Below are 51,191 nucleotides of genomic sequence, written 5' to 3' on the forward strand. Positions count from 1 at the left end.
TCGCCCTCACCGCACCGGCGCGCTCCCCGTCACCTCCCCGAGCAGGCGACCCAGGCTGCCTCTGCCATTGGAACCACCACCCCATCCTTATGCGAGCCGTTGTCGGAGCCATGGCTGTGGGCCGACTTTTGCTGCCGTTGCCGCCGCTGGGATCATCTTACTTGTCCCTCCACGCGCCACTAATACAAGCTGCGCAACCGTTGCCGGCACAACCCTCCGCCGCGTGACGGAATTGTCGCCGCCTCTTACAGGTAAGCAACGAAGCATCTCCGCCTCACCAAGTCGCGTCCGGGTGCGCCATCACGAACAACCGAATGACCATCTCGAAACTATTCTCTCTTCGTCAAGCCAAGAAATAATTCCTTCATGAATTGATTTTGCTCATGACATGTTGATTTTGCCGTGTACTGAAGTTGATGGCAAGTTGACGACATGTTGATTTTCCATTGTACTGAAGCTGATGGACAAGTTCTTCTGTCAACCACAACGACCGAGAGCAAAGGTGGATGCATGCACCTTCACCGCCTGCAGGTAACCACTGCTTGCTTGAGTCTCTTTCCTATGTGTGGGCACTGTATTTCCTACTTGTGTGGATCCACAGTGTTTAGGTTGCAAAAACTGCATGAATACATGGTGATTGGACAATGTCTTAACATGGCTGACTTTTATAGAACTTAGAAGTAAGTGGTTATGAAAATCCAAACTATTTTTGTATAAAGTTTGACACTACTATTAATACTGATTTAGGTAGCATCATTTAGACCATGCAACTGTAATGCCATTTTGGCCATCATTACGAGAAATAACACCTATACAAGCTCCACCAGTAAACATCATAATTCATGAGTGTTGTTTTGGAAATTGACATGAGAACAGTATGCTCCTCAACCTTTTGTGGGGGAAAAACAATTTTCAGTTATTTTCATGGCCGCACATTTGATGTTTTCTGTTGAATGTTAAATCATAACCATTTGTGGTTTTTTTTTTTGAGGATCAACCCAGCCACAATTTATACAAAAGCATAACTATTTCAGTTTCATGTGTGAATAATTACAATTCTTCAATGAAATTCTAGATAGACAATTTTGTTAGGTGATTTTCTGTACAAAAAACTGTAAGTATGCAGCCCTAACTTGTTATCTAGATGGTTCAGCATGTGCATATAAGCTTTTGGCCTGTAATCAAGTTCAAATTAAAGTTCTGGAAAATATACATGAAGTTCAGAGTTACTTTCTAAAAGTCCGATGCATCTCAAACTATATTGCCTTCCCGCAGAGAAAATGGAAAGAGAGGTGGACCTCAAGGAAACAAAGAATGAGAAAATAAGGAATAAACAAGGAGGGGCAGGGAGGTCACGGCCTCCAAGCCAATGGCAAGGTACGACATCACCTATGGGGCTTTGGCCCTTCGGAAAAAATAAATATGGACTTCCTTTCTAGGAGGAGCTTGACTGAAACCAGTAAATCTATTTTAGTCCATATTACTACAGCTTCATAAAAAGCCCATATACACATTTTATATTGTTAAAACCAGCATTGGTTGAGACTACATGATTTAAAACATCTTACAATTGATAAGAAAACAATGTTGAAACTTAGGTAAGCAGATTTTCATGGAGTTATGCCCGCTTTGTTGTTGACAGCGTAGAACAAGTATGCCTGCCATTAATGTTTAATTTAATTACAGTTATATGATTATATCACTCCGGTCCAGAGCCCTGCTGCATGCCATGAATACCACGAGAGACATCAAGAAGCAGGTGCCATGGGGTTATCGGCGTCGAGGTGCACCCCAATGGCGGACCGAGTGTGCAGGAGGTGGACATGAGGCGGACCGAGACGTCATGTTGCTAGATAAGTATAAACACCGGGATTATCAGGAAGCTGGTGAGCTTCTACCATCCTTCAATGTTAGCATGATTAGACATTCAATATACTTATTCATATTCATATATATTTTTTAAAGCTATGCGAAGCTCATGTTTAGATACTTGATACTGACATGTGCACCCAAAAATCCAAAATGAACACAACTATTAATCGATGATACTTTGATCAATAATTTCTCTGGTCTTGGTCATGGACTGGTTTTGCTATATTCTATTTTTCGAAAAACAAATCATCCCAAAATTTCAGCTGAGCCCCACTGCACTTTTATCCTGAATCTTCGTCAATTATTTTTTAAAATATTTATTGCATTTATGACTGCCTTGCCGGCCATCGCCCCACTCCCCATGGCATGGATGGAGTCTAGGGCAAAGTTAGGTGATTATTTGGCAGTGCAAAATTAGTATGCTCGTCTGACTTGGCTACCATTTGTGCATTACTTTCTTGACAACATATTTGGACTTTGCATGAATAGAGATGTGATGGTCAAAGTAATAGTTGTGGAGAAATAGAGTTGCATTTTAGGATGATGGTTAACATTGGAGCTATGATCAATTGTGGGCTTAAGAATTGAGATGTACAAAATGCATTGTTCATTTTAAAGTCATGTTCTGCTACCTATACGTTAGCTCGATTTGTCCATGGAAATATTTTGCTCAAGAGACACCAAAGAATATGCCAGGAATGTTATGTTGTTGATTTTTGGGTTCACTGAACCACGAGCTAGGTGGGAGGAGAGCAAGGCATATTATTCCGCGGTGGCGTATTTTTCGGTTCACTGAAGCAGGAGGGATCGTAGATGTTCTTATCCCCTTAGGGGGAGAGGTTAGAAAAAAGCAAATCATAACTTTTTAACTATACGTGCGTTGCACGTGCATGTTTACTAGTTTACTTTAGGAATCAAACACTTTCAAAGAGGTTGGTTTCTTCACCAATATTACTTATGCATTATTTGGCTCTCTCCAAACATTTTAGTTTTAAGATTGGAAAACTTTTATTATTTGTTTGATTTTGAATTTGGATTTGAATCGATTTTGAACTAACGCGAGGTTAGTAACCGAAATGGAGGTGACGTGGCATCGTTAGTAGAGGGTTACTGTAGATTGATTATCCGGGCGTCACAGCACAGTAAAAAAAATCCCTCAAAAAAAAATAAGTTTCAACGATGAAACTTACGGGTTTTTTTATCTAAACTACCAAGTTTCAACCAGTTTCAAGAATATATTTTGGAGCAAATTAGTCACAAAATAATTGATTTGTATAGGTCGCTCGTACTAAGTTTCAATACTGAAACTTAACATTTTTAAAAGTCATTGAAATATATTCAAAATGATCTTATTTAAAAGTGATGCTCACGAGCAACACAAATAGGAAAACATAATTTAATTTGAAGTTTTTTGTTTAAAAGATATAAAACTTTAAAAATCGAAAGCCAAAACAAAAAAAACGGGCACTAAAAACACGCCTGTCCTAGCATTTGCATGCCACAAATCTTCGTCCCAAGCCAAGGTAGTGCTAAAACTATGAAAACACATAATCACGTACATTATGTGTGTCACTTGAGCTCGTATTCATGCTGCATCATTTTTGGCATGCACACATGGCGATTTGTTTTTTATCCAAAGACGGCTCTGGAGGTTCGAGAGCTCCTATTAATCACAGAGCGGTAGCAGACTAGCAGTACAAAGCTATCAACATAACTCAAAATAAAGGAAAATACAGACAAGTCCCTAGCTTTTTGCATAAAGGGCCCTGAACTGAGATTACGACCAGGTCCAATCGCAGCCCCACCAATATACACTCTCGTGTCTCGTCATCCCGGGGACGACACGTCGACACCACTTGGGATGGCAAGATCAGCAGTTCACCACCACACACCATAGCCAGCTCCATATGAAGCCAGAAAAGGGCCTGATGTACCCCAAGTCTAAGCTGTGCCTTTCCTCCCGTAAAAGCTCTAGGTTGGGAGGAAGAAGCTAGACATCACTAAGTATTTTTACTTTTTAGACATGAGAGGGGGTTTTTCTCCCCTGAGATAAGATGGAAGGCCCTGCTTTGAAATGGTAGAATGACTCACGCAAAAATCACCTGGAATGAAATCAAGGAAGCTTTGCACAAGAGTGAACAACCGTGCTAGAGGCATCTCATCGAATAATAAGGAATAGTGGTCTTTCTGTTAGAAGTATCTCACAATTGTAAAGTACTTTCGCTTCACACTAAACAACTTAAGATGTACAACTCAAAAGGACAAGTAGGAGATCTCCTAGACTTGAATATTACACTAGAGCCAAAAGCGCGCTTTGCTGCGCCGTCTTGCATCGACATTATTTTGTCGGACAACTCGTACAGGAAAAATGGATCATTGTCGCTCACACTGGACATCACAATCTGTTGTGTCATGTACACCCTACATTCCAACTTTCAAAATAGTGTCACATTAGAAAGTGTGATATTTCTCAAATGGGCTTGAATTTGTAAAGTCAACGATTATGAAGAGGAGGTGTACGATCAATAGCATATGGACATCCTTGCTTGATATTTTAAACACCCCAATTCTCAGCAAGAGATGAGACAAATAAGCAGCTTTTGATAAGGCCAACACATCACTTTTAAAATCTATATGAATTTTTCTTTATTTCCGTACTTGGATGGGAAGGATAGAACAAAATTACTATTCTTGTCTATATAATGATGAGAAAGGATGCGCAACAATATTTCAGACCCAAGAGGACAATAGACAAGTGAACATACGTTTCAGGAACATCACACAATCACATAGATGGAACAAAATCCTTTTATAGAATCGAGGACATCTTTGTAATATTTTTCACAAGCAATCGATGTCCCGTATATTAACATACGGGGAAGTGGTATAAACGTTGGTCCAAAATAATCATGATCGATCTTACATGTACATATGCATAAATGACAGATGAGAGTAGAAGCTTTTTTAAGAGATGTCTCTGCTAATTGTTCACCATAGCACATCAAGGCAACCTTGGGTTATTACCAAATTGTGATCAGCAGAGAAACCATACAGAAAATCAATATAAAAATAAAAATTCTCTTAGTTAAAGGGAGTGGTCAATATTGTTTAACAATGAAAAATCATACATGCAATCTGAACAATGACACCATACATGCAGTCGGGTGACTATGTATTCAATGAACTTCCCCGAGCTCAATGTTTAACATCCAGCAGAATTTAGATACGGACAATACTACAAACTCAATATATATTGGTGTTTTTGGAAAAAAATACAATATATATTAGTGTTAATTTAGATATTTTACTTATAAACATCAAATTGTACAAACATTCACACAATATAACAATTTGATAGGACTGGTATCATCATACCAAAAAAATCCAAGTAAATCCAGCACGGGCCGAACATTAGCACCATTATCAACTGAAAATTTGACAGTTTATCCCTGATGAAGAATGGCATCGATACAAACTACAAGTGTGAGCTGAGTTCAACTCATTCACCTATTAACAGGACTTGAAAGTAGCCGACTCTCACAAATAACAAGCTGGTTCTGCTTGGCTTCACGTTATACAATCAGCTCATCCAACACAAAAAAATCAAGATAGAAAGCATCGTGCAACTAAATAAAAGAACCATGCAATGGATAAAGCAATGGTAGCAGCACCAGCTCACCTCGCTCTGCATTCCGGCGTGTCACCTGGTGCCTGTGGCAGCATACATCACAATGAGACTGAACCGAAGGCAGATAGGGAAGAGTGCATCGTCGACCATGTGGCAGGCTGCGATTAAGGCGGTGAGCGCGGAGTACGAAAAGGCCATGCTCATGGAGCTGCACACATTCATAGGCTGCACTGCTGCTCCATGGCGGAGGTCACCAAGACCTTGGCAGTCTGCTCCACCGTGAACACCATCAGCCCCCGTGCCTTGGTCACCACCACCACCAGCGTTCTCATCAGCAGCCTCAGCAGTATCCCCGTCCCGGTCCATCCTGCCTACCCCGCCCATGGCCCTCAAGGCCCGGGAGCTCTACCGCAAGCATCCTCCCTATACCGCGGTGCGGGAGAGTGACATTGGCGACCACACCGGCTGCGGTGAGTCCTGGGAGCACCGGATTATGCACTGGTTCAGCTCCAATGACGATGTGGAAGCGTTAAACCATGACTTCTTCAGTCCTGAACCTGTACCTGAAATTAGCATCGAATGCCATAAAAACACTTTTAGAATGATGTAGATATGAATGATTTGACATTTAGATGAACAGAACGGTTTAACCTGTGGCCCAACTAATTCTTGAATTCATAGATATGATCACATTTCTAATTATACAACAATAACATGATTTGTCTTTGAACTATACTCCGGTAAATAGATCAGATTCAACTTAATCTTCCATCTTGTGTAATTAGCACTCAGTCGTTTCCAAATCATTGATAATCCAATTAATTTAGTGCTTATAGAAGTATAAAAATTAAAGTTACATTGTCTGAAATGAAGAATAGCAGTGCTATGTTTCCACACCTAACTATTAATGAAATCCCTGGATTCTGAGTTTAAGTAATTCATAGGAGCAACACTGACAAAAATCAAGTGACTTTTCCCATTATCAATGATTTGTGAAAAACACCAGTTCGACTATATTCATTAAGGACCAGCAGATATACATGCATGTAATCTGGAAACTTTTCAAAAAGCAACATATGTGACCAGTTAGAATTCAATACAGTTTTGTACCTGTAAGCATTCAAATCCATCACTTCCATAGAGAGTTCTCTGAAATTAGTTCATGTCTTGTGTGGTGTGACAGCTCTCACATATGAAAACTCTGAATCTGCCACCTGCACAAAGACGTGTATGTTATTTTTTGTTGTTGTTCAGTATATGCTCAGGAGATAAAATATAAGATTATCCAGTCAAATTTTGTAACCACGTATCAGATATCTTGGCATCCACAATTTATTTATATGTATCAAATATGTTTTTTTTTTGCGGGAAAATGTATCAAACATGTTGGGGAACTACCCTAAAAAACAACAGAACCAACCACTTCATGATAACTCGCAAGAAGTTAATTTCAATTTATAGTCTATATATTATCCGACGAACATGGCACATATGCCTTTTTACACTGGAAACTACAGGAAAAGGATTCAAAGCAATAAAGACTCATAATATGCAAGCACATGTGACATGGTGCTCAACAATAGCACGCAGGCTGGCTTTCAGATTCAAAACTCAAGCGAGAAAAAATCCCAAAGGTATCTACTACTTCTTACCAAGCACACAAAAACTGCATACAAATTATATCCATTGCCAACATTCAGCAACTGATGCACACACCATCCATGCCCTGTCAGACTAATTAGAACCGCCTAGTTTCAACATCTCCACGTTGCAAAAATATCGGGAAGGGGAACGGAGGAAGAAAGGAACGGAAGAAGGGGTGCAGACCTAGTTGAGCTTCGCGGGGTTGATGGAGGTGACCGAGCGGCGGACATCCCTGTCCAGCTCCGCTGCAGCTCATCTCCTTTGGCCGCGTGATGCACGGCGAGGGCGCAGCGGCCTCCCGCAGCTCTTGCGGCGCCTCAGCAACCACGGGCACCTGCTACTCCTCCAAGCCCGGTGCATCGCTGTAGTCGACCATTGGCTCGCTGCAAGAGAGGGAGAGAGAGATGGAGAGATGGATTGCGGCAGCACCGCAACCGCCTGTGCATAGGAGGCGGTTTCTCCTTTCGTGTGTCTAGCTCTGAGGTCCAACTCGCCCAGAGCGACACGTACACCAAGGAAAGTAACCCAGCCCGTTCAGTCAATTTCGTCCACCCAATGACAGCATAGGCCCATTCGCTCCTCAAACGCTCAACGCCCCAGGAAGCTCCATTTCCTGGGAGCTTAGTAACTGTACTGATAGGGAAAAGTATCACTGCCATGGATTTAATTACGGAGTAGAATTTTTGCATGTTGCCGGATGAGTTCCAGAATGAATCACTCCCTATCTAAGCTACAGTTCTACCAGGAAGTTCCCCTCTCAACCAGAAATATACTCCAATTAGTAAAACTGAGAAAAGACGAAGCAGTGATCTGGAAAATATAGTTGTGTGCAATGTATAGCATGCTATAAACACAACAAGCCACCCTTTGCAGCCAAGAAATGAGCAGCACAGTCTAAGCCAAATCAACTTATATAAAATCGCTTTTGTAACATTAGAAACTTACTATAACAAATTTGGTAAGAGAGTGGAGACAGGACAGAAAGTTTGATATTTTCTTACTCATAATCAGATGCCATCCACATATATATGATACCGCAAGTCTACAAACAAAGTCGAGATTGAAAAAGGCACGCTTCCTAAACAACCAACTGTTTCATGTACTACAACCTCGTGGAGGCAATTCCACGAACACTTTGTGTGCACCCATCAGATCTTCTGTCGATTTAATAAAATGCCTACATGTTTAACGACCCAAAAATCTGGCCCTGAGCTTGGAGATGAGAGAAATAAAATTAAGATGTCGAATAATTTGATGAATCAGAACCTCACCATCTGCGCCATGACGGAGAGGAGTAGAACCAGCTCGTCCGCATAGTCCTAGAGGGACAAGCCAACGTGCCTTTGAATCTCTTGGGAACACAAAAGTGGCCGAGCGCTGGAGGCACCAGACGTCCCCGTCCAGCGCACTGCCGCAGCGCGTCCTGTCGGCAGCATGGTGCACGGCGTCACGGCGAGGGCCGTGGAAAGTTTCCGCGCTGCCTGCTCAGGCCCCTCGCGTCGCCGTCGTCGACAATTGCCTCGCCGTGGAGAGAGAGAGAGAGAGAGAGAGAGAGAGAGAGATGGGTCAGGTCGCGTGGTAGTGGATTAGTGGCGGTGCAGAGGAGGGCACCAACACCACCGCCCGCAGAGGCGGGGCTCAACAATCGGCACAACGGCGCAGAGGAGCGGGGGCGGGGAGTAGCGAAGGTGGACGGGGAGCTGGGGTGCTACACGGGATCGCAGAGGAGGCGGGCACAATGCCGGAGACCGCGACACGGTGGAAGGCGGAAGCAGGGCTACGACGCACGGATAGATCGGGGGCGGTCGTGATGGTGGACGCTCGCAGCGGCGGGCACACAGGAGGGATAGGGATCCAGGGAAGCAGCGGATAGGTTCGAGAGGACAGGGAACCGGCGTGTGTGTGGTCAAACTATATCTGGCCATGGGCCGGGCCGGGCCGGGCCTAAAAAAGCCCACAGCGAATAACTGAGGCTCAGGCCCTCCCAAGCCCTATCACCGGGCCTACTTTTCAAGCCCAAGCCCAGCCCATCTGGTAAAAAGCCCTGAAAAGCCCTTAGGGCTTAGGGCTATGGGCCGGGCCTCTTCCTTAAAATGCCAATATGCCAAGCCCAAGCCCGTCCAGGCCCTGCTGATGGGCTCAAAACTCAAGCCCAAGTCCGGCCCACGGGCAAGCCCATTGGGCCTAGGCCCTGAATTTTAGGGCCGGGCCTGGGTGGGCCGACAGGGCCAGGCCTGAGATGGCCAGGACTAGGTCAAACCGACTCAAAAGTCAAAACCAAGATCCATTTTCTTACGGGTGGGGCCATGGACGCCGGTTAAATCGTGGGAGCTTAGGATGTGTTTGGTTTGAGGGATAGGATAGGATGGTTGTGGGTATCCCCAACCAGTGGCTAGGGATAGCCCTTGTTTTTGTTTGGTTGGGTGGTTGAGGATAGCCATTGAAGTGTTTGGTTCAAAGGATGAATAATAAGGGTTGTGATGATATTTTTGCTTGATGTGATGAGATTAGACCATAATCTGCATTTTTGATTGAGCACCAACGCACGACCACCACACATCAAGCACGCCTCGGTGCATACAGCAGCAGAAAATACAGTAGCAGCAAAACTACACAAGAGCAAGACACACGATGGCAAACTGAAGATAGATTAGCAAACTGAAGATAGAAATATTGATTCATCTCGTCTCACACATCCACCAGCGGACCAGCCCCATGCACGTAGCCACCGGCCCACCCTCAATCACTGGCCGCGCGTCTCCTCAGGCCCCAGCCGCCTGGCTCCTCGAGATCTAGCCGCGCCGCCGCCTGGCTCGTCGAGATCCAACTGCCGGCCATCTCGAGATCCAACCGCACCGCCGCCTCAAACCCCGTCCTGCATTTCCCGTGTGCACCAGCCGCAACGGTCGGCCTCTCTGCTAGATGCGCCGCCGCCGCGCCGTCGCTGCCGCCATGCACGAGCGAGAAAGACGAGCTCGAGTAATGGGAAAGAGAGGATTTCAGCTGTTCGGGAGGGGGTGAGGACGAGTCAATAGCAAAAAAACGTTTCGCGAGTGCGCGCGCGGGGGTGGTTGCCGCGACCCGCTGCTTTTTCGCGGCTGTCCCCAGCCCTGTTTTTCGGTAATATTCGAAGCATCTGGCTGCCTCTATCCCTCTTTGCCTCAGATCCAAACGAGTGGCAACCACTGTAAAAAGGGGCTATCCCTGTCCCTGGGAGGATAACCCTGCAACCAAACGCATCCTTAGTAACTTGAAGGATTAGGATGAGTTGGATGGCCCTATATGCTGGAGGTCTTCTTAGCCCTCGGTTTTGGCCAACGTTTTCGTGACTGGTTGAGCTTTTCTCTGGCTTCCAAGTCCTTGCGTGTGCTTCTCAATGGCCGGCCGGGAACCGCTTTTGGCCACTCCATCAAGGGATCCTTTGTCCCACATGCTATTCATCATGGCATTGACCCTCGCCAAGGTTATTCGCGAGGGCCGTGGAGGGTGGTTTACTTCAGCCTATTCGTGCTCGTAATGGATCCCTTTGCCTTTCCTCGTATACTAATGTTGCTGCAATCTTTGCAAACCCAGACAAGGAGGAGCTACGAGTGATTGATGGGGGTCCTCAAATGCTTTGGCGATGCAAGTGGGCTCCTATGTAACATGGAAAACTGATTTTTTTCTATCTGTTGTGATGATGTGGATTTTACTCACGTCCTTCACCACCTCCCCGCCAAGGTTGGAACTTTCCCATGTAAGTATTTGGGGTTGCCTCTGCATTATCGAAAACTTCGAAGGGTAGATTTCTAGCCTCTCACTGATAAGAAGGGCTCGAGGCTTAAAGGTTGTAGGGGTAAGCTTTTCAATCGTGCAAGCAGAGTTGAGCTCGCCAAGTCAGTCCCCACCTCCATCGGCGTGTTTCACATGACTATATTCCCTTTTCCAAAGTGGGTGAAAAACAAGCTCCGCCGACTGCAAAGATCGTTCATTTGGATGGGAGATGGGGATGGTAATGCTGCTAGGCGTCATTCCCTTGTTATTTGGGAGGTCATGTGCTGAGCAAAGGATTTGGGTGGCCTTGGCATCCTTGGTTCCAAGCATTTTGGGAGGGCCCTTCGACTCTGGCCATTGTTAGAGTGGACTGCCACGGATTGGCCTTGGCATTGCTCTGAGCTTCCCTGTGATGCCATTGACATGGACCTTTTTCGTGCGGCAATGAATATTGAGGTGGGTGATGGGATAAAGACAAGTTTCTAGTTTGATCGTTGGTTGCATGGTTGCGCCCCTAAAGAAATGGCTCCCTCCATGTTTTCTATTGCTCGGCGCAAATTTCTCACTGTTTTTGTAGCTCTTCACGATAATAGTTGTATCCGGACCTTTGGGAATTTCTCTCTGACTTGTCGAATTTGTGAGTTTGTTGGCCTATGGATCTCTCTTCATGATGTGCATCTTGACCCGACTACTCATGATGCCATCACATGGACGGCTTCTACAAATGGTATCTACTCCGCGACTTCAAGCTATAGGTTGCAATTTGAAGGTGTGTCGATTCCTTTCGAACGCACAAGATTTGGAAGGCCAAAGTTCAGCCAAAGTAGAAGTTGTTCGTTTGGGTCCTCCCTCACCGGGAATCACTAACTGCGGATCGTCTTGCTATACGTGGTTGGCCTCACGAGGAGATTTGCAGTTTGTGCAACACTGAATTTGAAACGAACAAGCATCTCTCTCAGGGGTGCCTTTTTGTTCAGAGCATTTGGGGTATCGTTGTGTTCTGGTCCTCGATCATGCCAAGCTCGGCCCCGGGTTTTTCCACGCTCGACGACTGGTGGAACAGAAATATTGAGGCTTTGGACTCGTTGAGGCGGAAGCATTTTGGCAATATGCACATTTATGTGTTGTGGCATGTATGGAATGAGAGGAACCGAAGGCTTTTCTAGAACGTCTCTTTATAGGTGTTAGATGTTGCTTACCTCGCTAGGGAGGACCTTGTCTAGTTGGGTTTAGCTATGGCAAATGGCATGTTATTTCTAGGGAGCTTTTGGTCTTGTAAATATCTTCTGTACTACTTTCCCCTTATTTCTAGGGAGCTTTTGGTCTTGCCAATCATCGTCAAAAAGAAATATTTGAGAAATAAAGCTTTTGAAGATGCCATGGATGACCATTGCGATGTTGCTTATATAGAGAATCTAAAGGGATATATTTTTATGAGTAGTAAGAAATATCTAGGGTGTGACTAAGATTCTAGAGAATTATAGAAGATAGATAACTATACTAGGATGTCTAGGGGTGCCGCCCCTCCATGTAAGAAGCTAGGTAGAAAACAAGTAACATAGCAAGACAAGCTAACAAAGAAGAGAAAATTAAGATACTAGGTTGGAAACTAATTATATTTACATTAAATTCTTAGCCATAATTATTTCTAATTAGCCAGAAAACTAAATGATAGAGGCATTGAACCACATGTAAGTAGCTCTACTAAAATATAGAACACCATCCACTAGATGCAGAGCAAAATTAAACATTGTTTAGTGGAATACATTTGCATTAAAGATAATGAAATGGTGTTCATATCTACCTCTAACAAGGGAGGGTTGCACCCATCATTGGATACAACTTCCTTATTGGTAGAAAAACATACTCCCACCACAAGTATACAGTTAATCTACAAATATCAAAGGAAATATAAACGATAAAATGTGTCACGACTAAGGCCAGGTCAACCAATATTACATAACTTATTACACATAATAAAAATCCTTACAATAATTCTACAAAACCATAATAACACACTCTATGGCATCTAGTTTATATTTTCTACGAAAACCGTCATTATACAGAGATGTGTAATATGGATAGAATATTATTCTAAACAATTTTTCAAATGATTCTTCTAAACAGATTCATGGTGAGTATGAGGTAACGCTTCACAATCAAGAATGGTTGTATATAAGTAAAACAAACTCTTATGACTATGAGTAAATATAGTCTACACTACTAAAGTAAATATAAAACTTGGGAGGTTTTAAGAATTTTGAAATAATTATGCACCAATGTCAACTAAAATGAATCTCAGGTGATTGTGGATTTCTGGTCCTTGTGAGGACCTCATCCAGATCATACGGATTTCTGGTGGCGAGATAAAGAAAAATATGGTGCACTATGTATCTTGAGAAAAATATGTAAAGGATACCCCCAACTTTTAAGAGCTCTGAATCAGATAGTGACTACACTGACTTCCAAGCATTTATAATTTGAAGTTGTACTCCAAAGTTTTTGCAGCTAATAGAATGGGGAAGTTCTAGTCTGTGCAACCTCCTTTTTGGTAGAAAAACTTACTCCCACTACAAGTACAATTAATCTACAAATATAAATGATAAAATGCGTCAGGACTAAGGCCAGGTCAAACAATATTACATAACTTATTACATATAATAAAAATCCTTGAAATAATTCTAAAAACCCATAATAACACACTCTAAGGCATCTATTTTATATTTCCTATGGAAACCGTCATTATACAAAGATGTGTAATATGGATAGAATATTATTCTAAACATATTTTCAAATGATTCTTCTCAACAGATTCATGGTGAGTATGAGGTACCGCTTCACATACTTCTTCATATGTGCCACAAAAATGAATGTAAAAAACATGCATCCAATATTACCAAACAAAATGGTTGGTGTTAAGGTCTCACAAAGAAAACAAAGGGCGGTGAGAAGAGAACATTAGCAGAAATATACAAACAAATAGAAACATATTCCAAGTTTCTAGAGCTCATTGTATGACATGTCCCCATTGGAAAACCCTTGAAATAATTCTACAAAACCATAATAACAACTCTAGGAACCTTCATTATACAGAGATGTGTAATATGGATACAATATTATTCTAAACAATTGTTTAAATGATTCTTATCAATAGATTCATGGTGACGACGAGAAAACGCTTTGCATACTTCTTCATATGTGCCATAAAAATGAATATAAAAAACTGCATTCTATATTACCAAACAAAATGGTTGGTCATAAGGTCTAACAAAGAAAACAAAGGGCGGTGAGAAGAGAACAATAGAAAAAATATATAAACAAATACAAACAATTATTCCAAGTTCCTAGAGCTCATTGTATGACATGTTCCCGTTGGAAAACCCGTTATGACATGACTCAAATCCATAGACCACGGTAAAAAAAATCCGTATATCTACATTTGTCTCCATTAATCCAAAGACTGACGTCCTGCTATATCTATGGGTAATATTCCACCCAAAGATCTCTAAGAAAACAGGCATCTCTAGGTATTAAGTAAAAAACAAAGCATTGAATTAAGCAATATAAAATACTGTTGAAAGCACGACAACTTCCAAAATTATTTAATCTTTTTATGCGAGAATACAACTATGAGGTTTGGGACATTTACATCCCCCCAATTTGCGACCACTCTCTTCTTTACCCCTAAAAATAGGTGCTCAACTTTGCCCCTCTTCCATCTATTACGCTTATGGAAATACTCCTACGTACCCTTTTCGACTGGTCAAAGTGGCTTGACCATGTTCGAGAGACTTTTCAAACAACTTTGCCCCTCCTTCTTACAAGTGGGGCCTACTCGAATAGGTACCAAACCAGCAATCTCTAGATCCCCGTCTCAATTCATCTCCTCTCTTCTGTCCTCTCTCGTGACGAACCCTAACCCTAGTTTTTCATTTTCGACCTTCACCGACAAGTTGACCGTAGAGTAGATTGCAGCGATCCATAGTGCTATCCTCATCACAGTCCGTGAGCTATATATAAGAAAGATTAGTTTCGAGTCAAGGGCTTTGGTATCTTGCTATGATCCTAAGTGCATAAAAGAATAAAAAGAATAAAAGAGTTCATATTGATCTTATGGATAGTAATGACTTCACACATAAAGAGTATGAGGCTTAAAAGTTGTTGAGAGTTGGCAAACAGTTTTGGTCATCATTGGAATTAATAGGAAGTAATAAAGAAAGAGATGTTTTCACATATAAATATACTATCTTGGACATCTTTATGATTGTGAGCACTCATTAAAGTATGGCATGCTAAAGAGTTGATGTTGGACAAGGAAGACAACGTAATGGGTTATGTTTTCTCACACCTCAGTTAAAGTATATTGTCATGGATCATTCAAACATGTTGATCTTGCCTTTCCCCCTCATGCTAGCCAAATTCCTTGCACCAAGTAGAGATAGTACTTGTGCCTCCAATTATCCTTAAACCCAGTTATTGCCATGAGAGCCTACCATACCTACCTATGGACTGAGTAAGATCCTTCAAGTAAGTTGTCATGTTGCAAGCAATAAAATTGCTCTCTAAATATGTATGACTTATTAGTGCAGAGAAAATAAGCTTTATACGATCGTGTGATATGGAAGTAATAAAAGTGACATACTGCATAATAAAGGTTCATATCACAAGTGGCAATATAAAGTGACATTCTTTTGCATTAAAATTTCATGCATCCAACCCTAAAAGCACATGACAACCTCTGCTTCCCTCTACGAAGGGCCTATCTTTTACTTTATGTCTTTTACATTTTGCAAGAGTCAAGGTGATCTTCACCTTTCCCTTTTTATTTTATCCTTTGGCAAGCACCTCGTGTTGGAAAGATCCTAATATATATATATATATATCCAATTGGATGTAAGTTAGCATGAACTATTATTGTTGACATTACCCTTGAGGTAACGTTGGGAGGCAACACTATAAGCCCTTGTCTTTCTCTGTGTCTGATTAAAACTCCATAACCATAAGTATTGGGTGAGTGTCAGCAATTGTGAAAGACTAAATGATAGTTGAGTATGTGGACTTGTTGAAAAGCTCTTATATTGACTCTTTCCGATGTTATGATAAATTGCAATTGCTTCAATGACTGAGATTATAGTTTGTTAGTTCTCAATGAAGTTTCTAAATCATACTTGACATTGTAAATAGATTGTTACTTGAGCATAAGAAATCATATGACAAATTATATATATGTTGCTGTTATGAGAATGATCATGATGCCCTCATGTATGTATTTTATTTTTATCGACACCTCTATCTCTAAACATGTGGACATATTTTTCGATATCGGCTTCCGCTTGAGGACAAGCGAGGTCTAAGCTTGGGGGAGTTGATACGTCCATTTTGCATCATGCTTTTATATCGATATTTATTGCATTATGGGCTATTATTACACGTTATGTCACAATACTTATGACTATTCTCTCTTATTTTACAAGGTTTAACATGAAGAGGGAGAATGCCGGCAGCTCGGATTCTGGGCTGGAAAAGGAGAAATATTGGAGACCTATTCTGCACAGCTTCAAAAGTCCTGAAACTCCATGAAAGTCATTTTGGAATTAATAATAATTATTCAGCGGAAGAAATACCTGAGGGGGGCCACCCACCGTCCACGAGGGTGGGGGCGCGCCCCTGCCTCGTGGACCCCCTGGCAACCCTCCGGTGGCATCTTCTGCTATATGAAGTCTTTTATCCTGGAAAAAAATCATAAGCAAGCTTCCGGGACAAAACTCCGCCGCCACGAGGCGGAACCAATCTAGGGCTCCGGCGGAGCTGTTCTGCTGGGGAAACTTCCCTCCGGGAGGGGGAAATCATCACCATCGTCATCTCCAACGATCCTCTCATCGGGAGGGGGTCAATCTCCATCAACATCTTCACCAGCACCATCTCCTCTCAAACCCTAGTTCATCTCTTGTATCAATCTTTGTACCAAAACCTCAGATTGGTACATGTGGGTTGCTAGTAGAGTTGATTACTCCTTGTAGTTGATGCTAGTTGGTTTGTTTGGTGGAAGATCTTATGTTCAGATCTTTAATGCATATTAATACCCCTCTGATTATGAACATGAATATGCTTTGTGAGTAGTTATGTTTGTTCCTGAGGACATGGGCGAAGTCTTGCTATTAGTAGTCATGTGAATTAGGTATTCGTTCGATATTTTGATGAGATGTATGTTATCTCTCCTCTAGTGGTGTTATGTGAATGTCGACTACATGACACTTCACCATTATTTGGGCCTAGAGGAAGGCATTGGGAAGTAATAAGTAGATGATGGGTTGCTAGAGTGACAGAAGTTTAAACCCTAGTTTATAAGTTGCTTCGTAAGGGGCTGATTTGGATCCATATGTTTCATGCTATGGTTAGGTTTACCTTAATACTTGTTTGTAGTTGCGGATGCTTGCAATAGGGGTTAATCATAAGTGGGATGCTTGTCCAAGAAAGGGCAGTGCCCAAGCACCGATCCACCAACATATCAAATTATCAAAGTAACGAACGCGAATCATATGAACGTGATGAAAACTAGCTTGACGATAATTCCTATGTGTCCTCGGGGGCGCTTTTCTCATTATAAGAACTTGTCCAAGCTTGTCCTTTGCTACAAAAAGGATTGGGCCACCTTGCTGCACTTTATTTACTTTCATTGTTTGTTACCCGTTACAAATTATCTTATCACAAAACTATCTGTTACCTACATTTTCAGTGCTTGCAGAGAATACCTTACTGAAAACCGCTTGTCATTTCCTTCTTCTCCTCGTTGGGTTCGACACTCTTACTTATCGAAAGGACTACGATAGATCCCCTATACTTGTCGGTCATCAGGGACATTTGAGCAACCCCAAAGTCCATCGTATGGTAAGAAGTGACTACGATACTCTCATGGTCTAAGGAGCAAAACCACGTGTTAACACTCCGTGTTATTGCAACTGATTACAAACGATATAAACATAATTCATAACAAACAAGTTTGGGTCAGTTCAATATGATCATTCTTCCAACGTCATACTCTCAGTGTTGCTTTAGGACTATCGTTACACTCCTAAGATTTGGAAAACTTTATCACCAACAACAATTGAGCTAGTCTTAGAGGCAAGACTAGGAACCTATTCTTTACCGTTTGTCATTCCACACATGCATATGAGTTTTCCACTGAATCGCATATTCCAGGATCGTAGCAGTTATAACATGAAATATAAACTCTTAATTATGAACATAGAAATATAACAATACAATATTATTGCCTCTAGGGCATATTTCCAACAATCTCTACTAAAATATAGAACACCATCCACTAGATGCAACACAAAATTAAACATCATTTAGTGGAATACATTTGCATTGAAGATAATGAAATGGTGTTCATATCCACTTCTAATAAGGGAGGGTTGCACCCGTCAATGGATACAACTTCCTTTTCTGTAGAAAAACATACTCCCACCACAAGTACAATTAATCTAAAAATATCAAAGGAAATATAAATGATAAAATGTGTCACGACTAAGTCCAGGTCAACTAATATTACATAACTTATTACACATAATAAAAATGATTGAAATAATTCCACAAAACCATAATAACACACTCTAGGGCATCTAGTTTATATTTCCTACGGAAACCATCATTATACGGAGATGTGTAATATGGATAGAGTATTATTCTAAACAATTGTTTAAATGATTCTTCTCAAGAGATTCATGGTGAGTATGAGGTAACGCTTCACATACTTCTTCATATGTGCCACAAAAATAAATGTAAAAAAACACACATCCAATATTACCAAACAAAATGGTTGGTGATAAGGTCTCACAAAGAAAACAAAGGGCGGTGAGAAAAGAACATTACCAGAAATATATAAACAAATAGAAACAATTAATCCAAGTTTCTAGAGCTCATTGTATGACATGACTCCGTTGGAAAACCCTTGAAATAGTTCTACAAAACCATAATAACACACTCTAGGAACCGTCATTATACGGAGATGTGTAGTATGGATAGAATATTGTTCTAAACAATTGTTCAAATGATTCTTCTCAAGAGAATCATGGTGACGATGAGATAACGCTTCACATACTTCTTCATATGTGCCATAAAAATGAATGTAAAAAACATGCATTCTATATTACCAAACAAAATGGTTGGTGATAAGGTCTGACAAAGAAAACAAAGGGCGGTGAGAAGAGAATAATAGGAAAAATATATTAACAAACAGAAACAATCATTCCAAGTTCCTAGAGCTCATTGTATGGCATGTTCCCATTGGAAAACCCGTTGTGACATGAGTCAAATACATAGAGCACAGTAAAAAAATCCATATATCTACATTTGTCTCCATTAATCCAAAGACCTACGTCCGGCTATATCTATGGGTAATATTCAACCCCAAAGACCGCCAAGAAAACATGCATCTCTACGTATTAAGTAACAAACAAAGCATTGCATTAAGCAATATGACATACCGTTGAAAGCACAACGACTTCCAAAATTATGTAATATCTTTATGCGAGAATACAACTATGAGCTTTGGGACATTTACATTTTCTCCCCTAATTTGTGCACACTATCTTTCTTTAGCCCTAAAAATAGGTGCTCAACTTTGCCCCTCTTCCGTCTATTATGCTTATGGAAATATCCCTATGTACCCTTTCTGTCTGGTCGAAGTGGCTTGACCATGTTTGAGAGATTTTTTGGACAACTTTGTCCCTTCTTCTTACAAGTGGGGCCTAATTAAACACGTACCAAATCCGCAATCTCTGGATCCCCATCTCAATTCATCTCTTCTCTACTGCCCTCTCTCGCGATGAACCCGAACCCTAGTTCTTCGTTTTCATCCGTCGTCGGCAAGTTGACCGTTGAGTAGATTGCATCGATCCATGGTGATATCCTCATCACAGTGCATGAGAGAGATAGAGCTTTTGCACCGATTACAACTTAGACCTAAGGCACCACTCAAACATCAAGTAGAGTTTGAATAACCTTAACATCCACCAACACTACTCAAAGGAAAGTAATAACATCATCAACATAAAGGAAAAAAATCCTTGTGGGGGTGATGCCATCAAGGAACAGGATGAGCAAGCCCAATTAACAAGCCTGGGAGATCAAGAGACTAAGGGCGTCCATGGCTATAATAGAAATCATTGGGGAAAAGGCAACACCATGTCGAAAACTACAAGTATGCCAAATCATAGGGTCAGGGAGATATTGTGGAGCACACAGTGGAAATGGTGGAGAGGATCATGTCGAATCCTAATTGTTGCTGATTGCAACAAGTTGGCGACCTAATGACACCTGAATGAGCAACCTGGGTTGGCCCATAGCTAGTTAGCGTACTACACTTGTTCCAGTTTTAGGAAGGTTTCGTTCGTATTTTCTTTTGTCTATGTTTTTTCTTGATTTTATTTTCATATTTTATTTTCTTGGTTTTTATTTTCGTTTTTCACTTTTAGTTTTCTTTTAAAAATTGTTCACTAATTTAAAACATCAATACTTAAAAAAAACACAGTTTTTCTTAAATGTTCAGGTTTTTAAAAAAATCACAAAGTTTAAAACTTGTACAGAATTTTACAAATTGTTTACCAAAAGTTATTTAAACATAAAATTTTCTTTAAAAAAATTGACTTTTGAATAAATGTAATATTTCAGGTGTGTTTATGAAAAAAATAAAACTCTTTTTCTAAAGGAGCCGCCTGATGACATAGACGGCCTTCTAAACGTGTGGTCATCTCACGCTGATGTCGGACAACTGTTTTTTTATACTTCGTTATATATTTTTCATACTAAATACATATATTATGAAAAAATATTCCTTTTTTAAAAGTGTTCATTACACATTATAAAATGTAAAATGTGGCAAAAAATGCTCGCTCAAATTTTTAAAAATGTTTATACTATTCAGAAAAATGTATGTGACAACAAAAAAATCATGGGTTTCAACAAAAATGTGCGTCATATTTTTCAAATTTTTTGTACAGTATAAAAAAAAGTCATGTAGTTCAATAAATGTTTCGTACGATTCAAAAGAATGTATGTTACATTTTGAAAATTGTTGTCGTGTTTCAAACAAAATGTTTGAAAAATATTTTTCAATATAAAAAATATTCTCATATTTATGGAAAATGTTTTGTATCACACAAAAGATGTTTCAACGTGTATTTGAAAAAATGTTTAACACATATTCGGAAAATAATTTTTAAAAAGTATTTTTTGAAATGTTGATCATGTATTGGAATTCTTTTTAAACATATAAAAAAATGTTTTGGATGTGTACGAGCTGCGGCGCCTGACAGACGTCCACCGGCAACATGTGCGCTGGCGGAAAGCTTCGCCGAATACCCCAACCGGCGGTCGGATCCCCCTCTATCCCAACCTAGTCCGACAGTGCAATCCTTGTCGGCGGCTGGATGGACAGGGTGTGGGGCCCAGGGCACGGCAGGGAGGACAACTGCTCCTCGAGGTCTGCATCCGCTCCCTGCGACGCTGCTTCCCTCTCACGCTGCCTCCGTCGGCGGTCCCTTCGGTTCTCCGTCTTGCACAACGTACTCGAGGACGGGACAGCGATGCCGACGCAGCCTCTGTCATGGTGTTGTGGGACGGACTGGACGACATCTAGGGTGATGAATGCGGGCCGTCGGCGAGCATGGGGAACAAGCGTGCTCGGAGGCGGGAATTGGTGGAGGGACGCAGGAGGAGGGCGAAGGGTTTGATGAATTTGGTGCAATTTATGACGGGGTCGGGGTGACAGGTCCGAGGTGACGGACACGTCTGGTTGCGCCTAGGCCTCCCCCTCCGCCCAACATTTGAATTGGACATGAGGTGTGGCGGTCAGCCCGGACGTTTGATGCGCCCATCTCGGTCGGAGTCTTTTCTTTAGGGGTCGGTTTTTTGACCGATAATGATCGAACGTCCGCCTGAACGTTTGAGAGAGGTTTGAGGCGCCTGGCTGTAGATTCTCTAACTATCCAACTAGTTGGTTCACAGCTCAACCATATAATAATGAATAAAAATATGGAGAGAGTTTCTCAAAAACAAAATCGAGAGGAACTGCCAGGCGACCGTGTCAAAACCTTATGGCAGAGTCCGACCCCTACTAAGGATATGTACGGCACACAGACGACCTTTTAATCGAAAAACGAGCGCACAAAACCAAACCAGCGTGTCAAAGCCATCGACCAGAACCTGCACAAATTTCGCTCGTATCAGCACCTGGTGAAGTCTCGGCGTCTCGGTCTACCGCCCAACGTCCATCGCACAGTCCCGTATTCGATGGCCTACCCCCTCGTCCTGTCCCCCGGGAGGTTCGCTCTCGCCGCCGCCACGCGCGTTGGTGCGGCTCCGCCGGCTTCTTCTCCCCCTGCGCGCGTCTGTCTCCTCGCGCCCGTCCGCACGCCCCGCCTGGCGCGCTCGACGACGACGGTGGTGAGCATTGCATTAGCACCTTGACCCCTCTCTTCCTTTATTAATCCCTTCACTATTGCTATTGATGTTCTTCTCCGAGCTGAGCCCGATCGTGACTAACTGAGCAGGGGCCCTTGCGCGCGCACGCGCGCCTGAGATTCAAGCAGCGCGCTCCGGCGGACGACGGCGGCTCCACCAAGGAGCCTTGCCCGCGCGCTCCAGCGGATAAAGAGGGCGTCACGAAGACCGATCCGTACGCCAAGCTGTGGCCGTGGGGAGAATACTTCCCCGACGAAGATGAATTACGCCCGGAGGACTTCTCCACCATGCAAGAACGGTTCTCGCGCGAATCCACGGAGGCGGTCGCGGCGCTAAAAGCCATGGTCGCCCGCGTGTTCCGTCCACTCCTGGATAACTTCCACCACTTCCGGTCTCAGAAGACCATATATGACACGGAGGACTACCACATCGGCATGCCCTTCGGTACATAAGCCTATGTACATCTCCAAGATAGTACTACGATCAATAACTTTTTATGTAATCTGACGAGGCCTTTGCAGGAGCGTTGATCGCCTGCGTCGAGTGCTATCAACTGTGGAAGATGGATCCGTCCATGTTTGTCAGCACCGCTCTCGGCTATGCGTTCTACAAGCTCAGTGTCGTCTCGTTGGAGCTCCGGAAACAGGGCTTTGCCAATGACCTCATCACCCGACTTAAATTTGGTTAGTTGTTAACCAAGCCTCATATACATCTAATAATTTACAAAACCAAACTTCTGTGGGTAAATTTTGTGGTTTGTTTTTCCCTGTGCAGTTATCATGGTCCTCATCATGGTCGTAACTTACAATCGAAAATATTCTCCACTTGATGCTATCATGTGAGTTCCATGTTTGTCTTCTTTTTTAGTACATTGTCGTTGGCAGAACTTGTTTGGTTGTTTACTGGCACAGGGTGCCTGTTTTTATGCTCCATCATTATTATTGATAATAGAATTATCTCTCCCACTTTTGTAACACAGGGCGCCTGTTTTTATGCTCTATGCATTGACATTTGCTTATGAAGTGACTGGCGTCAAGAAGCAGGTCAAGTATGCTGTGCCGATACTTCTCTACATGCTAAGGCACCCAAAATGTAGACGGGAGCTATGCGCAATGTTGTCTGAGGTTGAAGTTGAACTTGTATCAGAGTGTGGGATCGCGGTCATATAAAACTCTATCGGTTATGTAAACATGTTTTTATAGTGCCACGTACTGAATCCTACACTTAGGACCTTAGGATCAAGTCTACATGAGATGATAAATTGCATCTATAAAGTATATTTCATTATGATTCTTTAAAACCTCAATTCTATTATGTTTTTGCATGGTGATTATATTACTAAACAGTATAACTCAGCTAGCTAGAAGCCTTCACAGCGATTTAATGTTTTTAGCCGTTGGATCGCTGTTATGTACGCACAAGATTTCTCCCAGGTCGTTAACACGCTCGTCCAGGTCGTTCACGTACTCAGGACGTTTCACGGGCTGCTGCTCCGCGGAATGAGCTCGGGCTTCTCTCCGTAATCGGGCCTGTAAAATCAAAGGCCCAGGTCAGTCAAACGTGCAAACACTTCTTCATTGACATGTTAACAGGCCAGGTCCTCCAAGGTTTTCTGTTGCCCAGCCCTATCCATCCCTCTTTTCGTTCGTCCGCCATGCGCTGCTGCCGTCCTCTGTCCCGTCTGTGCTCCTCTGTCCGTTCGCTCATTCGCGATGCGTCGCCGTCGTACTCTGTCCCGCCGGCAAGCTTGTCCTCTGTGTCGGTGCCCTCCTCCCGCGATGTACTCTTCCTCCGCAGTGTTTTTTAATGTCGTGTCTTGCAGCGTTCCTCCCTGGTGGCTATGACGGTCGCTCAACAAGCCGTGGCATCCATCACTGGCTGTCCTCCTTAATCTGCCTCCATGCCTTTGCAGCTGTACCGCGACCCGACTCTGCATCTTGATCTGAATTCAAGGGTAAGGTAGACCTTCTCCCCACCTTTGTTGTAGTTTTCATATCAGCCGAGCCTCTGCATGTGAACTGAAGCATTTCTTAATCTTCCACAAGTATCCAGTTTGAAGCCTAGCCATGCAGAAGATTAATGAGACACTTTCTGACAATAATTTGACAGGAATCATGCAGGCAAGTTCAGTTGCACGGAAGCACTGCACGGATGTAAAATTTTGTAGTCATGGAGTAGTATTTTGCATGACATAGATAATGTGACATTTACCTTCGTTCTTCCAAGTGTTTTTTTAATAAGTTATCCTTTCAATGGGATAGTTTGAATCTTCGGTTTGTGGCCTTCTGCGCCATTGTACATATTCTGTACTGGGTTGGAGAAGAAAGTGGCCGATGGTGTAAAAAATTATTCTATGAATGCCCCCTTGATGCATGAGATTAAAAGTTTTTTAAACCGTACATGGAGACAATAACTGAGATAAGTATTGTAATTTTTTTTCCTTATTCGGATTCTACTCTCACCCATGCTGTGAATCATGATGTGATGTCAAAAAAAAAGGCGGGCGCGGCAACGTGCGTCACCATGATCTAGTTTTCCTTAAAGTACAAAGAAATACTCCCTCCTTCCTTGAAAGAGTGTACTTTCAACTTTGTTGAAGAGTCAAACTATTTTAAAGTTTGATCGAGTTTGTGCAAAAATATACGGAAAGACTAAAGCCCACACTTGTGAGCGTCTGGCAACTCGCCCACACGCATGGATCCTCGTCCAACCAATTCTGCACGAATCTTGGCGCGTTCTAGCAGTTTTTGTGTGTCACGTAGGACTGGGCTGGTGTGTGGGCATTCATCCAGTCGCCCATACGTCCTTTTTCACCACATGGGGGGCTGCTGTGTGGGTGTTTAGCAATTCGCCCACACACCAGTTTTCACGCACGCAGAGGGGCTGGTGTGTGGGCGTTTATCACTTCGCCCACACGCCCGTCTCCTCGCCCACATCCAAAGTTGTCAGTTGCCATGTGTTTCTGCAGGGTACATGGCAACTGCCCTAGCTTTGCTTGTAAGCAGATGGCAACTCTACTTTACCCGAGTTGCCATGTGTTTTTGCATGATACATGGTAACTGCCCTAACGTGCACGTAAGTAGATGGCAACTCTTTCTTTTACATGGCAACTGCTCTAGCGTGTTTGTGAGCACATGGCAACTCTCTCTTTTACCCGAACAGTTTTTTGCCATGCCTTTTTTGTAGTGCTACATGGCAACTGCCTAGTGTTAGTAGGTGGCAACTCCTAAAGTTTTGGAATCATGGCAACTGCAGTAGACCAGACCATACATAGCAACTGCGATTGAGCAACCATGGCAACTGTAGTTGTCCGACATGGCAACTGTAGTTAAATGAACATGGAAGAGGGTTCAGACCATGGCAACTGCGGGGACGCGTGGTGGCTGTCACGCGGAACGTGCGGGACCATGAGATAGGAGGCCTGACGTACGGGCGTGTGGGCGTTATCTATTTTGCCCACACGTAGGCATGTGAGAGGGACCGCGAGGAAAAAAAGGCATGTGAGCATTAATTGTTTTGCCCACACGTAGGCTTGTGGGCTGATCCTCTAAAACACCACACAAAATGTATGGGCAGACCCCTTAACACCCACACATGTGGGCGTTATCGGCGTCCAAAATATATTAATGTTTGTGAAACCAAATAGCTAAATTGCAAAGGGAGGGCCCACGTGAGATCAATGAAACTTCATCATATTTCCCTGCGCAAAGTATGTGACATCATAATCTAATAAAATTGTATTTCCCCGTCTCATAATATAAGGGTATTTTTTACACTACCAATTATGTAAACATGTTTTTTTATATAGACATGTAAACATGTTTTCTTAGTGTCGTGTGTAGAATCCTACACATAGAGCCTTAAATATTTTTTATTGCAATGGATTGTTTCATTTGTATACCACAACATCTTACTTTGGATGAAAAGCAGAGACATCATCCCAAGCATAACTCTTTTCTCATTTTCAAAAGATGTTGGACTTCGCCCACGGATTGATCACATTAAAAAACGATGAACACACATGCACAAAAACTTTTAGGCAAATACTTTTGCTGTGCCCTCTTTTTTCTCTTGATTTCTTTTCTTGTTTTTCTCTCGCTACTATCTGATATTACAGCTTTTTTTACCGGATCTGATATTACAGCTTAACCGGCTGGTGTATTTATATAGACCCAGCCACCACCCCAGATAGGCAACTCAAACTCACCTACGGCCTATTCCCAAGACAAATTTCTACGCGGACATCAACCACGTACTCCATGAAAGCTGAAAGCTGAGTCCAAACCTGATTACAACTTGTACTACTAGGACTCTTAATCACCGGCCACATTGAACTCCATTAGCCTAAATATACACAAACATGTTTGGATTACTCCAACAAAAGACAAATATACCAATAACAAAAGTTACAGAACTATTCCCCTGCTTGAGAAAAAAAAATGCACGGACATTACATTTATTACCCTGCCTGAGGAAATTCACTAACATTACAACAACTAGAAGATTCCTCGGATGTTGCCACCGGAATTAGTTGCAATATATTCTAATGAGACTGGATTGACAATATGAAAAGTACAATGAAAATATAATATTTTTTATTTTTTAGTTATGGAACATTTATTGAATATATGTAGCATTAATGCATGGTTCCATGTTGAGATGTGTTATACATAGTTGGATGTTGAGCTGAGTATTTTTCATGCATAGAACATGTTGAGGTGTCATGTTAGCATGTTGAGAGAAATAAGATAGTGAGGACGTAATTGCCTTTTGGAGCTTTCTTTTTTGAAAAAAAATGAAAATCATATTTTCTAGTTTTGAAAAAATCAGAAAAAACACACATAAACCTAGGGGGTGTATAATACATCTTTGTAAATTTTCATGATACTGTTGCTTTGATGTGAGGAGAGCTCTGTCTTGATACCAATGAGGGAGTCAAGATAGTTCACCAAGAAATGATTAGAAGCCTCCATGGTCGGTGGCGGTTTGTTATGAACCACCTCATTGCGGATGTGCCAAGCCCGCCATAACAACATGGGAGGCATTGATCATTCAACTTTTGGAAGAGGCTCTAACGCATGTAGAAGCCACTCTTTCCCGGTATTCAGCATTGTATTAATACTTGGTGATGTCCAGACTCCAGCCATTGTATTCCATAGAACACGTTATAAGGTGCAGTGGCATAGTGCGTGAAAATTGTCTTCAGATTGGTGGAACATATAGGGCATGGATCATTTGTCTCAAGGCCCGGATATGCTTATTCCTCCATGTTGGCAGCATTAGTCGCGATTCGCCATGCAAAATTGTGAACTACCGGGGAACATCCGAAGACCAGATAAGTTGGTAGCAATTCAATGACCGTCCGGCCTGGTACTCGAGCCTGTTGCTGAGCCTCTGTGTGCTTCATCAAAACCTAATTGATAAGCACTCTTTACTATGAACAGACTGTATTTACCCGGAACCCACGCGAAGGTGTCATCCTCCAACCTGGGCAAGGCTCTAAGCTTTATTATTTCAGCGACATCTGCCGGTACAAAGTATTCTTGCAGCAAGGCATGATTACACAAATCATTATTGCTAAGTAAACCAGAAACAAAAACGAATTTTGCATGTCCCTTGGGCCGAGATGGGTTTATAGGAGTAGGTTTGAGGAATCCAACTCTCTCTCCAAACCCGAATACTCCAGCCATTACCCACCCTCCAGATTAGCCCTTTATTCAGAAGATCAAGACCATAGCTAATGGCCTGCCAAGAAGATAATGCATTCTGAGAGAAAATGGTGTCCTCAAGATCGCCATTCGGGCAATATCTTGGTTTTAAAACATGTGCATACAGACTATCTGGTTTAGAGATTAAGCACCAAGCTTGCCGAGCTAGCAAGGCTTGGTCAAAAATACGGAAGTCTCGAAAACCAACACCACCTTTACTTTTTGGTTGCAACAAATCATCCCATGCTCGGCAATGAATTTTACTTTTGCCCTTTTCAGCACCCCAATAAGGCCCTCTAACCATTCGAGTTAGTTCATCGCACACTGAAAAGGGTATCTTAAACACGCCCATGATATATGTGGGTAAAGCTTGAGCGACATATTTAATGAGAATCTCTCTCCTGGGCTGAGCGAGAAGACCATATCCCCATTGTATCAATCATTTTGTCAGGCTCATTTGGAGATTCTGGAGCCGTCCTTTAGAAATGTCGACCATCAGGGTAGGGAGGCCAAGATACTTCTCTTCAAAGACTAAGCAAGTCACATTGAGCACCTCTCTTACTTCCTCCTGAATAGCAAAAGGGCAAGCAGGACCAAATAATATTGTACACTTGCCAAATTCAAACTTTGACCTGTAGCATTGCCATATATATCTAGAGTCATCTTAACTTTTTCAGCCAGAACACATGATGCCTCAAAAAGAAGCATTGTATCATCAGCAAACAATAGGTTCAATATACCAGGAGCTCTTCTACACACCTTCACCGGAAAGATATCATCCGCAACCACAAAATGCTTTAGAATTGCAGACAAGCCATCAACCACAAAAAGGTACAAAAAGGGAGAGAGAGGATCGCCCTGTCTAAGACCACGCGACGATGCAAATGAATCCAAGAGGGTCCCATTAAGTTTGACAGAATACCTCACCGATGTGACACAAGACATGATCTAGTCCACCCATCGTTGAGAGAAACCCAACTTTTGCATCACCTGCTTCATAAACTTCCAATCCATCCTATCATATGCCTTATACAGGTCAAGTTTGTATGCGCACAAACTTTTCGTGGGTTCTTCTTCTTGTTTGATGTGGTGAATACACTCAAAAGCCACCAGAATGTTGTCAGTGATCATGCGTCCGGGGATAAACACACTCTGCTCCGGAGAGACAATATCATCAAGAAGAGGTAGTAGACGGTTCACAAGACACTTTGAAATTGTTTTATAAATGACATTACATAGACTTATTGGCCTGTCATGAGTCAAACTAGTAGGGTTAGGAATCTTAGGAACAAGAACGATAGAGAGTTTACCCCCGCTGGCATGTGTCCGGTCACAGAAAAATTCTTGACCGCTGAAATAATGCTGCCCTTCAGGGTGTCCCAGTTGCGCTCAAAAAATCTCGATGGCATGTCGTCTAGTCCCGACGCCTTCAAGGGACCGATCTGAAATAAAGCGTTCGAGATCTCCTGATCACCAAAGGGAGCACAGAGTCGCACGTTGTCCTGGTCGGAAACCTTAGCCTCAAGAAGCTCAATAACCAGAGATGAATCACGTGAAGGATCAGTCGTGAAAACCAATTATAAGTACTAACTGCAAAATTTAAGAATTCAGTGATTTATCCCAAAAAAACCAATTAGCGATTCTTTAGTGGTGAGTTCCTCTTGACAAGGGCTTCAAAACAAGATCTCATGTCATGCTTCAATGAAGTTTTTCCGTCACCACCTTGTAGTCCCGTGATATACTCTATTTATTGGTTGCCTCCCCCTTTTGGTGAGGTTGCGATCATTTAACTAGATGATTCACCGCGCTTTGCTACGGAACAATTAGATTTACCAATCGGATAATTATTTTAAAAATAGGGGACTAATTTCCATGTTATGTTGTAGTAGTCGGCAAGAGATAACAGATAACACTTCAGTTGCAGTGATAAACAGATGCATGTACTAAGGAAAAGATTTTTTTTTTCTTTAGTAAAATGGAAGTTATGCAAAATGCAAACCCTAGTGAATCAAAGTGGACCAAATGATGGTCTACATACGCTCAAGATCCTACCTATATACTACCTCCGTTCCTAAATATGAGTCTTTGGAGAGATTCCATTATGGACCACATACGGAGCAAAATGAGTGAATCAATACTCTAAAATGCATCTAGATACATCCGTATGTGGTCCATAGTGAAATCTCTACAAAGACTTATATTTAGGAACGGAGGGAGTAGTACGTATCATGGAATACAACTGCTGATGAGTAACTTTGATCAATAATCATGAATTAAGAGGGGCATTGTGAGTAAGCAAAATATCGCTGCTAGTATGGACGTTGGGGCTGATTATTGGGTTAGAGCCGAACAAAATGGCAGTCTTTTGGGAGTTAAAACTTCTTTGGCAAGCGCAACAAGGAGCACAAAATCTACACTCAATGCATCGCCCCCAATATGTTGGATGATTGCTTGATAATTGCGAATGAATAAAAATCCCACCTTCCTGTAAGGCAATTATAGGTAGAAGGCTTGTTCAACAGAATTTGATCAATCATATTGGAAAACGTACAACCACACTAAAACCGTAATTGATGGTGATACATTTTGAACTTTACAGCATAATGATTCATCATTCACAGCAGATAACATCGTTCACAGTGAACACCGAAAAACATGACATTTCCACCTCAAAGGAAACGGCATAAAGCGTGAATAACGAGAAGGTGCACGCACGCCTGGTGCATCTGGTACAATGATGTAATGAGATAAAGCAATTTGAGGAAGTCCATAACTAGTGCTATTAGTCAAGTCGGCATCGCCGTATGTGCAACCAATCCATTTCTGATAAAACCGGTGGGAATCTTCACCCTGTACTTCTAGAAATGGATTTGGTAAGACTCAGTAACTGTACCACTTACTTCCTGCTGTCCAAAACATGTACCCAAAAAAACCTGAGCGATCATCTGCGTCTACCTGCAAAATTTGAGGAAAATTGATATCAATACAGATTTGGAAAAACTATATTCAGAACCACTAACTAATACTGTACAAATAATTTTAAGTTGATAGGTTTTATCATACCTCGAGGAGATAGAAGCCAAAACTGCTATGAGTAAAACTGCGAACTCCAGATTAGGCTTGTATGAAACCTGAGCGATCATCTGCGTCTACCTGCAAAATTTGAAGAAAATTGATATCAATAAAGATTTGGAAAAACTATATTCAGAACCACTAACTAATACTGTACAAAATATTTTTTTTTTAAACTGGGTACAAAATAATTTTAAGTTGTTAGGTTTTATCATACCTCGAGGAGAGAGAAGCCAAAACTGCTATGAGTAAAACTGCAAACTCCAGACTAGGCTTGTATGTTTTATTTGCTTTGTCAAGTATATCAATGATCAGCAAGGCTCGTGGGTCCCCTTTGTTTCCAAAGTAACCTACTGCTATGCAGCCAATAAGCAGAGCCAGTGAAGTAAGGTGCTTCCAGGAGACCCGCTTACACGCCTGCAGCACCTTTTGCCAGAGGCTTGGCGGCTCCAAGGGCGACTCTGTATTTCAATGATAAAAAGATGCAGGCAGATTAAGCAAGGGAACAAGGGGACAAGAAGAACAGAGGATGGGGAGTAGACTTCAATTTACTGCATCAATAGACAGTATATAGGACTCGATGAAGGCATCACAGACACAAGCACCCCTTCTCCATGAGCTCAGACTATACAACACATACACATGCACAGGCTCATATGGATCATGTATATGTACTGTATACATGGTATTTCTCCTTCTGTGCCCCTCTCCCGGACCTTCCCAGGCGAAATTATGCTTGTCTTCGACAAGAAACCTGCCATTACTACATCTCATGTTGCATGGGCAGCTATCCTACATGAACTCCGGATGTGTTTCATTACATTTATGATTAAGTAAAAGGTTTAAAAGATCAAAAACATAATGGAAGCTCCCAGCCATCGCATGAACCCAATGTGAACCGGAATTGCTAACCAAAGCCATCCAATGCATGATGTCAAACATGTGCAATAAAGTCCTAATGCCAATACAAGAAGCCTTGAGACAGCCTCCAACATTATCGTCACTTGTCTTTAGGACTGTAATTCACAATGCATGGATCAATATTTCTTACAGCCAAATGCGTTTATGTAGCCTTTTAGCAGCGCTGCTGGACAATTATAAAGGATTATGTACTCGCAGCCTTTAATCGGCTCACATCTGCTGACGGCCGAAAATTTCATCTGCTCAATCAAGCGCCGATTTCATTATGTCTGAACAAGTTACGCTGGGGATTTCTTTGGCGGGGCTGCTCTGAAACCCATGGTGGACATCGTTTGGTTGCCCAGGAAACTGTATACAAACCCAAGCTAGTGGAAGGTCTGGGACTTCACAATCTAAAGCTCCAAAACAGTGGATTTGTTTTGTGCAGGAACAAAGATCACCCTTGGCCATGGTAAGTGAATATCCTTCTGAAATGATCGATGGATAGGTGGATGTGCGGTCAGGCACATCGTGCTGGATTTAATCCCTTTTGTGAGGAAGAATGCCCTGAAAAGATAAGTGAAGAGGCGCTAACAAATGACACTTGGGCCTGACACGTCAGCTACAGAGTGCAATCTCTGCATCTTAGCTGAACCCCAAGGTTTAGGACAGCTTTTCTTGGAAGTTTGAAGCCAGTGGCCAATTCTCATCTCGGTCTGCGTATGCTCTATTCCATGTCGTTACTGTGAATTTCCTGGTGCTAGGATGGTGTGGTCATCTGACTCATCTTCAAGCCAAACTCTTCGTCAGGTCTCTAGAGCTGTCTAATTTGATACTCTCACTCATCAATCTCCCTACGTTTACTCCGGCAAGCAATGCCAATCCTTAGGACTGGTGGACTTCAGCGGACTCAACTATCCTCAACAAACAGCGCCAGGGGCACAGCTTTAACACTACTGCGATTACATGCATGTACAACCTATGGCTGGAGCTAAATAGAGGCGGTGACCAACATAAAGTCTGATATATCGCTTACAATCCAGGCTCGTAGAGGTGGGCAGGAGAGAGGTGTAACGTAATTGGCCTTTTGTAGAGGCAGAGCCTGGCTACGGTTAAGGGTAAAGTGTACACTACAAACTGTTGTATCATACCCCTTTCTGATCTCAATACAATGACATGCACAAGACTCGCGTGTACTGAAGAAAACAAAGTGTTCGTGTGATCGTGAGCTTACTGTCGAACACTTGGTGGGCGCAACCATCAAACACGTGATGGGCGTCTGCTGCCGACTAGGCATTTCGCCGAACATCTCGGCAGCAAGGGCCGTACTCTTCTCGGATACCAACCATCAAACGCGTGAAGGGCGTCTGCTGCCTACTAGACATTTCGCCGAATATCTCGGCAGCAAAGGCTGTATTCTTCTCCGGATACCAACACCCCCTCCCCCCTCCCCCCTCCCTACCGTACCATATCAAGCACGCAAGGGATCAAGGGACTCACCCGGAGTTGCGGGGGCCTGGCACCTCGCAGGAGGAAGAGGAGCACGGAGCGTCATGTGCGGGGCGGGAGCTGGAGGAAGGGCGCGATGGAGAGGACGAGTCGGGGCAGCGAACGAGGCGACGCGCGGGCGGAGACGAACCAGAGCGCGGGAGGAGGAGGAGGACGAGGACTGTCCTCGCCACGAAACCAAGCGCAGAGCGCCGGGGACGCAGCCGGAGCCGGTGGCCATGGCGGTCGCCTCCCAGTCGACTGCCTTCGGAGGCTCGGTGCTGGGATTTTTTTTCAAAAGTATGACGTATTTTGTAGCAATTTCGGAAACTATAGCACATAATGAAAAAAAATGCAAAACTATGACCCTGTCAGCCACGTGCAGGCCGAAAAGGTAGTTTTCGGCCAACTGTTGGCCGAAGTAGAGTTTTCGGCCTTGCCATGGCCGAAAAGTGGTTGAGCTGGCCGAAATGGCTGTTTTCGGCTGCTGTTTGGCTGAAAAGGTCTTTTTGGTCAAATGTAGGCCGAAATGTACTTTTTGGTCTACACTAGGCCGAAAAGTACTTTTTGGTCTAGTGTAGGCCGAAAAGTCCCTTGGGCCCACCTTTTCGTTATCTGTTGGCCAATGTATTTTCCCACCAACCCCTTCCCGCCAACTCTTTCCCGCCAACCCTTTCCCGCCACCCCCTTCCCACCAACCCCTTCCCGCCAACTCTTTCCCGCCAACCCTTTCCCGCCACCCCCTTCCCGCCAACCCCTTCCCGCCAACTCTTTCCCGCCAACCCCTTCCCGCAAACCCCTTTCTCCTCTGTACCTATAAAAAACCCTTCAGGCGGAGGTGGATAAGCATTCCAGTTTATTGTAGTCGAGATGTCCCATTATCCATTAGTTTTCACCCTGGGATTAGCAGGACTCTTCTGAGTCTAGTTACCGATTTCAGGATGGACAATAGGATAGTTCCATGGGACGAACTCACTGGTAGTGACACCATAATGAATGAGTTGGCTCACCAATTACGTAGGTCTGGGTGGCCTGAAAGGACCTATGAGGAGGTACATAAAGAACTTCTTAGGTTGCATGAAAGGTGGAAGAAGGTGGTGGTGCCGAAGAGTGAAACTTTCAGCAAATAATCCATCTTTATGGATTGAGGAGAGCCAGGACGAAGATGATATCTTCATGCCCCGCTTCCGGGTTCTGCATCGTCGAAGGGCAAGAGTTCTTCATCGTCCAAGGGCAAGAGTTCTCCATCCTCGAAGGGCAATAGTTCTGCATCGACGGATGGCAAAAGCACCACATCGTCGAAGGGCAAGAGGGTTGCATCAACGAAGGGGTTGGCGGGAAAATACATTGGCCAACAATTAACGGAAAAAGGTGGCCCAAGGGACTTTTCGGCCTAAACTTGACCAAAAAGTACTTTTCGGCCTATGGTTGACCAACAAGTACTTTTCGGCCTACACTAGGCCAAAAAGTCCTTTTCGGCCAAAGGGTGGCCGAAAACACCCCTCTTCGGCCAGCTTTGCATCTTTTCGGCCAAGGCATGGCCGAAAACCCTATTTCGGCCTAGAGGTGGCCGAAAACACCTTTTTCAGCCAACACCTGGCCGACAGGGTGCTAGACTTGATATTTCTCCAAAGCATGTTGTAGTTTTCGAATTTGCTTCAAATAACGAGATAGTTTTGAAAAAAAATCCAGTGCTGGCGGGGACGCGCGTCGCGTGCCTCTCTCTTTGCCAGGGATCTGCTTCCACAGCGGACTCAGGCGGGGCATTCGAAATGGCAGGGCGGTTTAGATACTACTGGTACTGAAAACTGGATTTCAGAGTTCCATTCACCAGACCAGATGTGGCGGAAAAGTGCAAGTAGAGGCCGAGCTTCATAGAGCTCTTTTTTTTTCAGCCAAAATACTTTTTTCACACCTAAAAAAAATCTGAAAGAAAATATACATGTATTTTTTACGGGCGACACTACGCATCCGCCGGTGGATTATTTTCAAAGACCCTCCGCCTTCACAGCCGTTTGTTCTGGCGCATCCATCGGCCCGGCTCTTTCCTCACAGTTGCAACAAAGGCGGCGTGCAGAACCGTTTGCACATATCTTTTGTTGCGGAAACTTTTGCAACAGAGATTTTGTTGTGGATTTTATTTTTGTCTTAACATTTTTGAAATATGAGTGTCGTTGCAGACGGATTTCTGCAACACAAATGATGTTGCAGAATTTTTTCCTCATCTTAATGTTTTTGTAACATGGATGTTGTTGCGGGATGACTTCTGCGATGATGTTGCAGAAAAATGGCAGAGGCACGCGTCCAGTGATGTAGGTCTTGGGCGGCTGATAGAGGCTGCATGTCGTTCAATTAAACTTGTATCTGACGGCTGCGTGTGTGGCCCAACTATAGTCATGATCAGTCGGATGATTCTAATCGTTGTTCCTCTTGCAACAAGGCCTTTGTTGCAAAACGTTCTATTCTCTAATTTTCTGCAACAAAACCCTTGTTTCAAATTTTTTTTCTCTAATCTCCTGTAGCAAGACCCATGCTGCACAACCTTTCCTATTTTTTTTGCAATAAGACCTTGATTGCAAAAATTGCAACAACATCTCCGTCGCACCTAATTTTCTGCAACAAGGCACATGTTGCAAAAATTGCAAACACATCTCCAGCCTCGTCGCGCACTCGTGAAGTCACCGTTCGCTGCCACCATTCTGCAACAACGATGTTGTTGCAAGAAAAGATGAGGGTGAGAGACATGTGTGGTCAAGCAGGACACGTGTCAAGCAAGGAAGGCGACGGACGCCTCGTGCTACATCAGCCGGCTGATTAGAATCATTTCCCATCTTTTACATACATGTAGACATATGTTTGTAGTATATATGTACAAAAATTTCATGAACATATATGTTCATATCTGATGAACACAAAAAAGACAAATACACAAATTAAAATGAGCTTTTTACTTTGTTGTATTTGGGTCAGATATTTGTCTTTTTTGTGTAGATGCAAATAATCAAATATAAAATGAGCTTTTTTTAACTTTTAACTATATTTTGATTTAATTTTTGGTCGGTGCTACGCGTCGGCCGGTGAATCTTTTAATGTGAGCCGTCTGATTGTACGAGGTGAGCCGTCCGTTCTTGTTCTATAATTTCTTGCAATAATGCTTTTATTGTGAAACATCTTCTTCTCCAACTTTCTGCAACAAAAGCAATGCTACAAAAATCTCTTCTTCTCTAATTTTCTGCAACAAGACCTCTGTTGCAAAATATTCTCTTCCTTAATTTACTGCAACAAGACCCATGTTGCGAAACTTTTTCTTCTCTATTTTCTGCAACAAGACCATTGATGCAAAACTTCTTCTCTGTTTTTCCTGTAACAAGACTCTTGTTGCAAAATCTCTATTGCAATAGGACCCAACATCTCTAGCTTCTTCTATGTATTCCTGCAACAAGATTGTTGTTGCAAAAACTTGCAAGAATGCCGACAGCTGCAATGGAGAGAGCACCCCATGGTCTCTGCATCACCCCATTTGTTGTGGTATGCCTTTTCGAAACAGGTGCTCAGTTGCAAGAACTGCAGTACGGAGCGCTCTGCATGGTCAGATGATATTCAATACATGGACAGAAGATAAAAAATGCGGCCATTTCATTAGAGATAGGGACGAAGGAGAGAAGCGGTGCACTGGCTCATCAAGTGGTGTGTCAAGTGTACAACATGGTGGACGTGAGAGGAATGATCGGTCGGTTGACCACTAGCTTTTTACTTTTTTTTTTGAAAAACAAGCTCCATGGAGCTCAGTTTTTGCAACACCGCACTCCCGTGGAGGTGATGATTTCACTTGACAGCCACGTACCAGGTACGGTTTATAATCTTGCTCGTCCGGCCATCTTTTTGTCCTCTTAGTCAGGGTATGCCTTTTGACATTGCGAGCGAGTAAAAGTTCTGGACGGTGATTTGGAAGGTTGAAGTCAATTTTGCTCATGACTGCCACCCGAGCGGAATGCAACACTTGCGTCTTCTATGGCAATATTCCCTTTGTCCCATAATATAATGCACATTTAGAATATCAAATACATTTGGTATACATCATAAGACATATTTTCATATTGTATATGTTTGATGTTTTAGATATTGATGATTCTCTATAACTTCTTCAAAGTTTGCTTTCTTTAGAAAAATCTATAGACACTACATTATGGAATGAAGTACTAGAGAGGAGAGTATTGAGAACACCCTCATTTGTCAGTTTACTTGTGAGTGTGGCGGGAGGTCAAAATGTCCATTGCATTTTACGTGAATATTGTGTGATATATTGAGGGGCGGATCTAGCCCAATGAGTCAGGGTAGACTAGCAATAAAATTGTCCATTATAAATTATTTATTTGTATTTTTAGGTGACATAAAGGCGGTCCACCCTGGATATTAGCAATTGTCTAATTAATTTCTTCCATATTAAAAACATGACGATGTTGTTGTCAAGATTAATGACATACTGTAAATTATTCATATGAGAGCGTACAAAACATGAAGCATTTGAAATTGCAAAACTTATAGGTATTGCACACACACGAACCAGTAAAAGGATGAAAAAGTCATGCCCTCCTGTCCGAAAGGTCGGGCAGCGACGGCGACAACAACAACTTTCTTCATGGCGCCATCAGAGTTGCCAGTCATGATGTAGTTGAGGAAGTGGATAAAGTCATGGGAGTAGGGGGCGGAATCGAGCAATCACGCCGAGATGGTTCCAGAAAAACATACTCTCCTTTTTACAGTGCACAATCCCAAAGGGCATAGTTTCGAAGGCCTGGAGCGTGGTGTGGTGAGGCGAGCGACAGAGTACCACTCTTCTTCTCATGCTCCAGTGGGATGCGAAAGAGAGTTCCATATATGTTGGTCCCAACTCTCCTTTGCATCTCAAACAGAGCTATATTTACCTCCTTCACCGTAATTTATGAGATAAGCACGTTGTTCATCTCTAAAATGACTTTCCCGGGTATAACATGCATATGAACTGCCCCCTCTGATGAATACATATCCTTATAGAAAGCACATGTCACGGATCCCATCTTGGCTAAGTCTTATGTGACGGAGCCATCGTGATGTCTTTCGTTGCCTAGCACGGAGATGAAAAAAAAGAGTATTTTTATCACCTTTAATCAACCAATGAATGCAAAACATCGATGGCCACATGACCTCCTGGCGGTGATACATCTCAACAAATTAAATCAACTATCTTGGGCTCCTCCTTGATAGTGGCAGAGCTAGGGGACCAGTCAAGGCCCTCCACCCCCTAACATGGTTGATTTACTGCTTATACTCTTGGAACATTCTGAAAGTTTTTTTTTTTGCTTTAACCGACCCCCTCAACAGCAATAGTCCACTAGCCCTACCTCCACTACTACTCCCAAATGAACCCATGCGATTTGATGATATCAACCCAAGTATTAATAACGTGATCTTGACTATCAACTACATATTGGTTTTGTTTACTACTTATATGCTTGTGAACGGTCTGATTCTTTTTTGCTTCAATCGGCCGCCCAACATCCATATTTGACTAATCCTGCCTCTGCTACTGCTCCTTGATGAACCCAGGTGATTTGATTGCCCCACAAGCCATGAAGATCCTCCAGTAGCCTTTTGTCTCCTTTTGGACATGGCCAAAAGTCTCACCCCCCATGCTTGCACTAGTAGAAAAACACCTAATAGTTCCGGTTCGTGAGGGCCTTTAGTCCCGGTTCATGAACCGGGACTAATGGGTCGTTACTAATACCTCCATTCATTAGTCCCAGTTCAAACAAGAACCAGGACTAATGTGCCTCCACGTGGCTCTGTGCGCCCAGCCCAGTCAGGGGGCCTTTGGTCCCGGTTGGTGGCATCAACCGGGACCAAAAGTCCATATTTTTTTTTGAAAAGTGTCTGCTTTAGGGGTTTTGGGGGTTATTTTTAGGTTGTTATATTAGCTAGCTAATAGAGAGAAGTGTCCTCTCTTATATCTTCGTCCTTGGTTTACCAACGCTGCTGCTATATATGTTCATTTTCTCCGCTGATATAATAACTCATGCATGCTCGCATACATCAGCATATATAATAACAAGTACTCGTCCTACTAATCATGCATCATCATACAACTTCCACTCGTTATTAATAATAAGTCATACGATCATCATCCTCATAGTCATCGAACCCAACCCTACATAATTGTTCTTAACACATGATCATCAGTATCAGGTAGGACCTAAACACCCTTAAGGTAAAATAGCATAAAACAATATAGACCCTGACTCTCCATTATGAAAAATGGCGATCATCCTGTCTCCAATTTTTGCCCTTCGCTGAATGTTGCTTCCAAGAAGCTCCTTACGATTGTCCATACATTTTTTCCATTATTTGATTGTCATGTCTCCACTTCTTTTAGAAACCCGGTATGGACAGTTCAGATTCGTAGGAAGACCTGGTTGTATGTTCAAAACATGAAGGCTACCGTGTGTATACATCAGATGAGGCACACAATCATTCGGGATTATCTGTTGAAAAACATAGTAATAACTTCGTAGTTAGCAATGATATGATGTACTAGTTTTAGAAGCGTGCAAAAAGGTGCACGGATGTTGTAATAGTAAAAAATCTTACCAGGGTATCTCCATGGTAGTTACCGTAGTTCAACACGTGCACTAGTGGCACGTATTGACCATAATGTTGAGGAGTTCGATTGTAGACATTGTAATTCTCAAGATCAGTACAAAATGTGACCAGATGATTTTTCTCCTGATAAGTTAGTTCGGAGCCTTCGGTGTAGTAGGTTCTGTCTATCATCTTCCGCACATTCTTTGAAGAATGAAAATAAGCTGTCAATGGAGAATAAGTTGTCAACTATTTTGAAATAAACAATATAAACTACTTAATAACTATGTTAAGCTCACATGGGGGAAGAATTGAAGGTGTATCCACAAGGACGAAAATTGTAGGTCTCTCTTGCTCGATTGTAGGATCACCAAGATCCATGGTAACAAGCATACCCTCATCAAAACCATACATCTTGCAAAGTGCTTCCCAATTTTTGCAACCAAAATGGGTTACACTCTGAGCATTGTACAGCTTTACTTGAAAATCCACACCATGATGGGTACTTAGGATAATTTTTTTGGTTTCGAAACTTTCATGGTCTTCAAAACCCATCCTCTCCAAGACATAGCGTCTTGCAAAGCATGGGATAAGCTAGTTGAATTGGAAAAGATGAAAAATATTGTCATGATTAAAATAGTTGAAGTCATGAGTAATTACGAAAAAAACTATTATCGTCGGTTGCGTACCGTATGAACATCGAAGGTCTCCTCGAGCTTAATGCTGAAGCGACGATCTTCGTCCAGCACAATGAACCTATCGCAGATACCTCGGTCATCGTGGCACCAGTCACACTCCCCCGGGCTGTTTTCGTCGTCCGATGAGTACGACATTTCCAGCCTACGTTCATAATTCAAATATTAAACTAGATCATTATTATTAATCACGGGTTGACTATCGATAATCGACGTACGTAACTCCTCCTTTCATTTCCGAATGCATTATTATATCAAATTGTCTAGCACACGGGAATGAAGAAGAACTTATCCAATATGAACATTCAATAAGCAAAACCAAATCATAAAATAAGCAAAACCAAATCATAAAATAAAGTATAGTATTCAAATTAGCATGCATTCAATAATTATAAGCAAAAGTACATCATCTCTTGGTGTCCGTACATCGTCGAATATTATCACTAATACAACTAGAACCGTAGCGCCCGACGGGTATCGACGCGGGCGGTGGACACCCAAAGATAAGGAACCATCACAGGATCATAGCTCCAGTGAGATCCCTGAAGAACCTGCCAGGTATTGTCGAACCTGCCCTCCAATGCAACCATGTAGTCACGGACGTGCTCATCCTCCTCGCTGACACGGTGACGTACCACCTCCGCGGTGTCCGGATGCCTCACCACCGTCACTGGCCCACGCGACCGCCACCAAACAAGGATCGGATCAACAACGGGCTGCCTCCTCACCAACCTACGTCCCCTGGAAGGTAGCACCTCCACTACTGGAATCTGGCACTTTGCCATCTGCCATGGCAGATGGCAAAGGCATGGTTAGCGGATGGCAAAGGCTTTGCCATCTGCCAGCAGATGGCAAACAGTTTGTCTGAAACCCTGCCGGTAAAGGCTTCTTTGCCATCTGCTGGCTGATGGCAAAGAGCCTGTGGCTTTGCCATCAGCTAGCAGATGGCAAAGCCTCTCAACGAGGTTAGCCACGTTAGAAGGCTAACGGCATACTTTGCCGTCTGCCAGCAGATGGCAAAGACTGCAGGCTCTTTGCCGTCTGCCAACAGATGGCAAAGGCTGCATGCTTTGCCATCTGCCAGCACATGGCAAAGAGCTTTGCCATCTGCCGGTAGATGGCAAAGAGCCCAAATAGGCCAGCCCAAATTTTACATGTAGATGACACGTGGCCTCTTTGCCATCTGCTGGTAGATGGCAAAGTGACTATATTGCACCATTTAATTTTATTTTTTCTTATATCAATTCATTTTCACCTTCCAATGAAATCAGATAGCAATATCAGGGCATGAACAGATCTAAAGAACACAAACCACAAGCATAGACTCGGAGAAGACCAGGCACGACCACTGTGACGTCACTTCCCTTAATAATTATATCCTTACACTATACATGTTTCACAACTATAATTTGAACACCTGCTTGCCATAAATAAATATATGTTTACACTATACACAAGTGAATCATGTTGTGTCATTTACATGACGGGTAAATTAAATGAACATGTCTTGATTAGGTACGACATACGTTGGACAAGGAAGAGACCTGCAGATAAATAACACAATTAAACAAACAAGTACTGAAATATAAGTGTTCCGCATTAAGCTTGCTAGTAAGGAAAATATCAGGAGATGGCTTGCTAGCTTTCACTTCTAAATCACCCCCATGGCAACTTGATACATCAGAGCAAGAAAACATTCCCCAATGGTTACAAACCTTCGGTGCAAAATGACATTCATGGGATCTGAAGACATCACTAAGAAATATCAGGTTCTATATGAGTCTGACTTATTAAAGAACAGAGGGCAATGAAGAAAAGTGTAGTACATTAAATCAAGGCCAAATGATACATTGCATGCATCAGCGAGCAGAAAAATAAATGGTGTCTAATATTATATTTTCCCCTTCCAATAGAGAGACTCCTTCTATATGTTTAACCAGTGATTAATTCCGGTTACACCAAATAAACATAGTTCTAAATGATACCAACATTTTTTATGAAACAAAGGACAACCAAAACTAACTCCCCTCGCGTGGAAACTTCATGTCCTTTCAACTCTGAAATTCCACCAAAGGTAAGCATGCAATAATTTTATAGTGTATAATTATACAAAAGAAGAACATGTTACGTGTGTAGATAGCGCAAGGTGGCATATTATCATTGAGAGCATATATTAGCACATAGTATGATGAAAATTGGAACCGGATGTACTGTCAGCATGTCTTTCTCCTTATTCTGTACATCATCATTTCCTCTACACTTGACATGATAGCTTGAGAAAAAAAGATGAGTATCCAGATATGTACATAGTTATGGCTAGATTCCTTGTTTTGTCCAAGAAAGATAAGTCATGAGCCCATCATCTTATTACAGCAAGGCACATCTCTATCAGTGGTGCAAGAGGTGTAAATTTTATATTTTCTTTTCAAGAAAAAACTCCTGCAATTTCCAAATGCATGGCCGCAGCCGCTGGCTGCAACGTCGACCCAATGGTGCTTGTCTGGGCGAAGTACAAGGCCGTTGGGCTCGTCGCCGGGGAGTTCTGCAACCCACATCAGTTTCTATGACTATAGTTTCTACTATTGTACTCTTTGTAGTTTTTAATGCATAAATTAATCTAATGTTGGGAGATTTCCAAGGACTAACTAAGACAATCAGAATCGGAGAGGAGAGTTTCTCAACAGCAACAAAATGAATTAGAGGAGAGTCAACTAACCTTCCTTTCTTGCTTCGTCACCCCCTCATGGGTTATGAGCTATGACGACCATGACGCCGGCCGTGCGTCCGAGCGCCTGTGGTCTGTACATCGACGACCTGCCCTTTTCTCATTTTCTGGTCACCGAAGAGTTCAATCGACCAGAAACATGGAAGGGCGAGAGTACTCATGTTCCTGCCCTGTGTGTGTTTTCTTTGCGCGAAAGTTCCTGTTTCAGTAACAGAGGTAGAACAATCAGAAAATGAGAAGGTCTTTCACTTCCTTACAGAATGAAATTCTGTCTTGCAAGTTTACAAAGTCATCAAGTTAAGCACTTACGATAAAATTATCTGACTCAGAAAGCTGATATCACTCATACAAAAAACATGTTATACAATATTGAGTTTTGACATAGCTATCAAATCTGAACTGAACTTCACAGAATTCAAAAGTTGTATAGCTGACAATGGGCCGTAGATGATAATTTTTCTGAGAATATATATGCTAGTTAGGCAATCCTAAGAAGAGCTGGTAAATATCAAGAGGCATATGCATACAACCGTACTACCGTAAAAGGAAATAGGGAAGAACTCACCCGATCAGAGCCAAGAGAACAATGAGAACATCCAGCTTACATGCAACACCATCGGTGGTAAAACTGCTGCTGTCCCTAAACTGAAGAAAATATCAAAGAAATTAAACCATCATTACCAATGAGTGGATTTGTAAGAAAACCAACAACATGAAGATCCTTGATGTATTAGTAATTAATAGGACTAGTCGTCAACCCGTGCATCCGGACGGGCTAGTCTATATAGGTACTAAAACATTTATTTGATAAACCATATTTAGAGATATAAAATATAAAAGTACTACATTTACCCACTTGTTTTATTGGAAACATGCAAATTTATGATTGCTTATATAGGGAAAGAAAATTGTTTATTTTTTCCATGATTAATGCTAACAAATACAAATTCAGATGTACACGAAATCATAAAAAGTGATGTTGCAATAACTTAAACACTTTTGATGACATCTCATTTTTGGTGCATTTACCTGAGTTTTTCCTTGCTTCTTTACTTCAAAAATAAAGCATGTGTGTAAAAACCTGATAGAATTGATGCCCATATGTATCTTATTTGTGAGCTTGAACGACTGAAAATCTTGAAGAGAATACAAACTTTGAAAATTATAGAAACTACAGGTAATTATTGTATTTGTTATTCATAGATCTCATCTTCCATTTATGCCACTACCAAGATCGGTTCTTCATATATGAGCTTTGAGATCCAATTATTCGTTACTTGGTGCCCTGCATAATAAGTAAGAAGGTACGTAGTCAAACGCGTCTCAGCTGACATATTAAAATAAAAAATGATTTGTTTCTTATGGCAGCTAATGTGTGTGCCATCTTTTTTGAAACGGAGGCAAAAGTTTTGCCTCATCCATTAAATAAGAGAGAATAGAGTTAGTTACAAACAATCCAAGTATACGGCATGCGGATTACTCGCGCAATAACAAAGACCCTAGTTTTTTAGCACCGGCGATGATCCAAAGGTTAGCCTCGGTGGCGATGGAGGAAAGCAGCACTGTCGGAGGGGCACACTTATGCCTGAAAACTCGCGCGTTTCGTTCATTCCAAATTGTCCATGAAACAAGCATGGTGAGGGATGCCTTGGCTTGTCTGTGCGGATAGCCGTCGTCGCAAGTACTTGCCCACCAAGATTGGACCGAGTCGAATAGGGGCCAGGTGGAAATGACGAAGTCGGGGACGTGGTACTTGTCAATGACCAAGGACCAAAGCCTTCTAGAGAAGCGGCATTTGAAGAATAGGTGACTCCCACTCTCTTGTTCCCTCTTGCAAAGGGGGCAAAGATCACAGTTCGGCCACCCACGCTTTGCCAATCTATCCGCGGTCCAAATCCTGTCTTGGAGAGCCAACCAAGCAAAGAACTTGACTTTTGGGGGAGCCCAAACTTTCCAAACCATCTTGTCCATGGGGGAGAGAACCAATCCTAAAAATTGTGCCTTATATGCGGAGGCCGCCGAGTAATGCCCCGAGACCGAGTGCTTCCAAAGGATGTCATCCTCGGAGAGTTCGTCAAGATGGACCTCATGAAGGAGCATCCAAAGCGTGAAGAATTGTGTGACATGCTCGGCGGAGATAGAGGTGGGTGGATTGATCTTGAGGATCCATGCGTTGTGCTTGAGGGCCTCCCGCACCTTCCAATTCTTACGCATGGAAGCTTCATGGATGAGCGGGGCAATATCCTTAGGCTTGCGCCCAAGGAGCCAAGGGGAGTCCCAAAAGGGGGTCTTCGCGCCGTTACCAATGGAGATGGTGGTGGAAGCATAGAAAAAGTTAAGGTCCTCCTCGTCACAAGGGTTTCCCAATCCGACCCACATCTTGGTAGGATCCTTCCATTCGTACCAAGGCCACCGCAGCCGGAGGGCGCGTGTAAACTTGTTGGTGTTGAGGACCCCAAGTCCCCCATATTCGAGTGGCCGACAAACAATCTCCCAGTTTACTTTGCATTTCGCCCCTGTCGTTTTGTCTGTTCCAGACCATAGGAAGGCTCTCTCAAGTTTGTTGACGGTGTGTAGGATGGAGGGCGGTATGACCAACGGAGTGGCGGGGTAGACTAGTTGGGAGGTGATCACAGACTTGACAAGAGTCGTACGCCCGATGGTGGTGATGTTCTGACCCTCGTATGTTGTTAGCTTGCTCGCCACCTTGTCCACGAGGAATTGCAGGTCCACCAACTTCAGCTGCCATACGGAGAGGGGGAGTCCTAGGTACCGCAGAGGGAAAGAAGCTCTTGCTGCTGGCAGGCTTTGGGTCAAACAACCCAGATCGAGGTGGTTGCAATGGATGGGCACCATTGAGCTCTTGAGGAAGTTGGTGCAGAGGCCCGTGACCTCACCAAAGCCTCTCAAGATGCATGCAAGATTTTCCACATCTCTTTTGATCGGGGCCAAGAAAACCACCGCGTCATCCGCATAAAGAGAAGTCCTCAGCATTGCCCCCCTTCCCCTGAGCTTGTGCAGGAGCCCCTTCCTCGTGGCCACATCTAGGATTCTTTGGAGCGGGTCAATGGCGATGACGAATAGGAGTGGGGAGATGGGGTCACCCTGCCGGAGGCCTTTGCCATGCTTAATTGGACCACCGGCAATACCATTGAGGATAATCCTCGAAGATGAAGAGCAAAGGAGGGCAGCGATCCAATCCCTGAATTTGGGAGGGAACCCTCGCCGTTGGAGAAGATCAAGCAAATACTCCCACTTGACGGTGTCGAAGGCCTTGCGAATATCAAGCTTGAAAAGAAGGGACGGGGTCTTGCTCTTGTGCAAGCGCCGAGCGCGATTGCGAACATACAAGAAGTTGTCATGGATGCTTCTTGTTTTAATGAAGGCGCTTTGGGCGTTGGAGACGAGGCTTGTCATGTGGGGGCCCAGCCGAGTGGAGAGCACCTTCGCAATAATTTTTGCGACCGCGTGGATGAGGCTAATGGGCCTATAGTCGGCGATCCCCTCCGCCCCTTCCTTTTTAGGCAGGAGCACCACATTCGCGGAGTTGAGCCACTGTAGATTCGCGGTGTGAAGGGAGTCAAAATGATTCATGACCCGCATGAGGTCCGGCTTAACGATATCCCAACACTTCTTGAAAAAGAGGCCCGTGAAGCCATCTGGACCCGGAGCCTTGTCACTGGGTAGGTCATTGATTGCTTCGAGGACCTCACTCTCGACTATCGCGGAGTCAAGGTTGTGCAAATCAAGAGGTTCCAGGTTTAGCTCATCCCAGTTGAAATCTTTGCGGCTCAGGGGGCCTCTCTTTAGGACATTGGAGAAGTGGTCTTGGATTAGTTTCTCTTTGGCACCGTGCTCGGTGACCCAACCATGATCATTCTTGATCCTGTGAATATGGTTTTTTCTCCTCCTAGCGGTGACTCGGCGATGGAAGAATTTTGTATTGGCGTCCCCTTCTTTAAGATTTGAAATTCTTGCACATTGTTTCTTGCGCGATCTTTCTAGCACAGCCAAGGCGATGACCCTTCTCTTAAGCCTGGCCCGAAGGTCGAGCTCCTCGGTGGAGAGGAGCCTGTCCTCTTGGGCGATGTCGAGGCGAAGGATCACCAGAAGAGCGGCATGGTGGTGAATTTTTGCCTTTGAGAAAAGTCTCCTACTCCATTCTGCGAGGCGGAGAGCCGTCTTCTTGAGCTTGTAGTATAGGATTTGATATGGCTCAGTGTGATCCACCCTCTCGTTCCACGCCCTTTGGACCAACTCATGGAACCCGGGTATGGATGCCCAGAAGTTTTTGAATTTAAAGACCCGAGGCTTCCTTGGTCCCTTATCATCGGCAAGTAGTAGCGGACAATGGTCGGAGAGGGAAGAGGAGAGAGCATGAAGGACGTGGGTGTTGAAGGATGCGTCCCACTCGGCGTTGCAAAAGAACGAGTCTAACTTGCACAAAGTTGGGTTTTCCCTCTCATTGCTCCAAGTGAAACGCCGATTTTGGAGGTGTATTTCTTTGAGCTCACAGCTTTGTAGCGTTGCTCTAAAACGGTTGATCCTGCTTCGGTTGACATTTCTTTTGTTTTTGTCTCTGGCCCGGTAGATTTGGTTGAAATCACCAGTGGCGAGCCATGCCACCCCAGTCGTAGGCTTCTGGCTGAGTAGCTCGGCGAAGAAAGCGTCTTTACAGGAGGGGTCTGTGGGGCCGTAGACGGATGTGATCTTGAAGCGTAAACCGGTCCCTCGCACACTGATCATGGCGGAAAGACAGTATGCTGTGTACGTGATGCAGGAAACCTCAACAAGACGATCATCCCAGAGCAGCAAGATTCCTCCCCTAGTGCCGTTTGCCGGTCTTTGCGCAAAACTACGTAGCCTCTGGCCACCCAGAGAAGCTGCGGTGAATCGGTCGATGTTGCCGAGTTTTGTCTCTTGTAGGCACACCACATGGCACGACGAGGAGGCGATCGTGGCGTTCACCGTAGAGCGTCGATTTGGGCAGTTCAAGCCCCTAACGTTCCAGCTCAGAAAGTTGATGGGTTGTTCAAACATTATGGAAACTGACGCACCCTGGAGCTTTGAGGAACAGCAGAAATAAAAGTGCATGGAGCCACTTGATGTTCAGATACATCCAACCAACTTGCAGAAGCAAAGAGGCAGAGCAAATACATGGCCTGAGGCCGATGGAAAGCATGCTCGAAACACACGGAGCAGCCTTAAGCATGAACATAATCCAAGCACCTAAAAGTTCAGTAGGTTGTGCTGACATAATTAAAAGTGAGGACCCCCGGTGGGCAGAGACGGCCGGTGCTCAGGTGGTCGCCTGCAGAGTCGCAGCGCCGCCGTCGTTCGAATCCAGGTCGAGGGAGCCGACCCCTCCATGCGCAATGAGAGCTTCCTCGACTCCTATCGCATTGCCATCATCTAGCTTGAATAGCCCACGCATCGCAACAATCACTTCAGGCGACAGTTGCTCTTTGAAGCGCTCCGCGAAGGCCTCCAGCGCGGCTGCCGTGATGTCTTCTCCGTCCTTGACAATGCCAAGGCTCCGGCAGACGAGAATCTCCGCAGCCCTTGCAACTGGAGCTGCCTTGGGGCGTGCTGCAGAACGCGACTTGGCGATGGAGAAGCCGCCACCGGTCTTGGAGATAGTGATCCCGGCCATCGTCTTCCGGCGAGCAGTTGGTGCCCGAGCAGGGGTTGTAGCAGGGGAGTCCAGGATGGCCTCTTGGCGTTCGGCAAAAAGAGGTGCGAGGCACTGCAGGCCCACAGCACCACCAGCACCAACGGCGCCCCTACGCAGCCTCACTGGCTCAGGCGTGCGCTGCAGCGGCCCTGTAGAGAGTAGGGGAGGCGTCGGTGAAGCTTCGAAGCCCGGCGGCTTCGTGGGCGATGGCAGCGGCGCTTGGAGTGTGTCCGGCGAGCAGAGACGAAGCAGAGTCTGGCTCGGTGGTGCCTGCGAGAGTGGTGACGGCCGGTCGTCGCTTCGCCTGGAGCGCGGCACTGGTGGGAGCACAGTTATTGGTGACAGAGGCGGGGACGCTGGCGGCGTGAGGGCATCCTGGGAGCGACGGCGGGCGGAGCGTGGCGAGAGCTGACGTGCCGGGCTGCGGCCACGCCCGGCGGCCAGAGGCGGGGCTTGCACAGGCAGAGACTCGCGGGCTCGGACTGCATCCACGCTGGCAGAGCCGGAGCCCAAAAGAACCCCGTCTGGCATGGAAGGCTCGGCGGAGCGACGACGGCCTCCCCCATCGCGGCGGCCGTCACGGCCGTCCTCACGACGGTTGTCGCGCGACGCATCTCTTGGATGGCGGGAGAGGCTGCGCCGGATGCGGTCACCCCAGCCCTCCCTGCTCCGCGAGTTGTCACGGCCACGGCGCTCCCTGTCATCCCGCCCATGACCCGGGTCGTCGTCGTGGTCTCTTCGATGGCGCTCGACAGGGCGAGAGATGCGCTCGCGGGGATCGCGTGCCTGCCGCTCACCGTCGATGACCCCCTTCTGGTAGGTGTACCCCTTTGACACTATCCTTGGGCCCTGAGTGGGATCTTCATGAATGGAAAGGTGGATGATCACCCTTCGCTCCAGACCGCGACGACCGACGATCGGCTGACCTCCCGCGCGCGCCGGCAGGGTCACCCAGTTCACCCGCGGCACATTTGCAGGCGACGCCGTCCACGCCCACACCCCCAGGACCTCAGTATTCGTCTTGAGCTTGGACGCCGTCTCGATGTAGTCGATGGAGCAGCCCGGACCGATGGCCTGCGCGACGGCGAAATCATCCCACGCTTGGAGAGGCAGCCCGTCCAGGCAGAGACGGACGTGGTGGACGAGGTCCACGTGTTCCGAGTGCGCCTCGAGGCGCCAAGGACGCATCTGCAGCCTGGTGTCCCTGAACTTCAGGTCTCTACGCTCGGCCGCGTCCGCACAGTGGTGCTGATGGAAGAAACGGACGAGGAAGGCCTCAGGGAAGTGCTTGACGACGCAGACGTCCTCCGCCAGCATGCCCAGCTCGAGGACGATGGCATCGGCGATTTCTTGCGTGGTGGCCTTGAGGTCGCGGTCGAGCCAGGCGACCACGGCGTTGGAGCCGAGGAGCGCCGCCTCCTGGTGCATGGCCGGCGTCGCGTGGATCACCGTGAAGACCTCAGCCGGCCGCAATGAGTGGTCGCCATTCCAAGCCATGGCGCGGGGTGGACCTTGCGGACGACGGAGAGCAGCCGGTGGTGGAGGTGACGAGGGGCCTGCAGCCACAGAAGGCGTCGTGCGCACTTGGGGAGGACGGTTGGGACGCACGCCGGAGGCGCCTGGACGGAGGTGAGGAGCAGGCTTGTTGTAGCAGCGCCGCGCACGGTGGCCGGATTGGAAGCAGCGGCGGCAAGTGATGGGGTTGCAGCACGCAGTCTGTCGGTGGTGAGGGGAGAGGCAGCGGAAACAAAGTCCTTTAATCCACTCCGGGACTGGCTGGCGCGTCTTCAATGGAGCAGCAGAGAAAGCCGGCCGGCGCGGCCGACGGGACGCGACGGTGACCCAGCCATCCTCCGCCTCGAGCTCCGCAGCGGCCGTCCGCGTTGAATGCGCTTCCAGCGCGCCCGCATTCGCGCCGCGCACGCGGTCCGCCCAGCTGGTGGAGTAATTG

General features: G+C 44.2%; 2 protein-coding genes and 3 long non-coding RNA genes across 8 annotated transcripts; 2 read left to right on the forward strand and 3 right to left on the reverse strand.

The window, feature by feature from the left end:
• Positions 1 to 6: 6 nt before the first annotated feature.
• LOC119305791 lies at positions 7 to 1,989 on the forward strand. 2 transcript variants are annotated; one of them, XR_005148772.1, is made up of 4 exons: positions 7 to 251; positions 414 to 531; positions 1,276 to 1,377; positions 1,687 to 1,989. It is a non-coding gene; the product is annotated as an uncharacterized LOC119305791 (long non-coding RNA). The 2 variants fall into 2 exon arrangements; XR_005148773.1 differs by having other exon boundaries at positions 458 to 531.
• Positions 1,990 to 5,261: 3,272 nt separating this feature from the next.
• Positions 5,262 to 9,016, reverse strand: LOC119310903. 3 transcript variants are annotated; one of them, XR_005150799.1, is made up of 4 exons: positions 8,416 to 9,016; positions 7,328 to 7,772; positions 6,611 to 6,714; positions 5,262 to 6,063 (listed from the first exon to the last, which is right to left on the reverse strand). It is a non-coding gene; the product is annotated as an uncharacterized LOC119310903 (long non-coding RNA). The 3 variants fall into 3 exon arrangements; XR_005150798.1 differs by having other exon boundaries at positions 7,328 to 8,321; XR_005150797.1 differs by having other exon boundaries at positions 7,328 to 9,016.
• Positions 9,017 to 22,192: 13,176 nt separating this feature from the next.
• Positions 22,193 to 23,623, forward strand: LOC119309774. The gene is made up of 5 exons (XM_037585695.1): positions 22,193 to 22,345; positions 22,453 to 22,807; positions 22,885 to 23,046; positions 23,138 to 23,201; positions 23,343 to 23,623. The coding sequence occupies exons 1-5, from the start codon at positions 22,193 to 22,195 to the stop codon at positions 23,530 to 23,532; spliced, it is 924 nt and encodes a 307-aa protein (XP_037441592.1). The 3' UTR covers positions 23,533 to 23,623.
• A 7,018-nt stretch (positions 23,624 to 30,641) lies between these two features.
• Positions 30,642 to 33,810, reverse strand: LOC119305792. The gene is made up of 4 exons (XM_037582219.1): positions 33,544 to 33,810; positions 31,361 to 31,604; positions 31,135 to 31,224; positions 30,642 to 31,026 (listed from the first exon to the last, which is right to left on the reverse strand). Exons 1-3 carry the CDS (start codon positions 33,770 to 33,772, stop codon positions 31,221 to 31,223), a joined length of 477 nt encoding a protein of 158 aa, XP_037438116.1. The 5' UTR covers positions 33,773 to 33,810; the 3' UTR covers positions 30,642 to 31,026; positions 31,135 to 31,220.
• Positions 33,811 to 42,521: 8,711 nt separating this feature from the next.
• LOC119310904 lies at positions 42,522 to 44,332 on the reverse strand. The gene is made up of 3 exons (XR_005150800.1): positions 43,876 to 44,332; positions 43,558 to 43,765; positions 42,522 to 42,584 (listed from the first exon to the last, which is right to left on the reverse strand). It is a non-coding gene; the product is annotated as an uncharacterized LOC119310904 (long non-coding RNA).
• Between the last annotated feature and the right edge of the window lie 6,859 nt (positions 44,333 to 51,191).

The sequence above is a fragment of the Triticum dicoccoides genome, chromosome 5B (assembly GCF_002162155.2).
Source record: "Triticum dicoccoides isolate Atlit2015 ecotype Zavitan chromosome 5B, WEW_v2.0, whole genome shotgun sequence".
Taxonomy (NCBI): Eukaryota; Viridiplantae; Streptophyta; class Magnoliopsida; order Poales; family Poaceae; genus Triticum; species Triticum dicoccoides.

Excerpts from the sequence above, each read along its gene's own strand:
- LOC119309774 (XM_037585695.1), top strand. The coding sequence starts at position 22,193 with ATGGCCTACCCCCTCGTCCTGTCCCCCGGGAGGTTCGCTCTCGCCGCC. Across the intron at positions 22,808-22,884 it reads CCACATCGGCATGCCCTTCG|GAGCGTTGATCGCCTGCGTC; the intron begins GTACATAAGCCT and ends AGGCCTTTGCAG. Across the intron at positions 23,202-23,342 it reads TCTCCACTTGATGCTATCAT|GGCGCCTGTTTTTATGCTCT; the intron begins GTGAGTTCCATG and ends TTTGTAACACAG.
- LOC119305792 (XM_037582219.1), bottom strand. The coding sequence starts at position 33,772 with ATGGCCACCGGCTCCGGCTGCGTCCCCGGCGCTCTGCGCTTGGTTTCG. Across the intron at positions 31,605-33,543 it reads CCAGGCCCCCGCAACTCCGG|AGTCGCCCTTGGAGCCGCCA; the intron begins GTGAGTCCCTTG and ends ATTGAAATACAG.